The 71,240-nt window shown below is 47.5% G+C and overlaps 1 protein-coding gene across 2 annotated transcripts; it reads left to right on the top strand.

Annotated features, from left to right (window-relative positions):
• Positions 1-15,233: 15,233 nt before the first annotated feature.
• On the top strand, positions 15,234-38,526 carry UTP14A (UTP14A small subunit processome component). 2 transcript variants are annotated; one of them, XM_004092511.3, is made up of 15 exons: positions 15,234-15,348; positions 16,472-16,547; positions 17,157-17,227; positions 17,766-17,830; positions 20,081-20,223; positions 20,815-20,970; positions 28,226-28,345; positions 28,446-28,540; positions 29,511-29,634; positions 29,729-29,806; positions 30,249-30,642; positions 33,862-34,259; positions 34,984-35,177; positions 35,307-35,406; positions 38,110-38,526. In XM_004092511.3, exons 1-15 carry the CDS (start codon positions 15,323-15,325, stop codon positions 38,380-38,382), a joined length of 2,313 nt encoding a protein of 770 aa, XP_004092559.3. In that variant the 5' UTR covers positions 15,234-15,322; the 3' UTR covers positions 38,383-38,526. The 2 variants fall into 2 exon arrangements, with proteins under 2 accessions (XP_004092559.3, XP_030663136.1); XM_030807276.1 differs by having other exon boundaries at positions 34,984-35,089.
• Positions 38,527-71,240: the final 32,714 nt, after the last annotated feature.

Genomic DNA, 71,240 nt, shown 5'->3' on the forward strand with positions numbered 1-71,240 from the left:
CGACTACTTGAGAGGCAGAGGTGAGAGGATCACTTGAGGCCAGGAGTTCGAGAACAGCCTGGGCAACATAGCAAGGCCTGCCCCATCTAAAAAAAAAAAAAACTGGCATAGTTATTGTGTAATAATAGACAATAATAGACAAATAGATGAATGAAAGTGAATAGAGACACCGTAAATAGACCCACATGTTTATAGTGAATTTATATTCAACAAAGATGCCAAGGCAATTCAATGGGGGAAGGATGGAGCAAATATAATTTGAAGAAATAATGGCAAATGATTTCCCAAATTTGGTGAAGGCATTTATGTTTAGGGTCAAGAAGTAACTGAACTCGGCTGGATGCGGTGGCTCACGCTTATAATCCCAGCACTTTGGGAGGCCGAGGTGAGCAGATCACGAGGTCAGGAGATCGAGACCATTCTGGCTAACACGGTGAAACCCCATCTCTACTAAAAATACAAAAAATTAGCCAGGCGTGGTGGCGGGCACTCGTAATCCCAGCTACTTGGGAGGCTGAGGCAGGAGAATCGTGTGAACCCAGGAGGTGGAGGTTGCAGTGAGCCAAGATAGCGCCATTGCACTCCAGCGCAGGCAACAGTGCGAGACTCCGTCTCAAAACAAAAACAAAACAAAACAAAACAGAAGTAACTGAACTCAAGCAGAATAAAAACAATGCCTAGGTGCATTATAGTCAAACTGCTGAATACCAACAATTAACAGAAAATCTTTAAAATACCCAGAGAAAAATGATATACTATATACCAGGAAATGGTAATTTGAAAAACTGTTGTTGAGTCCTCATAAGAAACAATAGAGCTCATTCAGCTGGGGATGATGAAAAAAATTGAAGATGAATGGTGGGGAGGGTTGCACACTAATATGAACGTTCTTTTTTTTTGTTTTTAATAGAGATGGTGTCTCGCTCTGCTGCCCAGGTGGGTCTCAAACTACTGGCCTCAAGTGATCCTCCCACCTTGGTCTCCCAAAGTGCTAGGATTACAGGTGTGAGCCACCATGCCCAGATCTGAATGTTCTTAATGCCACAGAACTTTACACTTAAAAATAATTAATTCTGGGCCGGGTGCGGTGGCTCACGCCTGTAATCCCAGCACTTTGGGAGGCCGAGGTGGGTGGATCACAAGGTCAGGAGTTCGAGACCAGCCTGACCAACACGGTGAAAATCTGTCTCTACTAAAAATACAAAAATTAGCCGGGCGTGGTGGCACATGCCTGTAATCCCAGCTACTCAGGAGGCTGAGGCAGGAGAATTGCTTGAACCAGGAAGGCAGAGGTTGCAGTGAGCTGAGATTGTGCCACTGCACTCCAGCCTGAGTGAAAGAGCAAGACTCCATCTCAAAAAGGAAAAAAAAATTAATGCTGAGAAGATGCATTAGAATAAAAGGAAAAAGCAAAAATGATAAAATGGTAAATTTTGTTTTGTACATTTTACCACAATTTAAAAAAAAGAAATTATAGAGTTCAAAAGACAATGGAACAGCATCTTTAAAATGCTGAAAGAAAGAAAGGACAACAATCAGGCTAGAATTTTTTTTCCTTTCTTTTCTTTCTTTCTTTTTTTTTTTTTTTTTGAGACAGTCTCACTCTGTTGCCCAGGCTGGAGTGCAGTGGTGTGATCTTGGCTCACTGCAACCTCCACTTCCCAGGTTCAAGCGATTCTCGTGCCTCAGCCTCCCGAATACAGGCGCCTGCCACCACGCTCGGCTAACTTTTGTATTTTTAGTAGAGACATGGTGTCATCATCTTGGCCAGGCTGGTCTTGAACTCCTAGCCTCAAGTGATCCACCCACCTCAGCCTCCCCAAGTCCTGGGATTATAGGCATGAGCAACCACACCTGGCCCAGAATTCTGTATCTAGAGATAATATCCTTCAAGAATGAAGGTACTCATAACCCTCATACACTGCTGGTGAAAATGTAAAATAGTATAGCCACTTTAGAAAACGGTCTGGCAGTTTCTCAAATGATCAAACATAGAATTACCATATGACCCAGCAATACTCAAAAGAATTGAAAACAGAGACTTAGATGCTTGTACACGAATGTTTAGAGCAGCATTATTCGTAATATCCAAAAGGTGGGAACAACCCAAAAATTCCATTAATGGATGAATGGAGAAACCAATTGTAGTATATCCAAACAATGGAATATTATTGAGCTATAAAAAGGAATGAAGTACCAATACATGCCATCATGTGGATAAACCTTGAACACTTCATGCTAAGTGAAAGAAGCCAGTCACAAAATACCACATATTATATAATTCCATTCATATGAGATGTCCAAAAGAGGGAAATCTATAGAGACAAAGTAGATAAGTGGTTGCTTATGATTGTGTTGAATGCGAGAATAAAGGAATGGGGAAATGGAGGAATAGCTTAAATATAAAGTTTCATTTAGAGGTGATGAAAATGCTCTAAAACTGACTATGGTGATGGTCACACTTATCTGTGATTATACTAGAAACAATTGAATTGTACACTTAAACTGAGTAAATCATATGATATGTAAATCATATAGCAAGCTGTGGTTGTTTGTGACCAAGTCTCACTCTGTTGCCCAGGCTGGTGTGCAGTGGTGTGATCTCAGCTCACTGCAACCTCTGCCTCCTGGGTTCAAGCGATTCTCATGCCTCAGCCTCCCGAGTATCTGGGACTACAGGCATGAGCCACCACATCCGGCTGATTTTTGTATTTTTGGTCGAGATGGGGTTTCACCATATTGGCCAGGCTGATCTCGAACTCCTGACCTCAGGTGACCCACTCGTCTGAGCCTCTCAAAGTGCTGGGATCACAGGCATGAGTCACTGTGCCCCACCTGTTTTTTGTTTGTTTTGTTTTGTTTTTTATTGTTATTGTTGTTTTGTTGTTTTGGGTTTTTTTTTTTTTTTTGAGACAGAGTCTTGCTCCGCTGCCCAGGCTGGAGTGCAATGGCTTGATCTCAGCTCACTGCAACCTCCACCTCCCAGGCTCAAGCAATTCTCCCACTTCGGTCTCCCTAGTAGCTGGGACTACAGGCACACACCACCATGCCTGGCTAATTTTTGTATTTTTTGTAGAGATAGGGTTTCTTCATGTTGCTCAGGCTGATCTTGAACTCCTGATTTCAAGCAATCTGCCCACCTTGGCGTCCCAAAGTGTTGGGATTACAGGCATGAACCACCACGCCCAGCCTCAAGCTGTTTTTTAAAAAAGAATGAAGGTGAAAAAAAAAAGACATTTTCAGATAAAGAAAAACCAAAAGAATTCATCACTAACAGAGTGCCTAAAGGAGTTTCTTAGAGTTGAAAATAATTGATACTAACGAATGTCAAATCTTCAGGAAAGAGGCCCGGTGCAGTGGCTCACGCCTGTAATCCCAGTACTTTGCGAGGCCGAGGCGGGTGGATCACGAGGTCAGGAGATCGAGATCATCGTGGCTAACACGGTGGAAACCCCGTCTCTACTAAAAATACAAAAAATTAGCCAGGCGCAGTGGTGGGCGCCTGTAGTCCCACCTACTCGGGAGGCTGAGGCAGGAGAATGGCGTGAACCCGGGAGGCGGAGCTTGCAGTTAGCGGAGATCGCGCCACTGCATTCTAACCTGGGTGACAAAGCAAAACTGTCTCAAAAAAAAAAAAAAATCTTCAGGAAGGAATCCTAAGAACATCAGAAATGATAAATAACTGAGTTATTTCTTATAATAATAACTGGGTTATTTTTATAATAATTTTATGTAATTAATATAAAAGACTATTTTCCTCTTAATTTACTAAAAATGCCTTAAATTTATTTTTAGTTTATACAAATGGGGTCTTGCTCTGTCACCCAGGTTGGAGTATAGTGGCGCAATCCCAGCTTACTGCAGCCTCAACTTCCGAGGCTCAAATGATCCCCCCACCTCAGCTTCCCAAGTAGCTGGGACCACAGACAAACCCCACCACACTTGGTTAATTGTTTTTATTATTATTATTATTATTATTATTATTATTATTATTATTATTTTTGTAGAGATGGTGTCTCACTCTGTTGCCCATGCTGGTCTCAAACTCCTGGGATCAAGCAATCCTCCTGCCTTGGTCTCCCAAAGTGCTGAGATTACAGGCATGAGCCACTGCACCCAGCTATACATTAAATTTTTTAAAGCCAAAATTGTAACATTGTCTCATGGGGTCCAAATACGTAGTTGTAGCACACACAGCATTACAGTATAAAGAATGGGTGGAGGAAGATACTTTAAAATTTCCTGTTGCTTTTATTTCTTTTTTTTTTTCCAGAGACAAGGTTCAGCTCTGTCACCCAAGCTGGAGTGCAGTAATGTCGCTGTAGCTCACTGTAACCTGAAACTCCTGGGCTCAAGCAATCCTCCTGCCTTAGCCTCCCAAGTAGCTAGGACTACAAGCGCACACCACGATGACCAGATAATTTTTTAATTTTTTGTAGAGACAGGGTCTTGCTATGTTGCAAGACCAGTTCAAGACTGGTCTTGAACTCCAGCCTCAAGGGATCCTCTACCCTCAGCCTCCTAAAGCATTAGAATTACAGGCATGAGTGACCATGCCCGCCCTACTACTGCTTGTATAATATGGGAATGTGAAGATATTTTTCTCTCTAAGTTTAGGAACTGAAATAGCAAACCCGAATGAAATGTGTATGAGTTCTTAGATTAGAAATGACTGTGTGCCAAAATCTTTTGTGCCTAAGAATTAATGTTAATCAAATATTTCCTCATTATACACTGTACCATATTGTTGATAATTATTGTGAGCAGTAGCATTTTCAGTTGGGAGGCCGAGGCAGGAGGACTTCTGGAGCCCCAGAGTTTAAGACCAGCCTGGGCAACACAGCGAGATACCTATCTCTACAAAAAATAAAAATAAAATCAGCCATGCATGGTGGTATGTGCGTGTAGTCCCAGCTACTCAGGAGGCTGTGGTGAGAGAATCACCTGAGCCCGGGACGTCAAGGTTGCAGTGAGCCATGATTGCACCACTGTACTCTTGCCTGGATGACAGAGTGAGACCCCATCTAAAAAAAAATTATATATATATAACTTATCTCAGGTTAATGCTTTTGGTGATGTATGCTTATAATCAAATGCCCTATCTCTGACATCTTAACAATTTAATCAGGTAGAAGTCAGCAACTCTCAACTCAGTACAGAGAGAGACGGGGTGTCCACAGTGTCTAGCTCATTCCCAAAAGTCCTCCTTAGAAGTTGTTTTTTTTATTGAAGAATAGAGACAGGGGTCTCACTATGTTGCCCAGGCTGATCTTGAACTCCTGGGCTCAAGCAAACCTCTCACCTCAGCCTCCCAAACTGCTAGGATCACAGCCGTGGGCCACCACACCTGGCCCTCAGAAGTTTTTGATAAGCTGGGCGTGCACCTGGTATCCCAGCCACTCTGGAGGCTGAGACAGGGGATCCTGGGAGTTTTAGTCCAGCCCGGGCAATATAGCAAGACTCTGGCTCACTATAAAATATGAATTTTAGTCTGGGCATGGTGACTCATGCCTGTAATCCCAGCAATTTGAGAGGCCGAGAAGGGTGAATTGCTTGAGCCCATGAGTTTGAAGCCAGTCTGGGCAATATAGAGAGACCCCGTCTCTACAAAATAATTTAAAAATTAGCCAAGTGTGGTGGCATGTGCCTGTGGTTCCAGGTACTCAGGAGGCTGAGGTGGGAGGATCACTTGAGCCTGGGAGTTTGAGGCTGTGGTGAGCTATGATTGTGCCACCATACTCCAGCCTGGGTGACAGAGCAAGATCCTGTCTCCAAAAAAAGTAAAATTTTTTAAAATTATTAAAAATAAATAAAGAATAGAAGTTTTTATTAACACATTGACCTCCTATATTTCTTTTCAAAATTTCTTTTTATTTATTTATTAATTTTTAGATGGGGTCTCACTCTGTTGCCCAGGGCTGGAGTGCAGTGGCATGATCTCGGCTCACTGCAACTTCTGCCTCCTGGGTTCAAGTGATCCTCCCACTTCAGCCTCCCAAGTAGCTGGGACTACAGGCGCATGCCACCAATGCCTGGCTAAATTTTGTATTTTTTGTAGAGACAGGGATTTTCCATGTTGCCTCAGCTAGTCTCGAACTCCTGGGCTCAAGCAATCTACCTGCCTCGGCCTCCCAAAGTGCTGGGATTACAGGCATGAGCCACCACACCCAGCCCTCTTCTTATTTTTTTTTAACTTGACTATGCTTACTGGATTCTTCCCGTATTTCTAAATACTGTTGCATGTTAACTATTATTAATTTGCATAGCTCTCTGTGAGCACAGGATATATCTGTTTAGCCAAATTTGTACAAATTACATAGATAAGCACCATTTTGCAGCTCAACCTTCAGAATCATTTATTCTAAGCAGTAATATACTGACAAATGTTTAACAGACTGAGATAGGGGGAGGTAATGCTGGCTTGTAGGATAGTGGTTTCCGTTATGTAAATACTCCCACCAGGGCCAATTTCAAATCACCAATCTGAAGTCAACCAGCTCATGAAGTTCCTGAAATTCTGACAATCAACTTTTGGGAGCTGGTATGAGCCAGCTCTAGTACTCCACTGACTCTATGCTCCTTGATTTACATCTTCTTAAGGTTTTGGGTAACAGATAGAGGTGTAAGGAGAAACAAAAGCCGGCCGGGTGCGGTGGCTCACGCCTGTAATCCCAGCACTTTCAGAGGCCGAGGCGGGTGGATCACTTGAGGTCAGGAGTTCGAGACCAGCCGGACCAACATGGTGAAACCCCGTCTCTACTAAAAATAAAAAATTAGCCAGATACGGTTGTGCATGCCTGTAATCCCAGCTACTCAGGAGGCTGAGGCAGGAGAATCGCTTGAACCCAGGAGGCAGAGGTTGCAGTGAGCCGAGATTACGCCATTGCACTCCAGCCTGGGCAACGAGAGAAACTCCGTCTCAAAAAAAATTAAAAAAAAAAGAATTAAATCATATGAAAACATATGTCCACACAATACCATCCAAAAAGTAGGAACAACCCAAATGTCCATGAACCAATGAGTGGATAAATAAATTCGAGTCTATCCATATATTGAGAGACTATTCAGCAATAAGAAATGAAGTACTGATATATACCATAACATGGATGAATCTTGAAAAATTATGCTAACTCAAAGAAGCCAGTCACAAAATACTACATATTTTATGATTCCATTCATATGAAGTCTCCAGAATAAAATCTATAGAGACAAAAAATAGATAAACAATTGCCTGGAGCTGGGAGGGGAAATGATGGGGGGTGATGGCTAAGGGATACAAGGTTTCCTGTTGGGATGATGAAAAATGTTCTTAAAATTTACTGTGGTCGTGGTTGCACAACTCTAAATATACAAAAAGCCATAGAATTGTACACTTAAAAAGTAAAAGAAAAAAAAAAGCTGGGTGCAGTGGTTCATCCCTATAATCCCAACACTTTGGGAGGCCAAGGCGGGAGGATCACTTGAGCCCAGGAGTTTTAGATCAGGCTGGACAACAAACTGAGACTCCCGTGTCTACGAATTAAAAAAAAAAAATTAGCTGGGCGTGGTGGCACTCGCCTGTGGTTCCAGCTCCTTGGGAGGTTGAGGTGGGAGGATCACTTGAGCCTGGGAGGTCAAGGCTACAGTGAGCTGTGATCTTGCCACTTGCACTTTAGCCTGGGCAACAGAGCAAGACCCTGTCTCAAAATGAAATAAAATAAAAGAATAAACCATTGATTGGCTGGGTGCGGTGGCTCACGACTGTAATCCTAGCACTTTAGGAGGCTGAGGTGGGTGAATTGCTTGAGTACAAAAGTTTGAGACAAGCCTGGGCAACATGGTGAAACCCTGTCTCTATTCAAAATAAAAATAAAATACTATTGATACAGACCTGAATAAATCTCCAGTGAAAAAACCCAATCCCAAGAAGTTGCATCCTGTATGATTCTATTTATATAACATTCTTGAAATGAAAAATTATAGAAATGGGGAACAGATGAGTGATTGCCAGGAGTGAAAGAGGAGGCAGGGGTGGGAGAGAAGTGGTTGTGCTACAAAAGGGCAACATGACTGATGCTCCTGGTAATGGAGTTTTTCTGTACCTTGACTGTATCAATATCAATATCCTGGTTGTAATATTGTATTAGAGGTGGGTTTTTTTTCTCTCTCTCTTTTTTTTTTTTTTTGAGACAGTTTCTCTCTGTCTCCCAGGCTGGAGTGCAGTGGCGGGATCTCAGCTCACTGCAACCTCCACCTTCTGGGTTCAAGCAATTCTCCTGCCTCAACCTCCCAAGTAGCTGGAATACAGATGTGCACCACCAGGCCCGGCTAATTTTTTGTATTTTTAGTAGAGACGGGGTTTCACCATGTTGGCCAGGCTGCTCTCGAACTCCTGACCTCAAGTGATTCGCCCGCCTCAGCCTCCCAAAGTGCTGGGATCACAGGCATGAGCCACCACACCCGATCACTTACAGTTGTATGTGAATCTACAAATATTTCAAAATTAAAAGTTTAACCAAAAAATAAATAACACAATGGATGTAAAAGCACTCTAAATTCTATAATTGTGAGTAAATTATTATTATGTATCTTATGATAACCGTGGCGTGGAACTATTATGACTTTATTAACTTATTAAAAGCACTTATTAAGTCCCTACTATGTTCAAGGACTAGGTTAGATGTTGCATGGTATACAAAGTTATAAACTTATGGTAAAATCATAACTGTTGTCATGTTGCAAGTTTTGGCTAAGCCTGGGTCCTTTTTCTGAAATATAAGTTAGGTGAAATGTAAACATACTTGTGATGGGGGATATACATTTTTATTTACTGATAATCACTGATAGCTATAATCAAGATCAAATGATGTTAACTAATTATCTTTCACAATTCCTATACCCAACTTTATAACTTGACAAGAAAACCTCAAAAGTATGCCGGGGCAGTGGCTCATGCCTGTAATCCCAGCACTTTGGGAGGCTGAGGCGGGTGGATCACCTGAGGTCAGGAGTTCGAGACCAGCCAGGCCAACATGGCAAAACCCCATCTCTACTAAAAATAAAAAAAAAAGCTGGGTGTGGTGGCGGGCGCCTGTAGTCCCAGCTACTTGGGAGGATGAGGCAGGAGAATCGCTTGAACCTGGGAGGTGGAGGTTGCAATGAGCCGAGATCGCGCTACTGCACTCCATCCTGGGCAACAGAGCGAGACTCCATCTCACAAACAAACACACAAACAAAAACTTCAAAAGCATAACAGTGAACAATTGATCTCACTCTCCAAATCTGTTCCTTCCATCACTAACTAGTCTTCTCCACCTCAGTAAATAGTCTACCACCCACTCACTTGTTCAAGGCAGTAACTCAGGCATAATCTTTCTCTTTTTCTTACCTCCCATAGTCCTCTGGTGGGCCCATCAATAACATCACCTTATTCTAAGCCATCAACATCTTCTGCTGTGCTACACAATAGCTTCCTGACTGCTTTCTTTGCTTCCACTCTTGCCCCCCTCCAATCCATTCTCCACACAACAACCAAAGTGATTTTCTTAAAACTGAGATTGTCACCCCCCGACATAACCCTTTATTGGTAGCCTATTTCACTTAGACAAAATTCAAACTATACCATGGCCTACAAGGCCCTACATGATCTGAACCCTGCCATCTCCCCATCCTTCTCTGTCATTTACCTTCTTATTCATCATGATCCAACCGCACTAGCCTTTCAATTGCTAAAGTATATCAAGTTCTTCCCAACCCTGAAGGTCTGTGTACACATTTTTTTTTTTTTTGAGACAGGGTCTTACTCTGTCTCCCAAGGTGAGTCTGCAGGGGCATGATCATGGCTTACTGCAACCTCAACCTCCCAGGAGGCTCAAGTGATCTTTTTTTTTTTTTTTTTTGAGACAGAGTCCCACTCTGTCACCCAGGCTGGAACGCAGTGGCAAAATCTCAGCTCATTGCAACCTCCACCTCCCAGGTTCAAGCAATTCTCCTGCCTCAGCCTCCCGAGTAGCTGGGATTACAGGCGCCTGCCACCACGCCTAGCTAATTTTTGTATTGTTAGTAGAGACAGGGTTTTGCCATGTTGGCCAGGCTGGTCTCGAACTCCCAACCTCAGGTGATCTGCCCACCTCGGCCTCCCAAAATGCTGGGATTGCAGGCATGAGCCACTGCGCCCAGCCTCAAGTGATCTTCTTACCTCAGCCTCTGGGTAGCTGGGACTACAGAAGTGCGCCACCACACCCAGCTAATATTTTTGTAGAGAAGGGTCTCCTTGTGTTGCCCAGACTGGTCTTGAACTCCTAGACTCAAGCAATCCTCCCGCCTCAGCCTCCCAAAGTGCTGGGATTACAGGCATGAGCCACTATGTTGAGCCCATGTTATTTTCCTTTCTTTTTCTTTCTTTCTTTTTTTTTTTTTTTTAGACAGATTCTCGCTCTGTCACCAGGCTGGAGTGCAGTGGCGCAATCTCGGTTCACTGCAACCTCTGCCTCCCGGGTTCAAGCAATTCTCCTGCCTCAGCCTCCCTAGTAGCTGGGATTACAGGCGCGCCACCACACCTGGCTAATTTTGGTATCTTTAGTAGAGACAGGGTTTCGCCATGTTGGCCAGGCTGGTTTTAAAATCCTGACCTCAGGTGATCCATCCTCGGCCTCCCAAAGTGCTGGGATTACAGGCATGAGCCACCGCGCCTGGCCAGCCCACATTATTTTCCTTGCCTTGAATACTCTTCCCTAGTTCTTCACAAAACTGGCTCCTTCTTATCCTTTATATCTCAGCTAAAATATTGCAATGGCTGTTCCATAATTCTGCATAAGAGGGAAAAGGGGCAGCAATCTGATTAAAACTGTGAAGAGGGAATTCTTAGGGGATCTGTCTCAAAGCTGCATTTGCATAGCAAACACACCATCTTTACTTAGATTAAGTATAGACCAATAAAAATGTCAATTTTTCTAAAATGCTTTTATTCATACTTTATATAAGATTAAGAAAACATCATCTGTCCATAAAAATATAATTTGGAGTACCCTGAGGGAAGTGGCAAGTGTTTCAAAGAGGATGGAGAGGCTGACAGGGACTAGAGAGTTTTTTTATTTTGGCGATAAGGGTCTATTTGCATCTTTTAGGTAGGGGCACGCTGTGGCCTAACTTAAATGATTGGATGAAGTGAGACTAAAGACTAAAAGGTCAATAAAATCATTATTATTATTATGACATTTGTTAAGCATTTAATATGTGACAAATACGTTGGCCCTCAGTATCTGGGAAGGATTGGTTCCAGGACCCTCATGGATACCAAAATCCAGAGATGCTCAAGTCTGACATAAAATGGCATAGTATTTGCATATAACCTATGCACATACTCTTATATACTATTTTATTTATTTTATTTTATTTTTTGAGACAGAGTCTCACTCTATTGCCCAGGCTGGACTGCAGTGGTGCGATCTCAGCACACTGCAAACTCCACCTCCTGGGTTTTAAGCAACTCTCTCGGCCTCAGCCTCCCAAGTAGCTAGTATTCTAGGCGCCCACCACCACGCCTGGCTAATTTTTGTATTTTTAGTAGAGACGGGGTTTTGTCATGTTGGCCAGGCTGGTCTTGAACTCCTGACCTCAGGTGATCCACCTGCCTCGGCCTCCCAAAGTGCTGGGATTACAGGCGTAAGCCAACAAGCCCGGCCTTTATATACTTTAAATCATCTCTAGATTACTTATAATACCCAATACAATGTGAATGCTATGTAAATAATTATTATACTGTATATTGTTTTATTGTATTTTTAGTATTGTTTTGGGTTTTTCTTTGTTGCTGTTTCCCAAATATTTTCTTTTATTCGTTTTAAAAAATAGAGATGGAGTCTCACTCTGTTGCTCAGGCTAGTCTTGAACTCCTGGGCTCAAGTGATTCTCCCGCTTTGGCCTCCCAAAGTGCTGGGATTACAGGGTAAACCACCATGCCAGGCCTATTATCCCCATTTTAAAGATGAGAAAACAGCCTGGGCGGGATGACTCACGCCTGTAATCTCAGCACTTTGGGAGGCCAAGGCGGGTGGATCACGTAAGGCCAGGAGTTTGATATCAGCCTGGCCAATGTGGCAAAACCCTGTCTCTAGTAAAAATACAAAACAAAAACAACGACAAAAATTAGCCGGGCGCGGTGGCACGCGCCTGTAATCCCAGCACCTCAGGAGGCTGAGACAGAAGAACTGCTTGAACCCGGAAGGCAGAGGTTGCAGTGAGCCATGATCAAGCCACTGCACTCCTGTGTGGGCGACAGAGCAAGACACCATCTCTAAATAAATAAATAAATAAGAGGAAACAAAGGCACAGAGAGTTAAGGGACTTACTCAAAAATTATAAAACTAGGCCGGGCACAGTGGCTCACGCCTATAATCCTAGCAGTTTGGGAGGCTGAGGCGGGTGGATTGCCTGAGATCAGGAGTTTGAGACCAGCCTGGGGAACATGGTGAAACCCCGTCTCTACTAAGATACAAAAAATTAGCCGGGTGTGGTGGCGTATGCCTGTAGTCCCAGCTACTCGGGAAGCTGAGGCAGGAGAATTGCTTGAACCCAGGAGGTGGAGGTTGCAGTGGGCCAAGATCACGCCACTGCACTCCAGCCTGGGTGACAGAGCGAGACTCCGTCTCCCCCCACCCAAAAAAAAAATTACAAAACTAGTAAGTGACAGAGCTAAGATTCAAACACAGAGAGTCCAGCTTTAAAACTCAGGTTCTTCATCATGAAATGTATTTATTCGTTCATTCTTCATATTTCATGAGTATGAAAATGCTATAATGCTCCCCCTTTCTATAAGATTACTGCAATACCACAGGCTTGAAATTGCAAAGGTCTGAACTAATACAATGGCAAACATGATGGAGAAAGGTAAGGAGATATTTGAAAGAGACTCAGGGAAGTAAAACTGATAATGTGGGCAAACAGCTGTGGAGCATAAGGGGGAGGGGAATCTAAGATGACTCTCAGACTTCTGATTTTACTAACTGGGTAGTTGATGGGCCAATCAACCATACAAATGGGAAATTCAGGAAAGGAACTCTGGTGGGAAAGATACAAATTATTGGTCATTTTATGTTTGATGTGCTTGTGGGACAAAAAGAATAGCCAGGAGGCAATCAGATATACCAGTCTGGAGCTCAAGAAAGAGATTAGGGCTAGAGTTATAAATTTTGTTCTCATACAGCTATTAAAGGCAATTTCACTTAGGAAGAGTATCTGTAATAAACAAAGAGGGCTTAGAGAAGAATTCTCGGAAACATCATCACTTAGGGAGTAAGTATATTAAAAGTATATTAAAAGCATCCAGCAGAGAAGACTGAGGAAGATGGTCACAGGGCTAAGATACCAGGAGAGAATGGTGTCATGAAATCTCAGGATGGAGTTTCAACAATGACAAAATTGTCTTTAATCCCACTAGAAAGTAAGCTCTAGGAAGCCATGGGACATATCTGCTTTGTTCACCAATGTATTCCCAATGCCTAGAGGCTTGGCACATAGTATATGGCCAAAAATATTTCATGAATAAGAAAACAAATCGGTTGGGTGCGGTGGCTCACGACTGTAATCCCAGCACTTTGGGAGGCCATGGTGGGAGGATCACCTGAGGTCAGGAGTTTGAGACCAGCCTGGCCAACATGGCGAAACTCCGTCTCTGCTAAAAATACAAAAATTAGCCGGGCATGGTGGCGCACGCCTGTAATCCCAGCTACTCGGGAGGCTGAGGCAGGAGAATCGCTTGAACCCGGGAGGTGGAGGTTACAATGAGCCAAGATCACACCACTGCCCTCCAGCCTTGGCAACAAGAGCGAAACTCCGTCTCAAAAAAAAAAAAAGAAAGAAAAGAAAACAAATCAACAGTTATTAAATGCCACACAAAATTCTGGGAAGCCAAAGACTGAGAGGTATCCGTTTTATTTAGCAACTTTGGGTGTCGCTGGTCTTGTCCAGAGCAATTTCTGTGGAATAATGGGGCAAAAGCAAAATGGGAATGGATTACAAGAATGAAAAGAATGGGCTGTAATCCTAGCACTTTGGGAGGCCAAGACGGGTGGATCACAAGGTCAGGAGATCGAGACCATCCTGGCTAACACGGTGAAACCCCATCTCTACTAAAAAAAATATTAGCCGGGTGTGGTGTTAGGCGCCTGTAGTCCCAGCTACTCAGGAGGCTGAGGCAGGAAAATGGTGTGAACCCGGGAGGCGGAGCTTGCAGTGAGCCGAGATAGCGCCACTGCACTCCAGCGTGGGCGACAGAGCGAGACTCCGTCTCAAAAAAAAAGAATGAAAAGAATGTTCTTGTCTATTATTTTTCTACAATCATTAATATATATATATTAGGCCGGGCCCGGTGGCTCACGCCTGTAATCTCAGCACTTTGGGAGGCCGAGGCGGGCGGATCACTTGAGGCCAGGAGTTCCAGACCAGCCTAGCCAACGTGGCAAAACCCCGTCTCTACTAAAAATGCAAATAGCCGAGGATGGTGGTGGGCGCCTGTAATCCTAGCTAGTCGGGAGGCTGAGGCAGGAGAATCGCTTGAACCCGGGGGGTGGAGGTTGCAGTGAGCTGAGATCACGCCATTGCACTCCAGCCTGAGCGACACAGCAAGGCTCTGTCTCAAAAATAAATAAATAAAATTCTTAAAAGTTGATGGGAGAAAAAAAGTTGTTTAAAAAAATTTTTTAAGTTGATGGGAGGTGAGGAAGCGTAGCTACTGACGGCCCATTCTTGGATAAAAAAATCTTTTGACTCAGGAAATGAAGAACAGAGCTGCAATTACAAGGGATCAAAGGAGATTTTTCCTTAAATGGAAGGAAACTTGTTTTGTTCACCGTCGGATCTCCGGGGCTCGGCACAATCTGGCCACTTAATGGGCATTCAATAAACCCCCGAGCTGGCTGGTGGCCGGCTTGCAGGACGCCGTCGCACAAGGACGGGCGCTGGAGTCTTTCCTTCTGGATTATGTAGTGACGAATGAAGGCGCGGGCTCAGCCCCTGAGAGCGCAGCACCTTCGCCCTAAGCTAACCCACCTTGGGCCGCGTGGAAACCAGGGGCCGGGAGGACAGACACCGGCGCACCAGAGAAATACGGGGTGGGTGGAGAAAGAAAAGCTCCACCCGCTGACAGCCGTTTCATCTCCGGCCTCCCAGTTTTCTGCGGGCCCCTCCCGACACGGCTCCTGCTTCTCTCACGCCTCTTACGGAACGGAAATGACGTGTGCGTCGCGAGCGATTGACGGAAACAGAAATTGCTTTGCGGCCGGCACGGAAATTGCTTTCCTTCGGCTTCCGTTCTTGGTCCATGTGAGAGAAGCTGGCTGCTGAAATGACTGCGAACCGGCTTGCAGAGAGGTGAAGGGCAACGAGGGGAGGGGGGATTCTGGGTCTCGTTGGGGGCCGGGCTCCCCAGCTTTTGAGAAATGGGAGCCCCCCTTTAACAGATGGCAGTGGTTCCCCTCAAGAGCTGGCCATTCGTTCCTATTTTCCGCGATCCAGCCGTTAAAGCCCTTTTAATTTAATTTCATTCGCTTACTCCGCTCCTCAGCTGTATAGCTGCATCCCTGTTGGTCCTGATGCTGTTTCTGCCTTCCCAGCTCATTTACTATGTTTCACATTTCTCGTCACGTGACCCCTTTTTCTGCCTCTGCCGCGGCCCGATTTAATCCTCTGCGCGGGCAGTGCAGGGGTTATAAACTCCCCGAATCTTGGAAAGCTTTGCTGATTGGAGTCATCCACCACGTTTTGGCTCCTGTGATGTTTTGTGCCCCCCCCAACCCCGCCCCCGGAACTAAATGTAGTCCGTTTAGTAATGTTGGCTTTGCAAATACTAATAATATATGCTGTTAGGTAACGGTACGTTTTATAATTTGTTTGTGGGTACCAATCTCCTTAGTTAAGCACCTACTTTGCTAAGCAAGCCCCAGAGAAAGTGGCTTACTCAGCTGCTTTCGACCTGTTTCTCCATTCCTGGGAACAAGTGATCAAGATAACACTTTTGATTAGGCTGCCTATCAATGAGTCAAATATGTGGAGGATGCTTAGAAATATTAATCGTGAAACTGCCTTGCCTCCAGGGCTAGCAACAGCGTCTTTGGCCATATTATTCTAGGGTCTGACATTTTTACAGCTTCCCATAGGTCATAGGAAATGTGCCAATCACTGAAAAGTGTTAGCTCTTTTACATGCAGTTTTGAAGTCAGGCATCACTCTTGGAGGTGATGCCTGACTTCAGTCTAAATTTCACGTCTTGACAAGTTTCCAAAGGCATTCATGCTGCTTTATATATCTTCTGAGGGATAGGGCTATTCTGTGCTGAAATTACAATGTTTTCGAGATTGTTTTAATAGATTAGACATTGCTTCAAATAATAATATTTTTTTTTAATTTCAACTTTTATTATAATTAAGGGATACATATGCAGGTTTGTTAACATGGGTATATTGCATTCACATTTCTTTGTTGCCTCTTTTAACAGCCTTCTGGCTTTGAGCCAACAGGAAGAACTAGCGGATTTGCCAAAAGACTACCTCTTGAGTGAGAGTGAAGATGAGGTGGGTGACAATTGCTAAACTGCCTTCAAAATTAGGGTAGAGAGCACATTCCTGGAATGGAAAGGTGTGGCAATGTTCTATGTATTTGTTCAGGTCTCTCAAATAATTTACAAATGGTTAGTGTTTCATATATAAGATACTGTATCATATTAAGTTCTATGAGGATTTGGAAACTAAGTTACAATCACTACCCTCAAGTTGCATAACTATAATTTATAAGACCAACCAAAACAGGCCCAGGTGGTGGCTCATGCCTGTAATCCCAGCACTTTGGGAGGCCAAGGCGGGCAGATCACAAGGTCAGGAGATCGAGACCATCCTGGCTAACACAGTGAAACCCCGTCTCTACTAAAAATACAAAAAATTACCCAGGCGTGGTGGCGGGCGCCTGTAGTCCCAGCTACTTGGGAGGCTGAGGCAGGAGAATGGCATGAACCCGGGAGGCGGAGCTTGCAGTGAGCTAACACCACTGCACTCCATCCTGGGTGACAGAGTGAGACTCCATCTCAAAAATAAATAAATAAATAAGAGATTTTACATGAGACTCAATTTCCATGTTGTCTTTTCCCTCCCCCTCATCCTGATGATTTTTCCTTTTCTGTGTCTTAGGGGGACAATGATGGAGAGAGAAAGCATCAAAAGCTTCTGGAAGCAATCAGTTCCCTTGATGGAAAGAATAGGTAATGTTCTCATCAGTTAGGGCAGGTTGTATAGTCAATTCCGTGAGATTTCTCTGCAGCCAATATTTATTGAGTGCTTCATGTAAAGACCTTAATACCAGTGCCTAGCATATAGTAAGCATTATATAATTAACGGTTAGCTAGTATTAGTCTTAGTGCTATTATTGTAAGCATTTGCAGTCTTATTCCACACTGAAAATCTTTTAAAGAATTGAGTAGGCATTACTTAACCCCATTAGAAAAATAAATTGACTTACCCCCAAGGTCACCTGGCTCATAAGTTACAGGTTCAGGTGTGTTTGAATCTAAGTCCAATATGTTTTCCACTGTGCTTACCTTGTAATAAAGAGAAGAGATGAGGGTTAGACAACCAAGTTCAAGTTAGGAACAGATCTCCTTGCTGCATCATGACAAAACCTGACCCTAGAAGAAATACAAGAAACGAAAGCCCTGTTTGAAGAGAGAAGTGTTTGTCTCTCCCAACCCCAAGCCCCATAAAATTTATCCATTCCTATTATATCATTTTGCCTAATTTCAGGCGGAAATTGGCTGAGAGGTCTGAGGCTAGTCTGAAGGTGTCAGAGTTCAATGTCAGTTCTGAAGGTAAGTTGAACAAAGGAAGATACCCATGCATGAAACTTGTGGGGTTCCCAGGGCATTGTGTTCACCTCACCCCCCTAGGAACTGTTTTTGATGTGGTTAATGACTCATACCATAAATACCTGAGAGAGTGGGTGAAGAAGTGTAGTCAGATGCCCTTCAGTTTCTTCCATCTCTCAAAGAAAGCCTAGAAGGCTGTGGTCAAGGTATCCTACAGAGTTTGATGAGATGCTTATAGGATAGAGGGACATGAATGAAGAGAGCTGCCTCTTACTAGCTGCCTCTTAGTAACTTAGTCATAATTCATATTTGTACAATTTTATTTTTATTTCAGTTCTCTTAACAATGCTTTGAGTTAGGAGACAGGCAAATATTCTCTTCAGCCAGAGCTCAGAGAGGTCACATTACTTATTCAAGGGCCTTTGCCTAGTACAGTGTTTCTCAACCTTTGCTTTTTTATTGCTCCCCTGAGAGGAGCCTTTCAAGACATTTTTTTTTTTTTTTTTTTGAGACGGAGTCTCGCTCTATCGCCCAGGCTGGAGTGCAGTGGCACGATCTTGGCTCACTGCAAACTCCACCTCCCGGGTTCATGCCATTCTCCTGCCTCAGCCTCCTGAGTAGCTGGGACTACAGGCACCTGCCACTGCGCCTGGCTAATTTTTTGTATTTTTAGTAGAGATGGGGTTTCACCGTGTTAGCTAGGATGGTCTCGATCTCCTGATCTCGTGATCTGCCCGCCTCAGCCTCCCAAAGTGCTGGGATTACAGGCGTGAGCCACCGCGCCCAGCCTCAAGACATTTTTTTCCTCATTGTATCCCTCCCCCTGTGCCCCTTCCCCAGGAAATCAAGTCCTAAGGAATAAGAGTTTGTTGGACAGAGTTCAGCCTTGGAGGGACACAAAACATTGTAATACCTAAGATTTTTTTCATACTCCCCCAGAAAGAACCAATTTTCATCCTGGGGTGGGGGGGTGGTAAAACTGCCCCTGTTCAGAATATCTGCTCTAATAAGTGGCAGCCGTGGGATTTTATCCTAATACTGAGTCTGGATGCCAAATCTTTTTCACCCTGTTCACAACTTGGGCAGCTAGAATGGGTTTTGCATTTGTAGTAATCACTGGTGTAGCCTCCTAGGGCAAATAACAATGTATTCCAAGCATACTTAATTCAGTGGATATTTATTGTGTTTCTACTAGGTAGCAGTATCAGGAACTGTTGTAGATACCAAGGTTACAGTAGCGAATAAGATGTGAGCTCATGGGGCTTACATTCTAATGAAGGGAGACAATAAGAGAGGATGATGCAGTAAAGCAACTAAGTGGCTACTTTAGATTGGTTGGTCATGAAAGGCCCCTGAAGAGGCAAAATTGAAGCTGAGATCTGAATGACAAGTCAACCATGCAAAGATTGGGGAAAGCATTTCAGGCCAAGGAACAGCTAGCACAAAGGCTCTAAGGTAGAAACATGCACAACATGTTGAAGAATAGGAAAGAGGCCCCTGTGACAAAAGCATTCTAGAGGGTGGGGGTTGACATGAGGTTAGAGAGGCAGATGGGGATTAGATCTCATAGGACCGTGTCCTTTAGGTAGATGAGATTCAAAGTATAATGGGGAGTCACTGGAGGATTTTCAGCAGGGTCATGACATGCTGTGGTTTATACCTGTAATCCCCAGCACTTTGGGAGGCCGAGGTGGGCAGGCTGCTTCAGCCCAGCCGTTTGAGGCTGGCCTGGGCAACATGGCAAAACCCCATCTCTACAAAAAAAATACAAAAAAATTAACCACGCATGGTGGCACACGACTATAGTGCCAGCTACTTGGGAGGCTGAAGTGGGAGGATCGCCTGAGCCTGGGAGGCAGAGATGGCACCACTGCTCTCCAGCCTAAGTGACAGAGTGAGACCCTGTCTCAAAACAAACAACAACAACAAAAAGATCACTTTGGTTGTTTTTATTTTTGGCTGTTATGTGAAGAATGAATTGCAATGGGGCAAGAGTAGAAGCACCAGGAGAAAAGCAAATGAGTTTTGAATAAATATTTTCCCCTATCTTCTACCCCCTAACACGTTTGGGGATAAATGTAGAAGAGTGATAGTGTTGGCATGGCTAGAAATAGGCAATTGAAGTAAGAGAATTATTCTTGCTTCTCTGCACATTTGCCATCTACTGGCATTTTCTACTGAGGCTTCTCCCTACATTATATTGAGATCTTGCCTCACTTCTTGGTCTGACCAGAAAGTTTGACCTTTCCACAGGATCAGGAGAAAAGCTGGTCCTTGCAGATCTGCTTGAGCCTGTTAAAACTTCATCTTCTTTGGCCACTGTGAAAAAGCAACTGAATAGAGTCAAATCAAAGAAGACAGTGGAGTTACCTCTGAACAAAGAAGAGATTGAACGGGTAAGCTACAGAGAAGGTGGTCTATTAAGGGAAAGAAATTGAATTGACAAGGGAAAATAGGGTAATAGAAAGAAGGGAAGACGTGAAAAATGGGAGAAGGGGGAGTTGTGATTTCCCCACTATGGATAAGATTAAAAATAATCTAGGAGTGCCAGGCGTGGTGGCTCACGTCTGTAATCCCAGCACTTTGGGAGGCCGAGGCAGGCAGATCACCTGAGGTCAGGAGTTCGAGACCAGCCTGTCCAACATGGTGAAACCCCGTCTCTATTAAAAATACAAAATTAGCCGGGTGTGGTATAATCCCAGCTACTTGGGAGGCTGAGGCAGGAGAATCCCTTGAACCAGGACGTGGAGGTTGCAGTGAGCCGAGATCGCGCCATTGCTCTCCAGCCTGGGCAACGTGAGTGAAACTCCATCTAAATAATAATAATAATCTAGGAGAAACTGCAGTCCTGAGAAGCAAGAGGTAACCTCTAGCATCCTGATTCTTTCTTGGGCTAAGAAACGTTGCTTCCTAATTTCTCGTTAGTCCTTTGGGTTTGATGCTTTAATCTTGTGGCTCTTTCCGTTTACATACCTTGCCTGCTTCAGATCCACAGAGAAGTAGCATTCAATAAAACTGCACAAGTCCTCTCCAAATGGGACCCTGTCGTCCTGAAGAACCGGCAGGCAGAGCAGCTGGTTTTTCCCCTGGAGAAAGAGGAGCCAGCCATTGCTCCCATTGAACATGTGCTCAGTGGCTGGAAGGTGAGTACAACAAAATGAAACTGCAAGGTGAGATTTTGTAAGTTGAAGATTTCAGAGCCTGCAATTGAGTTGATTGGACATGTTAAGCTAAACCCCAGCATAAGTCATTTTAGCTTAGTGCTCAGAAAGAAGGGGTTGCCCATCGTCATTGTCAGTCATGTGATAGCCAGTCACAATAGCTCTGTGATCACTTTTTTTTTTTCTTGAGACAGGGTCTCACTCTGTCACCCAGGCTGGAGTGCAGTGGCACGATCTCAGCTCACTGCAACCTCTGCCTCCTGGGTTCAAGCAATTCTGCCTCAGCCTCCCAAGTAGCTGGGATTACTGGCGTGCACCAACACGCCCAGCTAATTTTTTTTGGATTTTCAGTAGAGATGGGGTTTCACCATGTTGGCCAGGCTGATCTCAAACTCCTGACCTCAAATGATCCGCCCACCTCAGTCTCCCAAAAGTTTTGTGATTACAGGCATGAGCCAACGCACCCGGTCTCTGTGTCACTTTTCATCTGCTTGTAGTATACAATACTTGGTATTTCTATGTTTTTGTGTTAAACCGTGTGATTGCCCGTATAGCAGGAACATAATAATGTTTTCTTTCTTTTACCTCAGTTTTTAAAAAGCATTTAAAGCCACATTCTGATCCTAGGGAAATCAGGAACTCGGTAGCATTAATGATGCCTTAGTGAGGATATGTGAACAACAGAAGCCAAAGTTTGCTTGAACAGGAATACCGCATTAAAATATAATGTGTTGCTGGCAATGACTAGAACTTCAGCAGGTAACTTACTATGACTCTGAGCTGCAGGGCAGGGGTTGATGTTTTAGAGCTGAGTTTCCCAAACAGTGACCTCTAACAAAGTTTTTGTCTGAAGCAAAAGGATAATTGTAAGTATGTTTGTTTGGTGGGTGTAATGTTGCCAGTTCTTTTTTATTATGAGGTTATTCTTTCTATTTTAATGGTGTTGAAATAGCTTTTCTTCTGAAATGATGGTGGTAGTAAATGATGGGATTGGGGGTGAAATGGTAGTTATGCTCTTGGCAAAATTAGAAGTTGGAAATCCTATGTTGGTCCCTGAAGTCCGGTTTTTAGTCTGAATAACTGCTTTAGAACAGCTAGCCTACTTTTCCAATACAGCATTGGTATGGAGTCTATAATGGGCTGATTAGTCTTAAATAGATGCCCTCTTTGTGCTTCTCCTCTTTATTTTCCAAAAACCCAAGAATGGTAGTTTCTTAGGCGTTGGGAAGTTGACCTAATTAAAGCTAATCAAAGTAAACATTGCTTGCCACAATAGCTAGAAATTGAGCAAGTAGTTGCTTATTATGGGGATAAGCTGTTTCTAATGTTTTTGCTGAAGTCACTACCATTCTCTTTCTAGGAGGCTTCCTTTTCTACATGAAAAAGAGATCAGGTTTAAAGTGTGGCTGCAGGATGAAGGGAGACTTTAGAAAAAAAAAATCAGAGGTAATACAATTTGTAGGATTCAAAAATAAAAAAGCATAGAAGACATGTAGTGAAAAGTTTGACTCCACCCGTGCCCCATCTGATCATTTTTACCCCCATACTCACCCAGAAGTAACCACTTGCATAAGTTTGCTGTTGTTGTTGTCTTAGAGTTTTATTTCTATATTCATGTTTACCTCCTTTTTAAATAAAAAGAAGTGTAGCATGCTACTACACACTGTCCTCCACCTTGCTTTTTCAAAATGACAGTGTAATCTTGGAGATAGCAGGAGAATGCCAAGTTTGTTATTAAAAACGAGATGGGGCCAGGCGTGGTTGCTCACGCCTGTAATCCCAGCACTTTGGGAGGCCGAGGTGGGTGGATCACCTGAGGTCAGGAGTTTGAGACCATCCTGGCCAACATGGCAAAACCACATCTCTACTAAAAATACAAAAATTAGCGGGGCATGGTGGTGTGTGCCTGTAATCCCAGCTACTGGGGGGCTGAGACAGGAGGATCACTTGAACCTGGGAGGCGGAGGTTGCAATGAGCCGAGATCGTGCCACTGCACTCCAGCCTGGGCAATAGCACGAGACTCTGTCTCAAAATATATATATAAATAAAAACTAGATGGTAGTGGAGGAGGTTACACTAAGAATAGAACAACCTCTTCAAGATAGAGTGAGGCTCAGATGTCATACATTGAGTATACCATGCCGTTCATTCATTCTAAGACTGACTTTTGAGAAATTATGCTAGTAGGGCACAGAGAAATAAGGAAGTGCTTAATGCAGAGTGTACTTTGTGGCTAGCAACTCCTAGGTCTCTCCTTACAACTTAGAGTGCAAAGTACCAACAACTAGTATATGCTGTATCAGGGTTTCTAGAGACTGAATATCAAGTCTCAGACCAGGCACGGTGGCTCACGCCTGTAATCCAAGCACTTTGGGAGGCTGAGGCAGGTGGATCACCTGAGGTCAGGAGTTCAAGACCAGCCTGGCCAACATGGTGAAACCTCGTCTTTACTAAAAATATGTAAATTAGCCAGGCATGGTAGCACATGCCTGTAGTTTCAGCTGCTGAGGAGGCTGAGGCAGGGGAATTTTTCGAATCCAGGAGGCGGAAGGTGCAGTGAGCTGAGATCACGCCACTGCACTCCAGTCTGAGAAAAAAAAAACCCTCTACTCTTTCCCCACCCCCCCCCAAAAAAAGAAAAGAAAATCGAAAGTCTGTACTATAGTTTTGGTCCAGCTCCCTAAAATTTTGTTTAGCTGCGAATAATTAAGTGGGATAATGCATGAGAAGGCATTTGTAAACTGCAAAGTGCTAGAAATGCTGTAAGTTAACTTCTTTCACCCCTCTCCTCACTATTCTCTGTCTACACTGGTATTTCCCAAGGCATTCTCCCTGAAACCTTAGTCTCTCAGTATGCCCTCAGAAGAGGAGAGGAGGCATTGCTAGAAAATGCTGCATGCCCCTACTGGAGATCGGAGAGTCACAACATGCTTTAGCATTTTAAAGGCTATGAAACAGGCCAGACGGATGTGGTGGCTCACGCCTGTAATCCCAGCACTTTGGAAGGCTAAGGCAGGTGGATCACCTGAGGTTAGGAGTTTGAGACCAGCCTGGCCAACATGGCGAAACATCATCTCTACTAAAAAATACATAAAAATTAGCTGGACATGGTGGCTTATGCCTGTAATCCCAGCTACTCAAGAGGCTGAGGCACCAGAATCGCTTGAACCCAGGAGGCGGAGGTTGCAGTGAGCCAAGACTGGGCCACTGTATTCCAGCCTGGGCAATAGAGTGAGACTCTGTCTCAAAAATAAAAAATTAAAGGCTATGGGCCGGGTGTGGTGGCTCACAGCCTGTAATCCCAGCACTTGGGAGGCGGAGGTGGGCGGATCACAAGGTCAGGAGATCAAGACCATCATGGCTAACACGGTGAAACCCCATCTCTACTAAAAATATCAAAAATTAGCCGGGCACGGTGGCGGGCGCCTATAGTCCCAGCTACTTGGGAGGCTGAGGCAGGAGAATGGCGTGAACCTGGAAGGCAGAGCTTGCAGTGAGCCGAGATCGCGCCACTGCACTCCAGCCTGGGCGACAGAGCGAGACTCTGTCTCCAAAAAATAATAATAATAATAAGGCTATGAAACAATGGTGAAGACACCTGTTGGATCTAATTTAACTTAGGGTATACAAACTGATTTTATTAAAATTTCAAAAAAATTGAATTTTAAGCTTTTAACAGGGGAAGCAAATCTTGTTATCTGATGAGGAATGTGTTTGGGGAAGAGCTGGTCTGTCTCCACTGCTGCCTCCTCTCTCACCTTCTAACCCTACTGCCCTACTGAAACTTCTCTCAAAAGGCATTAGTAAGGGGCCGCCGAATTGCCAAATCCCAAGCCCTCTTAGTCTTTAGCATATTTGACACCATTGGCACATTTCATTCTAAAAATCTCTCCCCTCTAGCTTCTGTGATATACTCTGGGTATTTTCTCTCTCTGGCTTTCCTTAGTCCTTCTTATTCTTGCTCTGTAAATTCCATGACTTTATTTTATTTATTTTATTTTCTTTTTGAGACGGAGTCTTGCTCTGTCACCCAGGCTGGAGTACAGTGGTGCAATCTCGGCTCACTGCAAGCTCCACCTCCCAGGTTCACGCCATTCTCCTGCCTCAGCCTCCCGAGTAGCTGGGACTACAGGCGCCCACCACCACGCCCAGCTAATCTTTTGTATTTTTTAGTAGAGACGGGGTTTCACCATGTTAGCCAGGATGGTCTCGATCTCCTGACCTCATGATCCGCCCACCTCGGCCTCCCAGAGTGCTGGGATTACAGGCGTGAAAATTTCATAACTTTCGACTATCACTTTCAACCCCTTCTTTGAAGCTCCAGTCTTATATTCCATGTGACTAGCAGGGATCACCTGGGTCTCCCATATGCACCTTAAACTTAGTCCAGACCAAAGTAAGCTTCGCATTTCTCCTTTCCCCAGACTTTCAAAACCTATACCACTCCCTTCATTCTGCAACTCAGTTAACAGCATAACTCCCTACCCCAGTCACTTAGGTTGGAAATCTCAGTCATTTGATTCCTTCTTGACCCCTTCACTGTCTCCCTCTCCGCCAGCTTATACAGGGGGCTAGACCTGCAAATTCTGTCTCTGTAATAGCCCTTAGGCTCCTATTTTCTCTTCATTTTCATTTTCACTGCCCTAATCGAGGCCCTCATCGAACCTTTCCTTTGGAACTTTCCATATATCCTCTACACAATCAGTAGGATTTTCTTGCTGAAACACAATTGATCATTGCTCTCCTGCTTAAAATCCTTCAAAGGCTGTTCACTTACAGAATAAAATAAAATTACCTAGCATTTTAGCTATGCTGGACAACACGTTGTTGTATTACATATCACTCCTTTCCCTGTGTCTGTGTTTTTGCTTATGCTCATCTGTTTGGATTTTTTTTTCCTCCTGACAGAATTGTACTTAGGCCTCAAAGCCTAACTCAAAAGGTCACTTCCTTCCCCAAGCCTAACCTACCTCCCAATAATATTTAATGGTGATTTCCTCTGTGATTACCCCTATAGAGTAACGTAGCAGTATGTTATTTGAGGGTAAAATAAAGGGTATTTAACCCATTATGTTATGCTGCTTGTGTTGTATATGTCTCTGCTCTGAAAGGCTGTGAGCTCTATGAGGACAGGAACTATCTTAATCAGTTGTGTGTTCCTAGCACCCCATACAAGTGCCTGGAATATAGCTACAATCAATAAGTGTTTGTAAATTGAATTGAATTCAAGGGACATTACAACACTGTAGTATAAATCACTTTGTAGCCTGTGATTGATCACTATTGCAAATACTAAAAGTGGAAGAACACGCACCTTTACTATTCAGTAGAATAGTTTTATGGTTAAATCAATAGCATCGTGTAACGTGATGATGTGCGTTAATGCATTTATCCAAATATTTGTAAGTTTAATACTGACCACGATGTATATGGCTATTGAAGAAAACCACACATAATATGTGTGTCAGGTTTGAAACTAGCTCCGTTGCCTAGGGCTGTCTTTGTGCCTTGCCAGAATGTGGACCATGGCATGATCGGCCTGATTATTTAGCCATCCTCATGATAGCATGTGGAATAACTGGTTTACAGTTCATTCGTTTCATACATACTCTGCCTAGCATGCAAAATTAACTGGAAACTGAAGAATTGGAGCCAAAGTTAGAAAATGAGGAGAGTTCAACTTGAACCATCAGGAAACAGGCTAATTACATGAAGGTCTTTTTTTTTTTTTTTAACATAATAGAGATGGGGTTTCACCATGTTGCCCAGGCTGGTCTCAAACTTGTGGGCTCAAGCAGTCCTCCTGCCTCAGCCTCCCGAAGTGCTGGGATTACAGGCCTGAGCCACCATGCCCATCCTATATTTTTTTTAAGGCAACATCCTTTTGTGCTCAAGAAATTAAGACACACACCCCACCACAAACTACATTTGAAGACTGTGCCAAAAAAAATGCCATGTTTTTTCTCATTTTCTTTCATCAGTAATTAATGATACCAAGAACACTTATATGCATGGTTTATAGCAGTTGGCTATGGTCAAAAAAAGTTGGGCTTCCCCTCTGAGACATTTGCAGATCTATGTCCTAGGTATACCATCAGTGGCAAATAATGCTTATCTTAAGATCTAATCTCACAGGGCATGCTGGGCTCACGCCTCTAATCCCAGCACTTTGGGAGGCCAAGGCAGGAGGATCGCTTGATGCCAGGAGTTTAAGACCAACCTGGGCAACATGGCAGGACCCTGTCTCTACAAAAAATTAAAAAAATTAGCCAGGTATGGTGGCTTACACTTGTGGTCCCAGCTGCTCAGGAGGCTGAGGCAGAAGGATCACTTGAGCACTAGAGGTGGAGGTTGCAGTGAGCTGAGATTGGAGTGCCAGTGGACTCCAGCCTGGGTGACAGAGCAAGACTCTGTCTCAGAAAAAAAAAAAAAAAAAAAACAAACTAACCGCCCCTTCCCTCTAGAAATATTCTAAAAGAAGGCTTATGATATGAATTTGAGTTTCCTAACTATAAAGTAATAGATATGTGCTTCAATAATACATAACAATACAGGGACTAAAGGGCAATGTGCCTAGATTCTTAAGAGAATGGAAATCTGTTTAACATATATTGGTAATCTGGGCCGGGCACAGTGGCTCACACCTGTAATCCTAGCACTTTGGGAGGCCGAGGCAGGCAGATCACGAGGTCAGGAGATCGAGACCATCCCGGCTAACACGGTGAAACCCCGTCTCTACTAAAAATACAAAAAATTAGCTGGGCGTGGTGGCAGGCATCTGTAGTCCCAGCTACTCGGGAGGCTGGGGCAGGAGAATGGCGTGAACCCAGGAGGCGGAGCTTGCAGTGATCTGAGATCACACCACTGCACTCCAGCCTGGGCGACAGAGCAAGACTCCATCCCAAAAAAAAAAAAAAAAAAAAAAATATATATATATATATATATATATATATATATATATATATATAGGTAACCTGAACACAGTGATCCCCCTCAGCAGTATTAGAGAGTAGCCTCAGCGTCTCCCTGCTGAAGTTGTCTTATATAAGAATCAAATAAGGCTTTATTTACACTTCTGACAACAAGACTGGAACCCCCTTCTCTTGCTGTAACAGCCAATCCTATCCACTTATGATTCCAATTATACTGTCATAAGTTAGAGAATCATAGGAACGTGAAGAGAGAAAGCTGTAAAAGCATGGCTTAAGACTCAGAATGTTTTGTTGCTTCTTTAAGGCAAGAACTCCCCTGGAGCAGGAAATTTTCAACCTCCTCCATAAGAACAAGCAGCCAGTGACAGACCCTTTACTGACCCCTGTGGAAAAGGCCTCTCTCCGAGCCATGAGCCTGGAAGAGGTAAGTGTGTCATAGGCCCTTCAGCACACCCAGGCATGCCACGCTTCTCCTAGCATTTGTCCTCTGGCCCAGGTGTCACTGTAAATCTCATTTGTTGTAGGCAAAGATGCGCCGAGCAGAGCTTCAGAGGGCTCGGGCTCTGCAGTCCTACTATGAGGCCAAGGCTCGAAGAGAGAAGAAAATCAAAAGTAAAAAGTAAGGAGGCCCCTGTGAACTGGCCTTGGGTTCCACAGAAGAAAGTCATGTGGCTCATCATGAATTCTGTGGAGAGAACCTTTGATGCAGCAACTAGAGTCATGTAGATGAGGTCCCAAACAGGAGTGACTAGCCTTTTGTTCCCCCCAAACCAACCGCATAGAGTTTTGCCAAAAAGATGACTATTCAGTTACTTTCTCTGCCTTCCAAGGCATCACAGAGTGGTTCTGCAGAATGAGCTCTGAATTCCAGAGCTGTTAAGGCCAGTAGGGCTTCCTTCCTGCCTTTTTGCCTCTTTGAAACTTGTTCGGCCGGGTGTGGTGGCTCATGCTTGTAATCCTAGCACTTTGGGAGGCCGAGGTATGGATGGACCACTTGAGCTCAGGAGTTCAAGACCAGCCTGGGCAACATAGCAAAATTGGCTGGGCACGGTGGCTCACACCTGTAATCCCAGCACTTTGGGAGGCTCAGGCGGGTGGATCACTTGAGGTAAGGAATTCAAGACCAGCCTGGCCAACATGGCAAAACCCCATCTCTACTAAAAATACAAAAATTAGCCAGGCGTGGTAATGTGCACCTGTAGTTCTAGCTACTTGGGAGGCTGAGGCGGGAGGATCGCTTGAGCCCAGCGGGTGGAGTTTGCAGTGAGTTAAGATCACATCACTGCACTCCAGCCTGGGTGACAGAGTGAGACCCTGTCTAAAAAAAAAAATTAAACTTGTTCTACCCCTCCCTTGAGTTATAGAGGCAAAGGAGACTCTTTGAGCCGCAGAGGTCTACCCTGAGGACTGTGGGTACCAAGAATCTTGCCAGTCCTCTCAGGTCCCAAACTGACTCCCTATAGCCAACTAGCTCTATGATGCCCATTCCAGCCCCCTGCCTAGGGAACCCATTGGGTACTACGGGCACTTGTGCCTATGACATCCGTGCTTCAGCTAAATTGCTAAACTATTCCCTCCTACCCCTACAGGTATCACAAAGTCGTGAAGAAAGGAAAGGCCAAGAAAGCCCTAAAAGAGTTTGAGCAGCTGCGGAAGGTTAATCCAGCTGCAGCACTAGAAGAACTGGAAAAAATTGAAAAGGCCAGAATGATGGTGAGACTACTTCTTGCCCCACCTCTACCCCTTTGAACCAGCTTTCCTTGGAAGGCACTAAAGATCTAAATCTCACTCTGTCCTTTCTTTCTAGGAAAGAATGAGCCTTAAGCACCAAAACAGTGGGAAATGGGCCAAGTCAAAGGCAATTATGGCCAAATATGACCTGGAGGTAAGAGACCCTTGGGGTGAGAGAAGATCTGGAATTGGAGGATGCTAGCAGAAGCAGAGTTGGGGAAGAGCCATAAGGATGGATGGAAAACCAGGAATCTAAAAAGGCATCAGAAAAATCTCTAAGGCAGAAAGGAAAATGACCAGGAACAAGGTGGAAAAGGAGAGATGAAAGGGAAACAGCATTGAAGGCAAGTCCAAAGTGGGAGAAGAGCTTTTTAAAATCTTATTTCACCTGTTGATTCCTTGAGGACAAAGAATTTGTCTTCCATTTTATACCATAGCTATTAACCCAGTGTTGTATATGCAGTTTAAACAGTAGGTACCAGTAAGAAATACTCACCAAGTCAAATTGAGAGGAGGCAGCTTAATGAAATGGACCAGGAAAGGTGTTATTGTGGCCACTAATGACAGGGCTCTCATGCTGTGACTCTTTCCTCCAGGCTCGCCAAGCTATGCAGGAACAGTTGGCTAAGAACAAAGAACTGACACAGAAACTCCAGGTAGCCTCTGAGAGTGAGGAAGAGGAGGGAGGCACAGAAGATGTGGAAGAACTCCTTGTCCCTGATGTAGTGAATGAAGTGCAGATGAATGCAGATGGGCCGAATCCCTGGATGCTCAGGAGCTGCACCAGTGACACCAAAGAGGCTGCAACCCAGGAGGACCCTGAGCAACTGCCAGAGCTTGAGGCCCATGGAGTTTCTGAAAGTGAGGGAGAAGAAAGACCAGTGGCAGAAGAAGAAATTTTGTTGAGAGAATTTGAGGAAAGGCGATCCCTTAGAAAAAGATCTGAGCTCAGCCAGGATGCTGAGCCAGCAGGCAGTCAAGAAACAAAAGGTGAGCTGTGATCAAATGGAAGGGAGAAATTCTTAGTGCTGTGGACAGACTATGGGAGAAAAAAAAAAAATGTGTCCACCCACACACAAAACTGCATAGTAATTAGGCTCTGGGGACTTGCAAGAGTGCATGCACTGGATCCCTGAAGAGAAATTAGATTCATAACTATTTTTCTTCGAAGACATTTAATAAGCAGTCATCTGCATGGCCGTGCAACGTGGTTCAGGCACATTTTCTGTTCTTGGGGGCTTACAGCCTTCAGAAAGCCATAATAACTAAACCATCCTCGAAGTCAGGGTGTGAGTTAGTGTTCCTGGTACCTACACACCAGGGAGAAGTACGTATGGTAGAATGGCAAATGTGAAAGTCCATTCACACCTATAGACACAGATAGGTCGATTTTGAGACATTAGGAAACATCTTCTAATTGCTGGATTTTTGTGTTTTGTTGGTTAAGTAGGAGTGGCATTTTTAGCACTTCTTAATGCTAGTTTATGTGTGTCTACATGGGGTGAGACTTTATGGAATAAATGACTCCACAGGGCTACATGGCAAATTAGAATTGTGACTCCATGCTCAGGCTCTATTTGTACGTTATATGTTCTACCTGTTATCTTGAAGAGATCTTATTAACAATGTTAGCACCTGTGAAATTGGTCAGAGTTCCCATTCTGGCAATAAACCAGGACACTAAAAAGCCTGCCTAGCAAACTACCTACATTGAGAAATCACTTGGCTATCTGGACAAATTACCAGGTCTGGTTTGGCTTCACATAGGAATGCATTTAGATGATGGCAAAAATCTGGTTTTACATGGCAAAAAAATTATTTTTTTCTACTTTTTTTTGTTTAAGAGACAGGGTTTTGCTCTGTCATCCAGGCTAGAGTACAGCAGTGCAATCATACCTTACTGCAGCCTAAGACCTCCCAGGCTCAAGTGATCCTCTTGGCTCAGCCTCCAACTAGCTGGGACTACATGCATGTGCCACCATGCTGAGCTAAGTTTTTGTAGAGACTGAGGTCTTGCTCTGTTGCCCAGGCTGGTCTTGAATTCCTGGCCTCAAGCTATCCTCTCACTTCAGCTTCCCAAAGTGTTAGAATTACAAGTGTGAGCCACCGCACCCAGCCTCCTTTTTTCTTTTCCTTTGTTTTTTTTTTCAGGTTTCCACATACAAAAATTCATTTTAAAAGAGCTATCATTTAGAATGTATTGTGGGGACCTTTACTTAATAGTTTTGGCTGGATATTTCTGGGATTAATAATTGCAAGTAGTCACTTCTGAGAGAATTTTGGAAAGCAGCACAGCAGGCTGAGACTGTGGGGGTGTACATATATGACCACAGGACCCTACTGGCTTTCTCTTGAGCCCCCTCAACAACTGGCCATCTAGCTAAATGTGCAGAGCGGCTGACTGTGATATGAAAGGATGAAAGATAGATTTGCATTTCCTTGGACAGTAAATAAATTGAATTTTCTCAAACCTTCCAAGAGTGTCCTAAAATACTGGAAAGCCACGGACCCCAATGAAAATGAGCAAGGAAACCTGATTCTTGAGAAATAAACGTACATGTGTCCAAAGGCCAGATCTAAGGAGCTACAATGGCTTCATGCCAAAGCTAGACAGCAGGATCAACTTGAGAATGGAGGCAACTTGAGTCAATGAAAAAGATAGTTTAGAAGCATGTCACTGCCAGGTTTCCCTCCAGACTCTTTTGAGACAGGTCTCTGTCATCCAGGCTGGAGTGCAGTGGTGCAACCTCAGCTCATTGCAAGCTCCACCTCCCAGGTTCAAGCAATCCTCCTGCCTCAGCCTGCAAGTAGCTTGCATTACAGGCATGCGCCACCATGCCCAGCTAATTTTTGTATTTTTAGTAGAGACGGGGTTTCGCCATGTTGGTCAGGCTGGTCTCAAACTCCTGGCTTCAAGTGATTCACCCACTTCAGCCTCCCAGAGTGCTGGGATTACAGGTGTGAGCCACTGTGCCAAGCCAGCCCCTCCAGACTCTTGAGAATAGTGTTATTTGCTCAGATGTTGCCAGTGGAAGTGTGAGCTACATCCACTGGATAAAGCAGCTACTTCATCCCTTGACTCAGCCACAGCAGATTATGAAATACTGCTTTAAGATATGGAGTAGAAATTCTTGAGTCAAGATGAAAATCCTGGATAACGTTTTTACAAGCAGTAAAGCAAAAATTACAATGAAGTTACATTCAGAAGCCACCTGTTAAGTGGCTTCCTTTTTTAAAATTTGGAACTTGGGGCAATCTTCCCAAGCAGGGTTTACTGCACGAGGAACTTAAGCCACAGTCCCAGTTATACAGCGGATCATTGGCAAAGCTGGGAATAGGGCCCAGGATGTCTGCTTCCAAGATGCTACTTTTTTTTTTTTTTTTTGAGACAAGTCTTGCCCTGTTGCCCAGGCTAGTATGCAGCGGCACAGTCACAGCTCCCTGCAGCCTTGACCTTCCAGCTCCAGCGATCCTCCCAGCTTAGCCTCCCAAGTAGGTGGGACTACAGATCCACACCGCCATGCCTGGAAATTTTTTGTTGTTGTTGGAGGGGTGGAGGTGGTAGAGATGAGTTCTCACTATGTTGCTCAGGCTGGTCTCGAACTCCTAGGCTCAAGCTATCCTCCCCCCTCGGCCTCCCAAAGTGCTGGCATACAGGTGTGAGCCACCATATCCGACATCTCACATGCTACTGTTTTTTTTTTTTTTTTTTTTTTTTTTTTGAGACAGTCTCGCTCTGTCACCCAGACTGGAGTGCAGTGGCACAATCTCGGCTCACTGCAACCTCTGCCTCCCTGGTTCAAGTGATTCTCCTGCCTCAGCCTCCCGAGTAGCTGGACTACAGGCACATGCCACCATGCCCGGCTAATTTTTTGTATTTTTAGTAGAGACGGGGTTTCAGCGTGTTAGCCAGGATGGTCTCGATCTCCTGGCCTCGTGATCTGCCCGCCTCGGCCTCCCAAAGTGCTGGGATTACAGGCGTGCGCCACCGCGCCTGGCCACATGCTACTTTTAATTACCCAACTCCATTGCCTACTATGATTATTGTACTGTCTAGGAGATTCAATGTACAGAATCTTCTTTTCCCCATTTGTCCTTGTTATAATGTCTTATGTGGTACCTAGCACTTGGTGGGTGCTCAACAAATGCTTACCGACCAGACAATGTACAAACCTCCTTTTCTGACAGCTTTCATTCTTTTTCCCCCAGATTCCGGCAGCCAGGAGGTGCTGTCTGAATTGAGAGCACTATCTCAGAAATTGAAGGAAAACCATCAGTCCAGGAAGCAAAAAGCAAGTTCAGAGGGGACTATTCCCCAGGTCCAGAGAGACGAACCTGCCCCAGAAGAGGAGCCCCTGTTGCTACAGAGGCCAGAGAGAGTACAGACGCTGGAAGAGCTAGAAGAGCTGGGAAAAGAAGAATGTTTTCAAAATAAGGAGCTTCCCAGACCTGTGTTAGAAGGGCAGCAGTCAGAGAGGACCCCAAATAATCGCCCTGATGCCCCTAAGGAGAAGAAAAAGAAGGAGCAAATGATCGACCTACGGAACCTCCTAACCACACAATCTCCCTCCGTGAAGTCTTTGGCAGTTCCCACAATAGAGGAGCTGGTGAGCAGAGCCAGGGTGGTGGGCCGTTGTTCAGAAAGTGTCCTTCTTGTGCAAGGAGTAATGAAGCTTTGTTTTGCTGGGGGCACATTTCAGTAGTTGAGAGGTCCAGAAATAGTATAGGGCCAGGCTAGTTCCAGTGATGTTTTAATAGATGCAGATATATGGGTGCTGCCAAGACCCCTATTTCCGAAACCCTGATCCACCAAAATTCCTCTGGGGTGACTCTAAAACTGCTCTCAGAGGTAAGAGGGAGTAACTCAGAGTTCTGACCAGATCCCAGGCAGGACAACTTGAAGGTGAGTCATTGAACTGTTGCCAAAGTTTTATTCAGTGGGATCTCAAATGGTCTGAGACTCCCCAGTTAATCTGAAACTTAAAGTGAAGCATCCTGGCACCTGTCTTTTCAGAGATATAAGCTGGAGGAAGCCTACAGTCTGCCCACTTAGAGCTCCTGCTGCTAACACGGGCCATTCCTTCCTCCACCCTGCAGCTTCCTTACTGAAAAGTTTAAAATTATGTCATATGATAATGAGCTAGGGATATTTACCCTAGAGGGAAGAAAATTGGAGCATGATTGGCTGTGCATTGGTTTGTATCGCAAGACCATCATTGTTCAGCACTTCCCCCTAGGGGGCGCTAAAATGTCACGACCCAAAATTCAAGCGTTCTCGCCATGAACCACAGCTCATAAGCCAATCTGTAGCTCTCGCTTGTTTCTTCCCAGGAAGATGAAGAGGAGAGAAACCAAAGGCAGATGATAAAGGAAGCTTTTGCTGGGGATGATGTCATCAGAGATTTCTTGAAAGAGAAGAGGGAAGCTGTGGAGGCGAGTAAGCCAAAGGACGTGGACCTGACGCTACCTGGCTGGGGCGAGTGGGGTGGTGTGGGCCTAAAGCCCAGTGCCAAGAAAAGACGCCGGTAAGAATGCCGAAGACAGTCTGTCAAAAGGGCACCAGGTTCTCCCCCCTCGCCCTTCGGTGTCCTCCCTACCCTTTTGACTAAGTCCTTACTGCTCCTAGTCAGATGTCCTGTTGTTCTGCTTTCCAGGTTTCTCATTAAAGCCCCTGAGGGTCCTCCAAGAAAAGATAAGAATTTGCCAAATGTGATTATCAATGAGAAGCGCAACATCCATGCAGCGGCTCATCAGGTGAGAGCTTAGAGAGCTCTTTAGCTGCCTGCTTGTTACTGCCTGGCTCTCTTGCTTGAGAGGAGTATTCTAGTGATCTGTAGTCAAGAGGGACGTGTGATCTTAACCACAGAATCAAATCTATTGTTTTCACTGAATGGCTGTTAGATTTATCATTTCAGATAGACTATGCTGTTTTAATTACTGGCCAGGAAAAAAGTTTAGAGTCAAGGTAATGCTCAAACAGAGGCTATAAGGTTTGAACTGTAGCTTAAGAAAAATGAAGACAAACCGGTACTTGTTCAGGAGAATGAGAAGATTGTAAGTTGTGTCACATGATAATGAGCTAGGGATGTTTACAAGAGAAGAAAATTTGAGCGTGATTACGGTGTTCAAGTATATCGAAGGTTATTGTATGAAGTCACATAAAGTAGAAGTTAGAGGTGATACAGAATTCAAGGCTGCTCTGGGAGTATGAGTATGTGTAAAGGGGACTCAAGAATGAGATTGGACTAGATGACCTTTATGTTCCCTTCAATTCTGAGATCTGTCCCCAGCCAGTATATTGAAATGAGTTACATTTTTCCCTCTGAAGGAATAAAGAACTAATGGCTACACAACAGAGGTAAGAAGATACACATTTCAATAACATTCTTTTTGATCTTATTTTGTGAACCAATCACTGCAGAAACTGAATCATAACTACCGCAGTCCCAATTAAGGCTATATAACTAGAAAATAGGCAGTTACACGATAAGGGAAGGGGGGAAAGGGTGCTTCAGTGGGCCAGGATTCCAGGTGATGGGTAGAGTATGGAGCTTAATAAAGACCACCCTTCCCTTCCAGGGGTCTGTTTGTTTTTTTAATACAGTCATGGCAAACTGACAAATAGTTTTCTAGGAATCTCCCCTGATTTTCATCTTTTTAATAAGTTACTGCAGGTTCCAACATGCAGTAGAATAAAGTGCTTCAAGGCCCCTAGGGGAGACTTCTGAGACTGAATACTTTGTCCAGGTGTTCTCTTTTTCTGTTGCCCTGGTTGACAAGCACAGATGTAGTTGTCAACCCAAATAAGACATTCCCTTAACTTACAGAGAATCTGTTTCCTTTGCTACTACTAGGACCACCTGATAGTACATAGCTTCTCTTGAGTATTCCACTGAATGTTTCCAGAGACTACTGATTTTTTTGTTTTGTTTTCAGATGGAGTCTCACTCTGTCACCCAGGCTGGAATGCAGTGGCACGATCCCAGCTCACTGCAACCTCCACCTCCCAGGTTCAAGCTATTCTCGTGTCTCAGCCTCCTGAGTAGCTGGGATTACAGGCATGCGCCACCACGCCCAGCTTATTTTTGTATTATTAGCAGAGACAGGGTTTCACCATGTTGGCCAGGCTGGTCTTGAACTCCTGACCTCAAGTGATCTGCCTGCCTCGGCCTCCCAAAGTGCTGGGATTACAGGTGTGAGCCACTGTGCCCTGCCAAAGACTACTGATTTTTACATCCCCATTTTCTGCTTACGTGTTTTCCTCCTTTGGCCACTGGGGAAGTGTTGAAAGATTATTTAATGTCTGAAGGTTGCAATGTGGTGGAGGAGTACCAGGCAAGGAAACAGGAGCTTTGGGCTCTGTTCTGCAATGCTGCTCCTCATTTACTTAGGTCCATCACTTCCCCCCTCTAAGCCAAATCTTCAGGCCAAGGGAGATGACCATTGTCAATATCTAGGGCCTTCCAGCTCTACATTCTGTGATGCCAAAAGAAGATGAAGCTAAGTGGGCCAGGCATGGTGGTTCACGCCTGTAATCCCAGCACTTTGGGAGGCCGAGGCGGGTGGATCACGAGGTCAGGAGATCGAGACCATCCTGGCTAACAGAGTGAAACCCGTCTCTACTAAAAATACAAAAAATTAGCCAGGCGTGGTGGCAGGCGCCTATAGTCCCAGCTACTTGGGAGGCTGAGGCCATCTCTACTAAAAAAAAAAAATAGAAAAAAAATTAGCCAGGCATGGTGGCAGGCCCCTGTAGTCCCAGCTACTTGGGAAGCTGAGGCAGGAGAATGGCGTGAACCCGGGAGGCGGAGCTTGCAGTGAGCGGAGATCATGCCACTGCACTCCAGCCTGGGAGACAGAGCGAGACTCCGTCTCAAAAAAAAAAAAAAAAAAAATCAATCCTAAGAGAGGGAAGGAGACTGAGAGCATAAAGAGGGTAGAAAAGTCATAAAATCCACAGGGATACACAATGGTCTGGATTCTTGCAGTCACAGTGTTATATAGAAAAGCTCACTCTGGGACAACAGCCCTGGAGCTCCTGTAGCTAGATAGGGACAGTGTCACTTGTAATCCCAGCTACTTGGTAGGCAGAGGTTGCAGTGAGCAGAGATCACCCCACTGCACTCCAGCCTGGGCCACAGAGTGAGACTCTGTCTCAAAAAAAACAAAAACAAAGACAGGGGCAGTGTCAGGGTAGTTTTTCAGACCCTGAATTGTTGAATAAACAGGGGATCCAGAGCCAGCTTAGGCCCCCCTACTCCCAAATGTCATCAAGCAGATTGGATTCCCAAGGGCAGATGGGAGCAATGGGACGCCTTGACCTCTCAGTCTCTTCACTTGCAGTCATGATGTGGAACCGTGGCCTGTACCAAAACAGTACCTGATGAGAGTTGCCATTACAGTATACAACTGCACCCCAGGCCTGCCTCATACCAAATCATTCTCCTTCCTTTCCAGGTACGAGTGCTTCCATATCCATTTACCCACCATTGGCAATTTGAAAGGACCATCCAGACCCCCATAGGATCCACATGGAACACCCAGAGGGCTTTCCAAAAGCTGACTACTCCCAAGGTCGTCACCAAGCCAGGCCATATCATTAACCCCATAAAAGCAGAGGATGTGGGCTACCGGTCTTCCTCAAGGTCGGACCTGTCTGTCATACAGAGGAATCCAAAACGAATCACCACACGTCACAAAAAACAGCTGAAGAAAAGCTCTGTAGATTGAGTTGCTGGAGGAGTGACAGCCAGGAGCCCTGACTTCACTTCCTTTGGTCCAGTTTTACTCTGGTACAGGGTGGATTCCAAAACTGCCTCAGTACATTGCGTGTAGTTGAACCACATTTTAAAAATAAAGGCATTTTTTAATCTATTTACCTGGAGTATATGTTGCGTTGTCCCCCAGTGGGATCATTTTGTTCAAGTCAGACACCTTTGGACTCTACAGCATTGCATTTCTCAAGTTGCACTTGTCAGGGCCACCTCCTTTTCTTACCAAGGATTATGTAGTTGGTCCTAAATCGAAATGGAGAAAGTTCACTGTAGTCTGTGATCTTAAATATATCACATCAGATATGATCCACCATTAATAACTGCCAACTTGAGGAGACAGGGTTAATAACGATAAAATATTGTATATTTTAACCTCTGAACCTAGAAAGAGGATGTACAAACTGCAATTGGATTCTGCCCTAGACTGATCCTAAGACCAGGACGGTGCCGAAGCTGGGTTCTGTCCCCACAAGTTTAGCCACAGCCATTTTTTTCACATGTGTGAGCTTCCCAGCTTGTACAGGCTGCTATCTACAATATCTCGTATATAACCTACTTATTTTCTTGTAAGAAGACCAGGAGGTTTTACCCTTATTTTGTAGATAAAGGTAGATGTGATTTCAGAAGTAAACCTCTATTGCCTTTCCTTCCTAACTCAGGGCCCACTCCTCACCATTGATTGAAAGTGTAGTTTATTCAAGCATTGCTTTGCTATATGACAGTTCACATGGGCTTCTCAGCTCTGAGGAACTTGGCCTGCCTTTGGATGGCAAGAAATATACGGAAAGAGCCCCTGCAGCTGAGTTTCCTAACAAGGAATTTGGGAAACCCCTCTGATTCCAAAAACGACACCACTACTGCACCTTGCCTCCTGCCTTGGAGATTCAGTCCTATCCCCAGTATTCTTAGACCACAGTGGGTTCATTTTTGTGTCACAGGCCCCTCTAAAAATACGTTGAACGTTATGAACCGTCTCCAGAAAAACGTGCACACACGCACATTTGTATGGCATTTTACATACAGTTTCAGGGGTTTTAAAGACATTTGGAATCCCTGGGCCAAAAGCTGTACCACTCCAAGTTTTCTTTTGCAATCCCCCCAACAGATACGGCCGTCTCTTCTGAGCACACCACTCTCTAAATCAGTTCTAAAATGTTTAGACCTCAATGGTAGCTAGTCCCAGTATCTTTACAGGAGAAAATTTTCAGAATAGAGCGTGTATCTAGTGTTACACACTAAACTGAAGTGAAAAGCCAAAGGATAAATTTATATGAATCCCCCAGCGGTCCCCTGTGGCCCCCTACTATTGCTCATCCTCTTAAGAAACAACCTGGGACTGGGAAGAGAAGGGAAATGAGTATGTTGAGCAGTGTTCAGTGCCCAAAAGGCATGCTTAAGTTATCCATTGGCTTGAGATTATCCACGATCCACTCGCTGGTTGACACTTAAGTCAGTAGCCAGTGGTAGGGGATGCGGGACCCCTGCCCACTCCTGCCTCCGTTTAAGAGACCACAACATTCTCTTGCACTCTTTTGAGCACAAAGCTGCTACCTCCGTCCCACCCACCCCCCAAATTGAGGCGCCCAATCAAGTGTCCCCGGTAAATGGCCAATCCTCGTCTACTTTCCCGGGACCCTCTTCAGCTCCGTTTGCTCCCCACTACCCAGGAGTGATGCAAGCGACCCCATCCTTCAAAGGAGAGGGCAGGTGCCGGAGCGTGCTATAAACGACGCCCATTCCCAGCCTTCCAAGCCCCCAAACGGATTCGATTGTTGTTTCGTGGGGCTTTTTTTTCTTTTCTTCCTCCGAACCTCCGAAGTGTTCTCCCTTCCCATTGGCCGAAGCTGCCCCTTGACGCCACCCTGGCCTTGCTCGCTGATTGGTCCATTCTGGATGTGCCCAAGCCTTTTTCCCAGGGTGTGGCGCCCCCCGCCCCCAACAGGGTTCTGACCCCTGGCTCCTCCCTTCCCCCCAAGCCCCCCTCTCTGTTCCGAATGGTTCCGCCCTGGCTCGGCTCCCCCACGGCCCAGGCCGCTGCCCTTAGGGCCCCCGGACGGGGCGGGGCACGCTGGGGACGGGCAGAGGGCGGTGGTGGCGCCTTCCTGCCGAGTCCGAGGCCGCCCCCGCCACCCTTCTCTAACCCTTATAGGTCCTACTTTCCCCTGGGCAGTTCTCCTCCTGCATCGGTAGCCCCGTCCCGTCTGTGCAGCCCCCACCGTGGTCTTTGGGTCATCCCGAAGAGCGGCGTTAAATCCCTACCCTCAGCGCTGCACACACGCCCATCCGCCTCCACCCTCGGGTCCCCGCACCACCCCCTTTCCCCGTGTCGGCTCCCCCTTCCCCTCTCGAGACCGCGGAAGCTCCGACCCCCTTCCCTCGCGGACTGTCCATCCCCAGGACCCCCGTCCCTGTGTGTGGCGAGTCCCAGCGGCCTCTCCTTGGCGGCCTCCCTTCGCCTTCGTGGCCAGCGTGGTGGAGCACTCCCGCCCCCCTTTTCTCCGTACCCCCGCGCTCCCTTCTTATGTTGTCCCTTCATGTCCCTCTCTAAGTCCCTCCCACACTATGCCCCCCCGCGGTACACACACCCCTCCCCGCGAAGCGTCCCCCGGCGCCCCTCCCCTACCCCCGCTCGTCTATGCTCCTCCCACCCACCCCGTCCTTTTGTCTCCTCTTTGGTCTCTAAGTCCCCCGCCCCTCCCTCGCTCCCGCCCTCACTCCCCCGAGCACGCTCTTATCTTCCCCAGGTCCCGGCGCCGCGCCCCGCCCCGCGGCCGCGCCCCGCGGCCCCCTCCCTTCCGCGGCCCCGTCTCCGCCCTCCGCGCTCCGCCCTCCGCCCTCCCCCCCGCGACTCCTGCCCGCCAGCCCGGTCGGCCTCCGGTTCCCGGGTCGCTCCTCCTGCGGCAGCCGCCGCTCCCCGACCCACCCTTCCCGGGCCGGCGGCTCGCGTTCCCGCGCGCTCTCCCCACACACGCCCTCCCGCCGCCCCGCTCCGCTCGCTCGCTCGCTCGCCGAGGCCCTGCAGCGGCCCGGCCCAGCGCAGCACGCAGCCCGCAGCCCGCAGCCCGCCCTCGGGGAGCCTCGGCGCCCCGTGGCCGCGGGCACCTCGCGGACAGGCGGGCGGGCGGCCCGGGAGCGCGAACCCGGGCCGGGCTGGGTCTCCCCCGCCCAGCCTGGCCCTCGGAAGCCTCGCGGGGCGCAGGCGCCCGTCGGAAATGTTTGGGAGACAGGCCGGCCGCGGTTCCTCCCGCAGCCCAGGCCGGGCCGGCGCGTCCCGGGGAGTCGCCGCGACCTTACCTCCGAGGATGACTTGACCCGGAGCCTCCTCCCGGCTCCCGCCCCAAACCTGTGCCACGAACGCGCGACGCGCAGCTGAGACTCGCGGCTGGCAGGAGGAGGGCGGGGGACTGTCCTGAAAATGCCCAAGCCATGAGGGACCCTAAGCCGACCGTCAGACCCGGAGAGGCGAGGTCTAGTGACACGTCCCTGCCACCCAGGGAGAGAGGGCGAGCCCACGCCAAGCGCCACGGATCCCTGCCTCTCCGCCCGGGTTCTCCCCACTACGCATTGCAGAACCCTTTGTATAGACCTCGCCGGACCCAGAGTAAGGGACGTAGCTCAAGTCGACAGAACACCCAGCCACCCACCCACATGCCAATAGACACTTTAAAAAAGTCTGATCGGATCGCGCTCGGTGGCTCACGCCTGTAATCCCAACACTTTGGGAGGTCGAGGTGGGTGGATCTCGGGAGGTCAGGAGTTCGAGACCACCCTGACCAACATGGCGAAACCCCATCTCTACTAAAAATACCTCTACTAAAAATACAAAAATTAGCTGGGCGTGGTGGTGGGCGCCTGTAGTCCCAGCGACTCGGGAGGCTGAGGCATAAGAATCGCTTGAACCCCGGAGGTGGAGGTTCCAGTGAGCCAAAATCGCGCCACTGCACTCCAGCCTGGGCAACAGAGAGAGACTCTGTCTCAAAAAAATAAAAAATCTGTTCGATCATGCCCAAGCTGACCGTGTTTCCTCGCCGGAACCTCTTCTCCCAAGCCCTCACTCAGTCTACCTACTTACCCACCAGACTGGAAGCTCTTTGAAGGGGTTCCTGTTTGTTGCAGTGGCTCACTCAATGGATCCCTTGTGATTGGTGGACAAGTAGATGTATTTGTTAACTGCTCGCCTTTGGGATCTGTGTCATTATTGTGTGACTTAAGGTTGTAAACTCGGGAGGGCCAGGACCGGGTGGGGATTACTAGCTCGTGCCAGGCACAGCATGATACCCAAAGGGATGGGCCATCAATGCTTTTTGAGACTGATGTAACTAATTATGCAGGAGGCAGATGCCTACCTCTTGGTCCCCAGAACTGCCAGTTCCAGGGCTAAGTCTTGAGTGAGGAAGAAACGAAGGAGCTGTCTTAGCTCATCCCCAATGGGAGGCCGACTCGCTGGGACTAGATATGGCTGCAGTCACCACACGAACACACCGGGTGACGTGACTTTCTAGTACTAGGAATACTTTGCAGAGAGCCAGAAACTCGACTTTAACTCCAGTTTGCAACTGGAGCTGGGAGGCAGAAAGTAGCCAGGTTTTTCTCAGTGTGAAGCAAACTGTCCCATATAAGGATCAAACCTGTAGTTCTTCATCCATTTACCCCAAGGTGGACCTGAAGCCCGATCTGTCAGAAGAGGGAGGCTGCAAACAAACTGGACCTGAGGTCAACAGCAATTACCCCAGGGGCGGGGGGGGGGGGGCGGACAGTGGAAGCACTCCTTCCTCCCACTTACGGATGCAAGATTCACCCTGTACTTTGCAGCAGCTCATTTGTAACCTGGTCGCTTTAGAGTTGGGCCAGCTCCCTGCCCACCTCACACCTCCATCCCCAGCCAGACGGGTCCTCTCTGTCTTTCCTCAGCCCTACACTGTCTTTGCCCAAGTCAGCCTGCTCTAAATGGACAAGGTCAGTGATCCAAGCAGAAACTGAAACAGTAACAATCGGACAGTGTCAAGAGACTCCGGCAGAGATGCCTCGGAGCGCCCGGCCTCCTCCTCTGCCTTGGCACAGATGTTCTTATTGTCCTGGAAAGAAATACCAAATTCCCTCCCCAAGCGTGAAGCGAGGATACTCTGGGACGTAGCCTCCAAGGACAGAGTCGCCGGCCCAGCCCAGTTCCCCTGCCCCCTAATCAGACTGAGATGGTCACCATCCCTCTTCCCCATCCTAGCCAAGACTTCTCCCCCTCACCAAGGAGATTATGGGGAGTGGGGCTGGAGCTGCATGAGAAGATTGCTAAACTGTTCTACAGTCCTCTTTAGGGACTGTTAGCACATCAAAATACATATTTGGAAAATGCTCACAATTAACACTGGGAGAAAAACAGTAAACACAGTGTCACTTTGCCAGGCTCAACAGTTTTGTTTTGTTTTGTTTAAATGCTAATGGCCTCAAATGGGGAGCAGCATCCATCAGTTAAATAAACAAGCCATTAGACTGAGACTAGAAGTGTCAACACATGACTAATCTACTAATTGGGAGAAGGCATGGTGTAGTGAGGAGCAAGGCAGCAAAGCATGCTGGAGGCTGTGGAGTGGACTTGCTTACATGCAGAAGCACGTGGGGTTGGAGCCAACGAGACCTGAGTTTGAGTCCTGCCTCCATCAGTTGGATCAGTTGTTAGCTGTATGGCCTTCAGTGAGTTATTTCATTTTCCTGAGCCGCTGTTTCACATTCTGTAAAATAGGGACATTAATAGTACCTACCCCACAGGGTTGTTATAGGAATGAACTGAGATAATACAAGTTCTTGGTGCAATGTAGGAGCCTGCCACATCGTAAGTGTTTGATGTCTGTTGGCTGTTATTGATCATAATAAAATACCTTGTGTACAGCAGACTCAAAAAATAGATGAAAAAAATGACTTGTGGTTGCTAGATATTAGCAATAAAATGGTGAACATGGTCTCCAGACCCCCTACCAAAAACAACTGGCAAAGGGGATGCTTTTGGTGGGTTAATTCCAACTTCTTCAGGCCATCCCTTTAACCTGGAATTCACTCCAGCTCTTAAGGATGGACTGTCCTGCCTGAGGGTTGCTGGGCTCTGGGGTCTGCTCTCCTGGCACCCGCCTAAGAGGCCTGGGTTAAGCTAGCCCTCCCAGGTGGGGACCAGCCAGGCACAATGCTGAGCATCCTTCCACAGCCAGCCAGGCCCATTCTTGCAGAGTACTGCAGGCTGTTCTTGGTTGCCCTCCTTCCTGTTGTGGTGATCACAATATTGAGAGGGGCCAGACTGTGGAGGAAGGGAAGCAGGGAGAGGCACACAGGACTCCCAGGAGAAATAACTGTGACCTAGACAAAGTCCTTGGTCTTTGCTGCCTTGCCCCATCTTCTTGAAGCCCCATGTCCTCCCAGTCACCTGCTAAGAAGGCCTGTTCTCAACCAAATGGAGTCTCCCTCTTCACTTGCCAGCCCTACACTCCTTCATGGACAGTCTCCTAGCCCTCTCCTTTCCTCCCTTCCTGTTCCAGAAGAGCGGTTCTCTCTCTCTGAAAGGTTGGTAAGTTTAGAGAATTCCTTCTGTGCAAGTAAGGAGTTGAGCTGACAATGGCTTAACATGCTACCCCTTCCCAGGTCTTGTAATTGCATATGAGCCTCCTCAACTTGAAAAAAATCCTTAAGGTGCCTGGAAAGGAATGAAAACAGGTATCAGGGCCAGGTGCAGTGGCTCACACCTGTAATTCCAGCACTGTGGGAGGCCGAGGCGGGTGATCACCTGAGGTCAGGAGTTCGAGACCAGCCTGGCCAACATGGTGAAACCCTGTCTCTACTAAAAATACAAAAATTAGCTGGGCGTGGTGGTGCACACCTGTAATCCCAGCTACTCGGGAGGCTGAGGCAGGAGACTCGCTTGAACCTAGGAGGCAGAGGTTGCAGTGAGCCAAGATTATTCCACTGCACTCCAGCCTGGGCAACAGAGCAAGACTCAGTCACAAAAAATAAGAAAAGAAAAGAAAGAAAAAAAGAGAAAACAGGTATCAGGGGACTTGTGGCCCTTTGACAGGCTGAGGTGGCATGGGGAGGAGAAAAGTTTTACTCTTCAGGGTCCATCATGTCCTGTTTTCTCTCCTTATTCTGCCCTGAACTTGAGGCCCTGAACAGCCCCACACCAACCTCAAGAGGCACCCTCCCGTACAGTTCTACGAACTGAAGCAACCCCTCCCCAGCAACCAGATGGGTTCTCAGACTCCATTCTTCACCCTCATCTCCTAGTTGAGCCCTAAAGTAGGCCCCCTCCTGGCTCTGCACTTAACTAGCAAATAGCAGCTTAGCCTGATCAATTAAGCCCTCTCCACAACTGTCTGTGGAGTGCTAAAGGGTTAATGTATTTTCCCTCCTGCCACACCCAACGGAACTGCAGTTCTGAAAGCACACTATCACAGTTCTGTTCCAGAGTCTGTGCTGTTGGCAATTGCTTTTTTGAGTCTGGACCACTGCAACCAGGACACCCACTCTGTCACCTGCAGATTAAACTCTCTTCCTCAAAGGACCACTTGACCTGTCCCTGCCTTGGAGAAGCTGCCAATAGTGCCCCAGGTGAAGCCATGTTCCCCTTTCCTATGGGTTCACACACTATGTCCCTCTTTGAGGGCCCCCTTGCACATTCCACCTGGCATAAAAATTAGTTGCTGACTTATTTATCTCCCACGGGACAAACGTAACCTTCTCCAAGCCAAGAAGTGCTTCTTAGAGGCCAAGAGTGCTTCTGTTTCTTTGTAGTTTTTGTTTCTTTCCAATCTGCACAAATAAGTGGATCGTAACAGGAACTCCCATCACCTAGATTCCACAGCTGCTAAGATTTTGCTACATTTGTTTCCACTTCATGTTTGTATTCCACTTCCACCAAAACAGTGCCTAGCACTGCTTTGAACAGCACTTTGAATAAAGAAGCCAGGACTCTGTGGGAAATGGTGGGAATTCAGGTTTGCAGAGCAGGCTCCTAGGAGTGGCATGGGATTGGGAAGTGGGGAACGAATATAAAAAGTTGTCCATGCCTGAGTACCTATTATGAGCCAGGTGCTTTACAGGCCATCTCATTTCACCCTCACAACTTTATGGAGTAGGTACTGTTATTATCCCAATTTTACAGCTGAGGAAATGAGGTTCAGAGAAGGAAAGGGACCTCCCTAGGTCACCTAGATAGGCAATGGCACAGCTGGGATTTAAACCCAAGCCCCGCGCCCTTCTCACTGTGCCCTGCAGCCTGCCTCCAAGGCTGCCAAACAGGCTGCCACCTGATCTGCTTCCATTTCGCAGCGTACACGACATGCTTTGTGCATGCTTTGAAGAGTACTATGCACACATACACACACATGCACACCTGTGCAGTGACCTATGTGGTCACACAGTGATTTTTGTCCATGGGATGTCTCCTGGGTGGGGGGTGGGGGGTGTGGGGATGAACCCAGGAGTTGAGGGAAGAGGGCAAACGCCTCCCCCACATCTGCGAAGGCCATGCTCTCAAAGGGGAAACAAAGTTTTTCTTCTTGCTCCCACCAGTGCAGTACATTCTCTTCAGATCTCCAAAATGACCTTGCAACCCGGACTCCTCTTCAGCACTCCTCTTCAGCCATGTAGTCTGCTCCCTGCCTCCCGCTGTCTGCTTCCTGCCTCCCGCAACAGCAACAGACATTGCTCTTTGCAGCCTTTGTTCTTTTGCACCACCAGCACCCCCCTCCCCACCTCCCAACATGAATTCATGATGTTCCTCCAGCCTGGGATGCCCTCCTCACCACTCTCTATACCTACATTCTCCAAGTCAAGGTTCAAATCTCACCCCCTTCCAGAAGCCTTCCCTGATCCTGCCCACCTTCCAACCTTTTGATGTGGTCTGATTTTTTTTTCACCTGAATATTGATGCTCTGCTCTCTCTCTCCTTGTTATCTAGTTGTTTTCTTGTAAGCTGTTTCCTTGACCACACTGTAAGCCCCTTGAGCTCACAGTTTCAGCTACAGAAAAATAAAGGAAAGTCTTTCAGGAAAGACATGTGGTCGGCTGCCTTTTTCTTCCCATGGTCCTCTTGAGTCCTCCATGCTGCCTCTTGGGTTTCTGTCTTTGCTGCCACTGGCATCTTTTCTACAAAGACCAGGAGGTAAAAAGGAGATTCACATGTTTACCTTGATCGCTCGTTTTTATTTTTCCATTCTTGTCTTTCATTTGCCCAGGTGGGCCGAGGGCTAACTGGGGTCTGAAAAGCCTTAAAACACCCTGAAGCTATTCTCAGTTTTTTCTAGTCTAAGCATTTATGGGAGGGGAAACAAAATCTATTAGGGCTGGGCGAGGTGGCTCACGCCTATATTCCCAGCACTTTGGGAGACCGAGGCAGGCGGATCACTTGAGGTCAGGAGTTCGAGACCAGCCTGGCCAACATGGTGAAACCCCGTCTACTAAAAATACAATAATGACCCAGGCGTGGTGGCGCGTGCCTGTAATCCCAGCTACTCGGGAGGCCAAGGCATGACAACCTCTTAAATCCAGGAGGCGGAGGTTGCAGTGAACTGAGATGGCGCCACTGCACTCCAGCCTGGGCAAGAGTGAGACTCCGTCAGGAATGGGAAAAAAAAAAAAAACTGTACCAAAATTGATTTGGCTTGTTAATGCCTGCAGCACCACCTCCTACTTTTCTCCCCTTTATCTACTTCACCTCCTCCTCCTCTTCTCCCCCACCCCACACTCCCCTGCCCAAAAATCCACAAGCACATATGCACTTACAGCTAGAAAGAGACAACCCATCTTCCAGATTTCAGGAACTTCAAACAGAGAAGTGTTGGATAAAGATGCAGAGACAGGGCCACCTCATGCCACCAAAGGAGATATTATTTCCATTTGGCAAAACGCTGGTCATTGAGGAGTTACCCTAGTATCTGAACAGAGACAATAGGGATAAGAGTTCTCTACAAGGCCAGGCAGGATTGAGAAAGGCAAGGGTTGAGCCACACACCACCCGCGCCGTGCCGCCGCCCCACCGGAAGTTTAAGCTGGAGGTGAGTAGGAGCAGTGTCCCAGCCCAAGGGTAAAGAAGCCAAAATTGAATTATAGCTCTTAGTGGTACCTGTACTCCCCAGCTGGGGCTGAAGGTAGAGAGAATTCAAGCATGTTGTACCTGATTCTATCTTATGCATTCTCACACATTCTCTTCCCACTCCACAGCCCAAGATGGCAGGAGCAGGAAGGCTATTGCTGCTCCATTGCACAGATAGGGGAACTGGGGCACTGAGGGATGATATAACTGGATCCATTTTCTCACAGGAAGGGAAATTACTTTCCAGTTTTACAGACCTCCTTATCCCTGGGGGAGCCCCGTCACCTCAGCTGGGGTTCCCAGCACTGAGGAGTTGTGACAGAGTTTCCAGGAATGGAAGTAAAGATGGAATGGTCCGTTCTTTTCTGTCCCTCCAATTCCTTTAACCAGACATCATGGGTCGCATCTTTTCCCTCGATCTTTTCTGGCGCTCCTCCAGCAGCTCTCTCAACACTCTCCACCCCTGGGCCCCGCCCCTGCTTCCCAAAAGCCTTTCAAGAACTGCCTTTGGCTGGGCTGCTCCTGTCCCTCAGCTAACTCGGGGAACGGGAAAAGTCTTCTGGCCAGGACTTTCTGATCAGCAGGCTGAGGGCTCTGAATATCCACGCGAACTGGCAAGAGAGGTTTTCTAGACTCTCTGGAACTTCCAGTGCTGCCCCTGAGCATCTTCCACTGGAGTTCTGGACCTGCCTTGCCTTCTGGTTAAAAAGAGCTTGCCCGCCTGCCTGTAAGAAAGTGTTACCCTTGACCCTTGAAGGGAGGAGATTGTATTGATTCACCCATATTCCACCCCACATCCCTTTCAACAACACAGATTTGCATGATGGGGGTAAGTGGGTGGAGAAACAGCTGACTGTGCAACACGGATCAGGATTCAGACCCTGGCCAGGGTTAGGGACATTGGTCTGCGTATAAAGTTGAGGAGTCCATTGTGGCCTGGATTAAGATGAGATTCAGGACTAGTATTAGAAATCGGGGAAATTGGCTAGGGGCAGCAGTTTATACCTGTAATCCCAACACTTTGGGAGCCCAAGGTGGGAGGATTGCTTGAGGCCAAAAGTTCAAGACCAACCTGGACAATATAGTGAAACCCTATCTCTATGACAAAAACACGCACACACACACACACAAACAGCCAAGGAAGTTATCTCTTCTTGGGGCATCCTATTCAAGAATATCTAGTAACGGTCTCTGTCAGGAAATGGGTTTAACTGGGATCCTTTGTTCTATGAAGCAGTGAAAAGGAGTCAGCCCCACGGGGCTTGACTTCTGATTCCGACTCTGACACTAATTTTCTGGCATCAAGAAAGTTACTTCAGCTCTCTGATCCTCAGTTTCCTCATCTAAACAATGGGGGAATCAGTCTTTATCTATAAGGTCCTATCTAGTTCTGAAAATATACTTCAGCTCTCTGATCCTCGGTTTCCTCATCTAAACAATGGGGGAATCAGTCTTTATCTATAAGGTCCTATCTAGTTCTGAAAATATACTACTTTGGTTCTATGGGAATATAATACAAGTTATTCTATGGTCTCATAGGGTTAAAAATAAGACAATGTAAAAGAAAAGAATCTGGAAAAATGCAAAGTACCAAAGATAAATTAAAGACTATTCTCCTCTATTAAAAATATTATAGGCTGGGTATGGTGACTCACACTTGTAATCCCAGCACTTTGGGAGGCCAAGGCAGGAGAATGGCTTGAGCTCAGGAGTTTAACACCAGCCTAGGTAACATAGTGAGACCTTGTCTCTACTTACTATCTATCTATCTATCTATCTATCTATCTATCTATCTATCTACCTATCTATCTATCATCTATCTATCTATCTATCATGTGTGTGTGTGTGTATGTGTGTGTGTATCACATGCTCATTGTAGAAGTTTTGAAAATACTAGAAACTATAAAGATAATAGAAATCACTCGTAGCCGGGCACAATGGCTTATGCCTAGCACTTTTGGAGGCCAAGGTGGGCAGATTGCCTGAGCTCAGAAGTTCGAGACCAGCCTGGGCAACATGGTGAAACCCCATCTTTACTAAAACACAAAAAATTAGCCGGGGCCAGGCCTGGTTGCTCACGCCTGTAATCCCAGTACTTTGGGAGGCCGAGGTGGGCAGAACACTTGAGGTCAGGAGTTCAAGATCAGCCTGGCCAATATGGCGAAACCGTCTCTACTAAAAATACAAAAATTAGCCAGGCGTGGTGGCGCACATCTGTAATCCAAGCTACTTGGGAGGCTGAGGCATGAGAATCACTTGAACCCAGGAGGTGGAGGTTGTAGTGAGCCAGAACATGCCACTGCACTCCAGCCTGAGCAACAGAGCAAGACTGTCTCAAAAAAAAAAAAAAAAAAAAAAAAAAAAAAAAAGGCCAGGTGCAGTAGCTCATGCCTGTAATCCTAGCACTTTGGGAGGCCGAGGTGGGCGGACCACCTGAGGTCAGGAATTTGAGACCAGCCTGGCCAACATGGTGAAACCCTGTCTCTACTAAAAATAAAAATTAGCTGGGCATGGTGGCATGTGCCTGTAATCCCAGCTGCTTGGGAGGCTGAGGCAGGAGAATCGTTTGAACCTGGGAGATGGAGGTTGCAGTGAGCCAAGATCGTGCCATTGCACTCCAGCCCGGGCAGCAGTGTGAGACTCGTGTAGAAAAAAAAAAAAAAATTAGCTGGGCGAGGCAGCACACGCCTGTAGTTCCAGCTACTCAGGAGGCTGGGACACGAGAATTGCTTGAACCAGGGAGGTGGAGGTTGTAGTGAGCCAAGATGGCACCACTGCACTCCAGCCTGGGCGACAGAGCAAGACTCCGTTCCCCCAACCCCCCCAAAAAATCACTTGTAATCCTACCACATAGAGTGCAGCACCATTAACATTCCAGTATTTTATTTATATTTGCTACATATTTTAGATAAAAATGAAATCATGCTGTAACGGTTTTGTAACCTGCGTTTTTCATATAAAATGTACATTGCATTTTTCAATGTCATTAAATATCCTTTGAAAACATGATTTTTAAGGGCCTCATGTGTTCCATTCAATGAATGTGCTGTAATTTATTTACCCAATCTTTTGTTGGGTATTTAGATTGTTTATCCTTTTCCTGTTATTATAAATATAATATCTCGTTAGCATCCTTTGTGCATATTTGATTTTAGGAACAACCGGATCAAGAGGTGATGATGCATATTAAAATTTTATAATGGAAAATTTCAAACACATACAAAAGTAAAATAGTATAACAGCCCTGATATTGTTTTACCTACATTCCCACCCATGTCCCTCTGCCAATGGATTATTTTTTATTTTTTAAGCAAATGCTGGATATCAGATAATTTGGGCATGCATATTTCTAACAAGTATAACCCCATTATATAAAATTCTAGAAAAGGCAAATGAAACTATAGTGACAGAAAGAAGATCAACGGTTGTCTGTCTGGGGACAGGGGTGGAGGAAGAGATGAATTATAAAGGGGCATGAGCAAAGTCTTGGGGGTGATGGATATGTTTTGTATCTTGATTGTGCCAGTGATTTCATGAGTGGGTACACCTGTCAAAGCTCTTTGAATTGTATGGTTTAAGTGGACTCAGCTAATTGCAGCTATATTATCCCTCAATATAGCTGGTTTTTATGTTTTATTTTTATTTTATATATATATATATATTTTTGTTTTGTTTTGGTTTTGGTTTTGGTTTTTTTGAGACGGAGTCTCATTCTGTCGCCCAGGCTGGAGTGCAATGGCGTCATCTCACCTCACTGCAACCTCTGCCTCCCAGATTCAAGCAATTCTCCCGTCTCAGCCTCCCGAGTAGCTGGGATTACAGGCATGAGACACCACGTCCAGCGTTTTAAAATTTATTTTAATAATACTTGGCCAGACATGGTGGCTCATGCCTGTAATCCCAACACTTTGAGAGGCTGAGGCGGGCAGATCATCTGAGGTCAGGAGTTTGAGACCAGCCTGGCCAACATGGTGAAACCCTGTCTCCGCCAAAAATACAAAAAATTAGCCAGGCGTGGTGGTGCACACCTGTAGTCCCAGCTACTCGGAAGGCTGAGAGAGGAGAATCGCTTGAACCCAGGAGGCAGAGGTTGCAGTGATCTGAGATGGCGCCGTTGCACTCCAGCCTGGGTGACACAGCGAGACTCTGTCTCAAACATAAATAAATAAATAAAATAATAAAAAAACAAGTAAGTATATATGTATTTTTTCCAACTTGAAGGGTAAAAAAATGATATGTAGACATCTCAGTATTTGAATTTGTGCTTCTTTATTAACACTGAATGTTTTTCCTAGTTTACTTTATTGGCCATTAATATTTCTTGTTTTGAGAATTTCCAATTCACATCCTTTGCCTAGTTTTCTAATGAGGTGTTTATCTTTTTCTTGTGGATTTGTAAGACTTCCTTTTATTTATTTATTTATTTATTTTTTTGAGACAAGAGTCTCTCTCTGTCACCCAGGCTGGAGTGCAGTGGCACAATCTCGGCTCACTGCAACCTCTGCCTCCCAGGTTCATGCCATTCTCCTGCCTCAGCCTCCCGAGTAGCTGGGACTACAGGCGCCCGCCACCATGGCCGGCTAATTTTTGTATTTTTAGTAGAGACGGAGTTTCACCATGTTAGCCAGGATGGTCTCATCTCCTGACCTCGTGATCCACCCACCTCAGCCTCCCAAAGTGCTGGGATTACAGGTGTGAGCCACCACGCCCGGCCAAGACTTCTTTATATGTCAATGATACTAAAACTCTGTCACACATAGCAAACATTCCTTGCCAGTTGGCCTTCTAATTTTGCTTGTGGAGTTATTTTTTTTTAAATAAGAAGTTTTACATAGCCAAATCTATTCATCATGTCCTTTATTGTTTCTTATTTTACCTTTATGCCTAGAAAGACTTTCCCTATTCCCAGGATCGGAAGGACATTCACCTGTTTTCATCTAAATTGTTTATGGTTTCATTTCTGGCCATTCTTGTTGTAAGACTGGGTCTCACTCTGTCACTCAGGCTGGAGCACAGTGATGCAATCATAGCTCACTGCAGTCTTGACCTCCAGGGCTCAAGTGATCTTCCCACCTCAACCTCCCAAGTAGCTGGGACTATAGGCTCCCAAGTAGCTTGGACTACAGGTAGACACTACCACGCCTAGGTAATTTTTTTCTTTTATTTTTTGTAGAGACAGGATCTTGATATGTTGCCCAGGCTAGTCTTGATCTCCTGGCCTCAAGCAATCCTCCCACCTTGGCCTCCCAAAGCATTGGGATCACAGGTGTGTGCCACCATGCCTGGCCTATTTTTGGCCATTCTTGATCACTCTGGAGCATAGTGGATAAGCATCTCACTCTGGAGTGAGATGGAGCTAGGGCCAAATCTCAGCTCCATCCCGTATGCACTAGCTGTGTGACCAAAGGCATCTTCAACTTCCTTGTCTATAAGATGGGGATAATAATAGTTTCCAACTTACAGGTTTGTTTTAATGATTAAAGGAAATAGTATTTGTAGAGCACTTCGCCAGGGACCTATCAAAGCTAGTGCTGAAGAAACATCCTTGAGTGTAACTGGCATTTTTGGTTTTGGTTACTTAGTATCCAAACACCCTGATGATTCGAAACAAATTCCAAGAAACATGGAAGGCAGATATCCCTCTCCCTCTCCACTGGCAATTAGGTAGTGGCACTGTGACTCAGGGTCTGCCAGCCAGATGCTATCTCTCCCTCTGGACTGTAGAACTTGAGCAATACTGTACTGCAGAGAAGAGCAGCATTTTTTTCTGAATGTCTCAGCAGCCAGGCCCCCAGAAGAGCAGTGACAAGTCTCTGGAGGGGCCCATGCCATCACGGCATCCTAAACAAGCCAGGCCTGTGGGATGATCCTGACTCTGCCTGCCTTCCTTGGTTCCTACCCTTTTCCTGAGGTTGGTTTTTCACACTTCCAGTCACAGTGAGATTCCCCATAGCCTTCCAGCAAACTCCTTCTCAGCTTATAGTAGACTAAGGGTCTGTAGTTTACAACCAAGAACCTAACTAGGCTCCTCTGGGATTTACTTGGGCAGAGGGCATGAAGTGTTAACTTTTTTTTTTTTTTTTTGAGACAGAGTCTTGCTCTGTCACCCAGGCTGGAGTGCAGTGGCACAATCTTGGCTCACTGTAACCTCCCCTTCCCGGGTTCAAGCCATCCTCCTGGCTCAGCCTCCCGAGTAGCTGGGACTACAGGCGTGCACCACCACGCCTGGCTAATTTTGTATTTTTAGTAGAGACAGGTTTCTCCATGTTGGTCAGGCTGGTCTCGAACTCACGACCTCAAGTGATCCACCTGCCTTGGCCTCCCAAAGTGCTGGGATTACAGGTGTGAGCCACCGCACCTGGAGATGTTAACTTTTTTTCTCCAAATCAGATATCCCCAAACCACTGGTTAAGTAATGCAGTATTTTTCCACTGACTTGAAAAGGGTTACTTTTTCCATTAAACGAGCTCTTGTCCTTGGGACTGTCCTGTTGACTAGAATCCCATGCCTCTCCTAGAACCCCAGTAGGTTTTCTATTCCCTTCTCCACAAAGAAAGTCTAATGTTCTAGAACTCCTGGCTGCCCGCTTGGTAGTGAACCCTCTGGATATCTAAAGAGTCCTTGTCGGCCGGGCGCGGTGGCTCACGCCTGTAATCCCAGCACTTTGGGAGGCTGAGGCAGGCGGATCACGAGGTCAGGAGATCGAGACCATCCTGGCTAACACGGTGAAACCCCGTCTCTACTAAAAATACAAAAAATTAGCCGGGCATGGTGGCAGGCGCCTGTAGTCCCAGCTACTCGGGAGGCTGAAGCAGGAGAATGGCGTGAACCTGGGAGGCGGAGCTTGCAGTGAGCCGAGATCGCGCCACTGCACTCCAGCCTGGGCGACAGAGCAATACTCTGTCTCAAAAAAAAAAAAAAAAGGCCTTGTCTTGGCCAGGTGCAGTGGCTCACGCCTGTAATCCCAGCACTTTGGGAGGCCAAGGTGGGTGGATCACGAGGTCAAGAGATTGAGACCATCTGGCCAACATGGTGAAACTCCATCTCTACTAAAAATACAAAAATTAGCCGGGCATGCTGGCGCGCCCCTGTAGTCCCAGCTACTCAGGAGGCTGAGGCAGGAGAATCGCTTGAACCCGGGAGGTGGAGGTTGCAGTGAGCCGAGATCAGGCCACTGCACTCCAGCCTGGCAAGAGAGAGAGACTCTGTCTCAAAAAAAAAAAAAAAAAAAAGAGTCCTTGTCTTGAAGCTGGAGGGCTGCATTCAGGAGCATGTCTGCTGAGCTTCAGGCTTTCCCATAGCAAGCTATCTATTTGACAGTTCCAGCCCCAGTTGGGAGAACCTCAAAGGCATAAAAGGGATTGACCTAGCCGGGCCTGGTGGCTTATGCCTGTAATCCCAGCACTTTGGGAGGCCGAGGCGGGTGGATCACCTGAGGTCAGGAGCTCGAGACCAGCCTGGCCAACATGGTGAAACCCTCTCTACCAAAAATACAAAAATTAGCTGGGCGTGGTGGCGGGCACTACTCCCAGCTACTCAGGAGGCTGAGGCAGGAGAATCGCTTGAACCCAGGAGGCAGAGGTTGCAGTGACCCAAGATCGTGCCACTGCACTCCAGCCTGGGTGACAAGAGCGAAACTCCATAAAAAAAAAAAGAAAGAAGAAAAGAAAGAAAAAAGAAAAGAAAAGGGGCCCAAGTAAAGCACTAACTCCCACCCCATCCCTTCGCTGGCTCCCTATTATGTAATTCTCATTCTCACCAACACCAGGAGAGAAGAGCATCTAGGAAGACTCCTCCAGACATGGGAGCTTGATCTGGCTCTCCTGAGGCCTGCTGACGGCTACAGTGCTCACCACTTGGTCTACTTTTATTTCCCCCGTGATCTACTTTTTGGGTGCCATCAAAACTGAGTTTGCAGAGCAATGCCATCTCTGGTTGGAAGGGTGAAAACAGGACTGGCCTCCAAGGAATCCTTGAGGAAGCCCCCAGCCTAGGCTCAGGGGGCAGTCTAGGGAGTGAGGAGAGGCAAAGATGGCCAGGGGAAAGAGGAGAGAGTCCGCTGAGGCAAGAGTCAGATTGAGTTACAACACGGCACCACAAGGTCTGAGGATGTCTTGGCTGCCACTAAGCATAAAGGCAGACATCTGTGGAAATGCCTTAGTGAAAGTACGGATCCCAATAAATGTCTCAGGAAATAATTGGATCTGAATGTGGGGGATGGGGAACAGGTGGTTCTACCTTAGAGTCAAGAGTATTGCTGGGTGGTCAAGGGTAGAGGACAAAGGAGACAGTAGGCTTGGGAGCTTTTAAAAAGCAACAGGAATCTACACAATGGGCTATTATGTGGCCACTAAACTGATGTTTACAAATACCTTTTTTAATAACATGAGGAAATTCTTGTTATAATTTTAAGTTTTAAAAAAGGCAAGCTATAAAACTGTGTATTGAGTTACATCACAAACTATGTGGAAAAAATATGCATTTTAAAAAAATACTGGAAGGAAATGCACCAAAATGTTAACAGCAGTTGTCTCTGGATGATAGTTATGTTACAGTATACCTGCAAAATAGTAAGGACTTATTAAGTCCCAGGTTCTGTGTTTGTCATTCTACTTACATAAATTATCACCGTGGGCTGGGCACGGTGGCTCATGCCTGCAATCCCAGCACTTTGGGAGGCCGAGGCGGGCAGATCACCTGAGGTCAGGAGTTCGAGACCAGCCTGGCCAACATGGTGAAACCCCGTCTCTGCTAAAAATATAAAAATTAGCCAGGCGTCGTGGCATGTGCCTGTAATCCTAGCTACTTGGGAGGCTGAGGCAGGAGAATCGCTTGAACCCAGGAAACGGAGGTTGCAGTGAGCTGAGATGGCGCCATTGCACTCTAGCCTGGGCAACAAGAGCAAAACTCCGTCTCAAATAAATAAATAAATAATCACCATGTCTTTGCATAATGACCCAGTGAGGCAACTACTCCCACTCCCACTCCCACTTTATAGGTGAGACTCCCAGAGGCTAACATGCTAAAATACACAAAGCTCAGAAATGGCCTTATTAAAATTATCAATTAAAAATTATTTTTATGGGCCAGGCGCAATGGCTCACACCTCTAATCCCAGCACTTTGGGAGGCCGAGGTGGGTGGATCACTTGAGGTCAGGAGTTTAAGACCAGCCTGGCCAACATGGTGAAACCCTGTCTCTACTAAAAATATAAAAATTAGCTGGGCATGGTGGCGTGCACCTGTAGTCCCAGCTACTCGGGAGGCTGAGGCAGGAGAATCGCTTGAAGCTAGGAGGCAGAGGTTGCAGTGAGCCAAGATCATGCCACTGCACTCCAACCTGGGTGACAGAGTGAGACTGCACCTCAAAAAAAATTAGTTTTTGTAATCCCAGTACCTTGAGAGGCTGAGGTGGGCAGATTGCTTGAACCCAGGAGTTTGAGACCAGCCTGGGCAACATGGTGAAACCCTGTCTCTACAAAAAATACAAAAAAATTAGCCGGGTATGGTGGCGTGTGCCTGTTGTGGTCCCAACTACTTGGGAGGCTGAGGTGGGAGGATCACCTGAACCCAGGAGGTTGAGGCTGCAGTGAGCCATGATAGTGCCACTGCACTCCAACCTGGGCAATAGAGCAAGACCCTGTCTCAAAAAGAAATTATTGCCGGGCATGGTGCCTCACACCTGTAATCCCAACACTTTGGGAGGCCGAGGCCAGTGGGTCCCTTGAGCTCAGGAGTTCAAGACCAGCGTGGGCAACAAAGCGAAACCCCATCTCTACTAAGAATACAAAAATCACCAGGTGTGGTGGCAGCCACCTGTGGTCCCAGCTACTCAGGAGGCTGAGGTGGGAGGATCGAATGAACCCAGGAGGCAGAGATTGCAGTGAGCTGAGATCGCACCACTGCACTCCAGCCTGGGCAACAGAGTGAGACCTTGTCTCAATAAAATAAATATTTGTTTTCTTCTGTCTTCTAAACTTTTGATAATGAGCATCTGCTTTCTGCCTTTTCCCAACAGTCCCTTTCCTCATCTAATTAATCCTTGTATTAAGAATAAAAGGAAGCATTCTCTCCTGCTCCTTAGAATTTGTGATCTCTTTCTCAGTAAAGCCCAGAGCCCCTGGTGGGGAGGCACTCTGTCCCCAGTCCTGAGCACAGACGGGCACGCAGTGATGTTGAATAGATGTTTATAGAATAAAGAACTGAAGGAAGGAATAAATGAGTAACAGTCACAAAAAGGTTGATCGTGATGATGCTACTGGCTTGTATACATGAGGTGTTTGGTGAGGGAACAGTTTTTCACTAGAACGTTGAGAAGGGTGCCTTTAGGTCTACAGCCTTCCTACAAGACTTTGGTCCCCTTGCTCTGGGCACCCAGCCAGCAATTTCTCAAGTGATATCCCTAGCCTTCGGGACCCCACGTTCTGGGCTGCCACCCAGTGGGTTTGTAGCCATGTCCTTCTCCCCACTGAAATACCCCTGTGTTTGTCAGGCCCCAACTCCTAGTGCAGCCCAGTGGTAGCCAGAGTGGAGAGTGGTCTAAGCTCAGGGAGATGCTGGATTCCCAGGGCCCTTGGGAAGGCCCCTGTGGCGAACAGGGAGTTGACTGAATTTTGCAAACTAAAAAAAATAACATGGCCAGGTGCAGTGGCTCATGCCTATAATCCTAGCACTTTGGGAGGCCGAGGCGGGTGGATAGCTTGAGCCCAGGAGTTGGACATTGGCCTAGGCAACATGACAAAACCCCATCTCTACAAAAAAATACAAAAATTAGCCGGGTGTGGTGGTGGGCACCTGTAGTCCTAGCTACTTAGGAAGCTGAGGTGGGAGGATCACCTGAGCCTGGGAAGTGGAGGCTATGGTGAGCTGTGTTTGTGCCACTGCACTCCAGCCTGGGTGACAAAGAGAATCTGTCTCAAAAAAAAAAAAAAAAAAGAATAATAGATAAAGTGATTCACATGATTAGGATGCCAATAGGAAAGAATCAAGATGCCCAAGGAACACCTGACCTGCTCATAGGGACCTGGAATCTGGAGTTGGAATCCCTGGCTGGGCTGTCCAACCCGTGATTCCAATTGTGAGCCCACGTGTGTGACAAGAGAGAAAGGCAATGCCAAGGCAAACCTCTCAGTGCCCCTGGACCATACTTACTGAGTGGGTGGCTACCTCCTATCCTTGTGGGGCAGGGGGACAGGGGACAGGATACTGACTTCATTTCCTTCTGGCCCGTGTTTCCTCAATGGAAAAAGCAGGCTGAGGAAAGTTTTCATGGGACTGGTAGCACTTTGGAAAATCATAGCCAATTCCCAGTAATCACCACCAACGATGGGCCAGCAGTAGGGCCTGCAATTAAAGAAAAATAGTAATGTTTACAATCCAATTTGTTTTATCTTAGTTAATTAATGTATTTATTTTTGAGACAGAGTCTCTCTCTGTCACCCAGGCTGGAGTGCAGTGGCGCAATCTCGGCTCACTGCAACCTCCACCTCCCAGGTTCAAGCGATTCTCCTGCCTCAGCCTCCTGAGTAGCTGGGATTACAGGCACCTGCCACCATGCCCGGCTGATTTTTGTATTTTTAGTAGAGATGAAATTTCACCCTATTGGCCAAGCTGGTCTCAAACTCCTAACCGCACCCGGCCCCAATTTTTGTTGTTGTTGTGGTTGGTGGTGGTTTTTTGTTTGCTTGTTTAGACAGTCTTGCTCTGTCACCCAGGCTGGAGTGCTGGGGTGAACTCGGCTCACTGTAGCCTCTGCCTCCCAGGTTCAAGCAATTCTCCTGCCTCAGCCTCCCAACTAACTGGGACTGCAGGCGTGTGCCACCACGCCTGGCTAATTTTTGTATTTTTAGTAGAATCGGAGTTTTGCCAGGCTGGTCTTGAACTCCTGACCTCAGGTGATCCACTCGCCTCGGCCTCCCAAAGTGTTGGGATTACAGGCGTGAGCCACTGCACCCAGCCCCCAGTTTGTTTTAAAACAACAGGTTTACCTTTCTAAGTAAGAACCAGTCCAGGTTCCTGTTAGAAGGGGCCAGCCTTTGTTCCAGTCTTTATCTCCGGAATAATCCTTCCACCTGCCCCTACAGCCCTTGGGTTCCAGAGCTCTCAGCCTTCAAGGCCTGCCCAAATCCTACTTCCTCCAAGAAGTCTTCTAGTTCCTGTCATTTCTCCTTTCTCCGTACTGCCTCTGGCATTTTGCTAGCACAGGGCACAGACCCTTCCACTGTCAGCCTTTTCTGTCTGTCCGTGACCTCCTCTCCCTCGAGTAAAAGCTTCCAGAAGGCAGCTCAGCCGTTTGGCCCATCTCAGCAGCTTCTTGGACCTAATACCGTGTTTGGCACAGTGCACTCCTCCCCAGCCTCATTTGTTGTTGCCCAGTGAAATGGACAGAGTGGAATGGGGCCTACCCAGGGCCCCAACTCCCAGAAGGCTTGGAGTGGGGGATTGTAGGGTCCTGGAGATTCCAGATTCCAGAGGCCCTGGGGAAGCCCCCTGTGGATAACAGGGAATTGCTTGTATTTTGCAAGCTAAAAAGGGGTATTAACCAGGCCCAATTACAGCCCCATTGGTCGTTTCAGGAGTGGGGAAGCGTCAAAACTAGCTGCCTGGGCAGAGTGAGATAGCGAGAATAAAGGGCTCCTTCTGCCGGAGGACGGGCTCTCTGGCCCCCATTCGGTCACTGGGCCCCCCAAGTGTGAGGCCAGAGAGTTGAGGCTGGGGAAAATAAGGAAAGGGAAGAGGAGAGCCGGGGCCGCCCTCCCCTCCTCCCTCCCGCTCCTCCTTTCTGTCGCGGTCCACGCTGGCCTCCCTCTTGGGCTCTTTGTCTGTCGGTCTGTCCGTCGGCTTTCTCTCGCGCTGGCTCTCTGCGCGCTCGCTCACTCGCTCTCCTCTCTCTCTCTCTGCCTCTTCGGCTCACGTGACCGCCTGCTCTCAACGGCTCCGATCACCTCTTCCTGAGGCAGCACCTTTCGGTTGGTAACAGGAGACACTCGGGTGTTGGGGGCAGGATGGGTTTCCTTCCTCCGCTTTTTCCTTCTGGCCTTCTCGGGCAGTTCCAGCCGCTTCTCTCTGGCCCTCCACCTCTCCAGCCTCTCCCAGCCCCCATAGTGCTCGTTCCCTCTCCCCTTCCCCTCCGCACCACCCCCCCACCCCGCCGGGGCCTCCCTCCTCCCGGCAGCCAGCCCACTTTGGGGAAGGGGCTTCGGCGCGGGGGATACACAAAAGGGCCTGGACGGACCCGGGGGCACCCCTCTGCGGCTCCCCACCACCACGTGGCCCCTTCCACCTCGGGCAGCCGGCAGCTTCCCCCTCCCCTGCCCAGCCGGAGGTCTGGGGAGTTCGGGCCCCGAAGCATCCTTCCGGGCCTCGTTGGCGCCAATCGCTCAGCCGCGGGTGCTGAGCCTCCGGGTGCTTCGAATATCAAGGAATGCACCGGGCACGGGTGGGGGACACGCTCCGGGGGCGGAGGCAGCTTTCTCGGTTCCCAGGCTGGAGAACGGCCAGCCTAAGGGAAGAGACTCGGCCCCCGCCGTCGGAAGGTTCCCGGTACAGTGGGGTTGACAAGATCTCCAACCTCAGGGAGCTCCAGGTCTGATAGGAGAGACCCAGTCTCTCTCCCTTTAGCAGTTCAAACTCAACAGTAAGGATGAATCCAAAAGTGGGATGAAGGTGCCCTGCAAAAGCAGAGCTGGCCTATGTATTAGTGAACTTCTGGCTGAACCAGATTGTTTCTGGGCCATGTCGTCCAGCACTTAGTGAGCTGCCCTTCCCATCCTACCAACACCTGCCACCAAAAGTTGGAATGAAAAGTGAGCTCCTTCCCATTCCATACTGTGGTAAAATTTAAACAAGGCCATTGAAGATCAAGGTTATCCAGTAAATCAGACAAAACATTCACAAAACATTCTCAAAGCAGCCTCAGTGTAAATGCACTCTTAGCTAGGGGTCTAGAGCCATGGCACTAGCCTGGCTAGCCTAGATACCATGTGTATGCATTTTAGAGTCTTCGGAGGTACTGTTTCCCTGAGTCCCCCCTCCCACCCCCCCCCTCCCCGCCCCGTGACCATTTAATACCATTTTAGTCAATAAGGCTAAGTCCCCTCAGGGGATATGCCTGTGGCCAGAGCCACACTTGGTGCACCTTAGGCATAGCCCTGACCAATCCCAGAACAAAAGACCCAAATGCTGGGAGGGGAGGGGTGACAGAAAGAATTCCATCTCTCCAGTATCTTAGGGAGGGACTTGAGCCAAGAAGGGCCTCAGGCTTGACAGGGACCAGGCAGAATAGCACTTGCTTGCAACCAAACCTAGTAAGAATGGCCACCACAACTACTATTTATTGAACCCTCACAAACTGCCAAGTACATAGCACACTAATCCCAATAACAGTCTTATATGGTAGGTACTATTATTATCCCCGTTCAACAGATAAGGCAACTATGGTTCAGAGAAGGTAACTTGAAGAGGTCACACAGCTGGTTAGTGGCAGAGCTGGGTTTGGAATCCAGGCCTGGCCAACGCCCAAGTCCAGCTCTCTAATCACTATACTACCCAACCTCTTTCCCACAAAGAGTGATTCTAAAACTCTCCCAGAAGGAACAGGGACAATTGGGCCAGGGCATGGTCTTGCTGGAAACTGGCTATTTGCCAAAATGTAGAGAGGTCAACGGGGGCCCAAAGTCACCCTGCTGGCTTTGTAAATGCCACAGAGACTCCCATATAAAAGTCCAGACTCCTAGATTCCTAACCTAGAATGCAAAGGAGACATCCTATCTGCCCATCCCCACAGACATCATCCCACTTCCGGTTTCTGTCTTCTGGGTAGCAGCAAGGTTTTCAGGATGCCAGGCTAAGGGTGAGCTTCTTGGAGGCAGTGTTGTGGGGGTGGGCTTGATAATGGACCCCCGCTGCCCTACCCCCAGTCCTCCCTGGAGGGAGGACAAATAGGCCCATTGATTCGAAACTCTCCCAGAGGGCATTAGAGTAATGACTCTGGACTGTGTGATGCCTACACCCCCTTTGACCTGCTGACTGACCCCTGCCCTGGGAGGTTCCAAAGGCCACAAATCTCAGTTGCTTGTGGGCCATGTGGTTTGTGGCTGTTTGTAGTTTTGGAGGGGAGGGGGAAACGAGGGGGGTAAGATACACTGCTTCTCACTGTGCTGGGCTTCCCAAGAGAACTAGCAAGGGGTGGGCAGGGCCCCTTCTAAACCCTGCCAAGACACACTGCAACTACTGATACAGGCTCCATCATTTATTTTTGAAAGCAGCAGGGCTCCTAGCTCATTTGCATAAATGTTTACACTGCCTGCTATATTTTGGTTTGGAAGAAGGGCACCAGGGCACAGAATATACATAACAGATTTGTAACTGGGCAGCTTGATCCTGCCCCTGGCCAGGCGAGCCAAAGATGGCCCCTCACCCTTTGTGTCTGTTTTTGAAAGCCCCTCTTAAGTGCAAAGCCCAGCACCAAGGATGTGTGGCAATAGTAAGACCTCGCCCTGAATGGGGTGCTTCTAAGCCAGGTGTGTAGGTGGATGCGTAGATAAGGCAGCACTTGACTTGAAAAAGGGATGAATGGGCATGGTGTCTCACACCTGTAATCCCAGCACTTTGGGAGACCTGAGGCATGAGGATCACTTGAGCCTAGGAGCTTGAGACCAGCCTGGGCAACAGAGAGAACTTGTCTCTACAAAAACATGTTTTTGAGAATTAGCTGGACATGGTGGCGTGCACCTATGGTCCCAGCTACTTAGGAGGTTGAGGTGGAGTGATCGCTTGAGCCCAGGAGGTCAAGGCTGCAGTAAGCCATGATCGCTCCAATGCACTGTAGCCTGAGCAACAGAGCAAGAGACCCTGTTGAAAGAAAGAAAAAGAAAGAAAGAAAGAAAGGAAGGAAGGGGAGGAAGGAAGGAAGGAAAGAAGGAAGGAAGGAAAGAAGGAAGGAAGGAGAAAAGAAAATGGAAGTCTGGATTCCTAATTTCTATCATTCAACAAAGAAGCATTTATTGTCTTCTATGTGCCAGGCACTTTAGTAGACACTGCGGTGAGATGATAAATATTGAGACCCTATCTCCATCATTGAGGTACTCCTAATCTAGCACAGGTGACGAAAACACAGTGAAATAGCCCTAGGGCAGTGTGCCATCAGAGAGAATAATGGAGGCTTGCTAAAGTAGCACTCAGCTAGTGGGGTGGGGGTCTGAAGAGACTTGGTGAGGGATACGGTTGCTTAATTGAGTCTTAAGCATCAACACTGCTCCCATTCCCAAGCTGTGTTTTGTTACAATTTTTTTAAGATAGGGTCTTGCTATGTTGGCCAGGGCAGTCTCGAACTCCTGGCCTCAAGCAATCCTCTCGCCTCCGCCTGCCAAAGTGTTGTGATTACAGGCGTGAGCCACCGCGCCCGGCCTCAATCTGTGTTTTAAACCTCTGTTCCTAACTCCCTGTGTGAGCTCAGCAAAAGATTGGCCTCTCTGGGCAGCCTCGGTTTCTTTCATCTTCAGAATGGGGGCAGTAATCTCTGAAGTGGGCCCAAGTGTGCTGTGTGCTCTATCTCCCATCTCGCCTGGTCCTATGTCTAACATCAACCCCCGTGCGAGGGCATAAGACCAATTTCCTTAAGATACAACGCAAACATGTGGCAGAGCTGAAGAGTACGGAATAATGAGAGATGGAAGGAGTGGAAGCGAGATGGGGTTTCGCGCAAGGGGTGTGGCCCCAAAGGAAGGTGCGGGAAAAGGTAGGGGTTAAACCTCTATTCGGATTTAATCACCTTCATGGATTTAACCATCTTTCCAAAACTCCTCCTCTCTCTAACGTTGAAGCGGGAGCTAAGTAGCAGCAATGGGTTCCCTCCCCACCCCCGCAACCTTATGCAGCGGATCTTAAGGACCAGGTACTGAGGAATGGGCTGTCCTTTCCGACCTCCACCCCTCAACGATTGGGATCGCCTTAGTTTCTCCCTGGAGTCGAGCATTTGTCTGCACTTAAAAAAAATTCCCAAACCTGGACCCCCTTTGGGGAGGGGGTTAACAGTTTCCTTAAGTTTTCTCTAGTCTGAGTAAAGAAGGACTTCCTTCTGCTCGTCCTCAACTATCCCCTGGGGCTTCAGCGGGGCACGAGAGCTCGGATCTGGGCCGGGGGCCGAGCAGGCTGCGCTGCCCCTCCAGGATTTCCTGCACTCGACGCGGCGAGGCCGGCTCGAACTTCGGCCTCCGACGAAGGTAACTCCGCTTCCCTTTAAAATGCAGCAACTCCCGGCCCCGGCCCCCGCCCCCGCCCCTCGGGCCGCCTCCTCCCCCTCCCCTCCGCCCCCGCCCAGGCCCCGGCTCCTCCCCGAGCCCTTGGCGTGGGGGCCTCCTTGCCACCTGCCCGCTGCCCATCCCACATGCAAAGCGTGACCGCCGGGGAAGGAAGCCGAGCGCGCGCGCCCACACCGGCCCTGCGCCGCGGCGACAGCGAGCAGCTCGCCTACTCCGTCCGTCTGCGCTTACCCAGCATGCACTTCCAGGCCCTGAGCTATCTCGGAGCCGCAGCCCCGGGGTCAGAGCGGCCGGAAGAAACAGGAAGTTTGGGACGGTCCTAGTCGTGGGGCCGGGAGTCCTAAACGGCAGGCCCTGAACTCCGTGCTGCCTCTCCCTTCCCCCGCTCCCTCCCTCTGGCGGACTTCCCTGGGGTCCGTTTCGGGGGCTGGCCTGAACTCCGAAAATCCAGATGTGTTTGGGGGTCATTCAAGGCACACTCCCAGGGTTCCCTTCGCGGTAGCATCTCCTGGCTTTATGGATCGACGGGTGGGAGGAGGAGGGAGTGCTCCCGCCCTGGTGAGGTGGTAGTCCCCGAGGGGGCGTTGTCTTCTGCCCGCCCAGAGGGGGAAGGACGCTAGATTGGGGTGGAGGTTGGGGGGCTGGAGATTTGTCTCCCACGGCCAATTCCTGGGCTGATAGGGCAGTGGTTAGAACCTGTGGCGGAGTCCGGACTTATTGGCCCTCCTTCCCGCCGCCAGTTGGCTTTGCTCTAATCTGCCCTCCACATTGACTTAGGCTGCCCCATTACCCTCAGCATTATCTCACAGACCTGCGCTGCTGCTCACCAGGGGCACCGGGCAAGGGAGCCCCATTCCTAGTGCAGAGAACACAAAGGGCATGCCCTGTTGAAAGTGATCTCCATTCGCACACCCCTTTGGCCAGGCAGGAAGGAGTGGACTCTCACTTCCCTTGGCTTCCCTCTCAGTCCCCACCCTACCTCAGCGTTAGCTAAACCACTGACCCAGGCAACCTCAATTGTCCCCACACGAGCCTCTCGCTGGCCAGTAGCTGAAAGGAGTGTGGGTCATGGTTGATCCCAGTGGGCCATTTTGATCCCAGTATGCCATCTGGCCAATCCTTTTCGGCTTGTGCAGACTAGCCGTTTGTGTGGACATACTCATTCTATAGCTTCACACTCCCAGCCAGGGACTTCTCCCTTCCCGCTTACTAGAGGTTTCCAAGTTCTCCTTGATGCAGTCGACTCATTGCATCTTCCTAGATTTGCTGAGAGGAGGTGGTGGGGAGTGAAGAACTAGGAAGAATATTTTGGAGGTGGAAAACTGAAGATGAAAACTCATTGGCTGTAGAATGAATGTAATGATTGTAAAGTGAGACTGTCATGGCCATCACAGACGTTCCCAGGCAGAATTAATTGGGCTTTCCCCTGTGCTCCCATAGATTAGGATTTATACTTCTATTATCACATTGTATTGTAATTATTTGTTGACATGTTTCTCTCCTCCATAGATGGGGAGCTCCTGGAGGGCAGAGACTATGCCTTACTTATCTCTAGAGCTCCCTGCACAGATCCTTGCTTACAAAAGAGATATTGAATACATGTACTAGAAATGGAAGGGGATCCAACAGGATGACCTTCAGGATCTCGTTCAGCGTTAATATCCTGTGATGCAACTTAAACATGTGCCCACAGATGTTCTCACGTTCACGTAAACACACAAACAAAGCAAATACACAAAATACCATCATGCCACAGTCGGAGTGTCACTCCTTGGAAAGTGAACAGATGTTACATGATGCCAAGTAAATGGCCTTTTGAAAGTTGAATCTCCAAACCTAAACATCTGAAGTGTCGACAGGCAACGTCACAACTGGTTGGGCTGATTTTGTTTACTGCCCTGACTTTTTAAGCAACCACAGCCCTACATAATAGAAACAGTGAGCATTTGAGCTTGAAAAGGCCCTGAAATGCTCTGGTACAAGTCCTTTCATTTTACAGATGAGAAGGTCCCTGGTCTAAAGTCAGACAGGAGCAGAAATGTCAGTCCTGTAATTCTTGACACTCGGAGCTTGCACGTGTGACACGTTTGTATGCAGACACCTGCCTGAACCTGCACACATGGCTGCTGACATGCATAGACGTGGTTGCATCCCCAACCACGTGTGCCACCACGACACAGGGGTACACCCTTCCCCCAAAACTTACCAAGCAAGTGAAGATGGCCCCTATCCCCGTGTAGAGGGAGGCAGGGCTGGCTGCTGCTGATCAGAGAAGGGAAGGCAGGGGTCACCTGGGCTGGGCAGCCCTTGCCAGAGTGTGAAGGGGACCGAGAAGCCCATAGGTTTGCAGCTGTCATTGAATGTGCTCGGCTCACCCAGCTCCCCTCGGCTCTTCTCCGTCTCTCGGTCTGCAGAGGGCGAGGAGAGGAGACATTCCCGGCTCATTCCAGCGAGCCGTGTGCACGCTGCAGGCGTGGTATGTGAGTAAGCGGCGCGCTTCCAGCTGCTGCCTTATACTTTGAGGGCTGACAGGCCGCCCCCTCCCCCCTAAACAAAACTGTGTAGTGGGGCTGCCCTCACCCACCACTGGCCTCTCTTCACACGGGCATGATTAAGGCAACCAGGACCGCAGCAAGCCCTTCTCAAAAGGAGAGAAATTATGGCTTTTTCTCCACCTCGCCTGACCGCCTTTTCCTAGGGGATCTCCTCTCTCAGACCCACCTCCAACTGGAAATCTACGCAGAGTTAACCCCCCGCCTGCCTCAGATAGCCTCACCACAGCACACTCTTGTAACACTCCAGTGGAGAGTTTGCACCCTAATCATGGGTGCCTGCTCATATTTCGCATTAGGGTCTTCTCTCCCACCTCCACCCCATTCAATACTATCATCCCTGTCTTACCTTTGTATAGCGCTTCACAGCTTTCAAAGCACTTTCCCATGCACGCCTTATTTCACCCTTACCACACCTCATAAGGCAAGTATTAGTAGCTTCACTTTAGACACCAGGAGGCTGAAGCTCAGAGAAGATAAGCAAGCTGCCCAAGGTCACACAGTTGATGCACTGGGGTAGGGCAGGTCTACAATCTTCATCTTTGACTACAAAGCACACTCTTTGTCCACTCTGCCACCCTAATGCCCAGTTGATATCCAGCTCCCCCAAAGGAGGGGGCTGGCATTCTGCTTCTTTTTTCTTTTAAAAATTATTATTTTCTGGCCAGGCACAGTGGCTTATGCCTGTAATCCCGGCACTTTGGGAGGCCGAGGCAGACGGATCACTTGAGGTCAGGAGTTCGAGATCAGCCTGGCCAACATGGTGAAACTCCATCTCTACAAAAATACAAAAATTAGCCGGGCGTGGTGGCGCAGGCCTGTAGTCCCAGCTACTCGGGAGGCTGAGGCAGGAGAATCTCTTGAGGAGGCGGAGGTTGCAGTTAGCCAAGATTGTGCCACTGCACTCCAGCCTGGGCAACAGAGAGAGACTCCGTCTCAAAAAAAAAAAAGTAAAATTATTATTTTTATTTTAGAGACAGGGTATTGCTATGCTGCCCAGGCTGGAGGGCAGTGACTATTAGCAGGTGCAATCATAGCACAGTGCAGCCTTGAACTCGTTTTTCTGCTTCTTTTATACCTCCAGAGCACCTGATACAGGACTGGCTCTGTACATGCTGTGCATTCCCAGGCCAGGGTAGCCAGACAGACCCATGATACAACCTGCCAGCGAATCCCGGAAACTCCAGGACAGGAGACACTTGCAGGCTAATGGTGGTGTGTACCACCAGAGTCTTCGGCAGCTCATGGCCCTTCTATCTGCCTTAAGTTGCTGGGGCAGAGAGCAGTGCCAAGGAGAGAGGAAGGAGAGCATCCCTCCCTGTAGACCCCAGCTCTTCCCTCCCCCTCTCCTCTGGGGCTTCAGCGTGTCCGGAGCTCATGAATAAAGCTAATATTGGAACTAGTCCTATACTAGTTGGAGAGGGGCTGTTGTCTAGATCCTCCCTTGCAGGGACGGGTTGTGCCAATAGAATGTCCCGAGGCCCCAGCCCTCTCGTGATGGTTGGCTGGAACTAAGACACCCCCCTCTCTCGCCCTTTTATGAGTCTCAGCTGATTTCCCTGGAGGGCGGCCCCACTAGCCAGCGCGCCCCCCACCCGCTACCGGACTCCCTCACTATACCTGGGCCCCGCCCCAACTGTCCTCAGGGGCGGGGCCAGCCCTAGGGCAAGCTGGGGCAGGAAGTGGTTGCAATTACACACACTCCCGCCCCGCACTGGCTGCCACTGCCAGAGTGACAATACTAACTCGGCCGGCCCCAAACGTCAGGGCAAGGGCTAAAAAGAGGGCTCAACCAGGGAAGCTCCTGGGCTGAAACGAAGCTCTTTTCCTGAGAGAAGGGAGTTTCCTGAGAGAAGGTTAGGCTAGGTTGCAAGCCTCAACGGATTGCTGGTCACATCCAAGGATGAAGGGAGGGGCTCGTGGGTCTCCTTCCCCACTCCGACATGGCAGTCACTCACACCGTCATCTCTTTTTAACCTGGCCACTAGCTGACAGCAGTTTTCCCCAGCTGCTTGAGCCCCCTGCTTGCAACTGCCAAGACAGACAGCTCTGATCCCTCCTACCAGGAGAAGATGGGCTTTGATCCTCTACTACTGCAAATCACCACAGCACAGTGGTTTTTATATCCCCTACTCCTCCCTTGTTTCTTAGGCATTCCCATCTGGGGCGGCTCTGGGCCAGGTGGAGGGCGTGACTGGTATGGCCACAGCTATGGGCTGAGAACCATGTAGAGAGAGGGATGGATGGGGGAATTCGAGAATGTTTGGGTGGGATGACTTCAGAACTCTCTGGGTTGGGCTTTCACTGAAAGCATCATTAGCTCAAAAAATTGGGGCTACATTAGAGGAATGGAGGTAGAAGGGGGCTCAGTGAAGAAACTGGACAAATGAAAGAAGATACTTTAGGCTGGGCGTGGTGGCTCATGCCTGTAATCACAGCACTTTGGGAGGCCGAGCCAGGTGGATCACCTGAGGTCAGGAGTTCAAGACCAGCCTGGCCAACGTGATGAAACCCTGTCTCTATTAAATAAAAAAAAATTATCTGGGAGTAGTGGAGTGTACCTGTAATCCCAGCTACTTGGGGGGCTGAGGCAGGAGAATCTCTTGAAGCTGGGAGGTGGAGGTTGCAGTGAGCCAAGATTATGCCATTGCACTCCAGCCTGGGCAACAAGAGCGAAACTCCGTCTCAAAAAAAAAAAAAAAAAACTTGAGTATGTGAGGGAATGGGGATGGATGAGTGAAGTAGATTTCTTAAAAGGCCTAGAAACCCAGTGGATACAGTGGGGGACTCTTTTTTTTTTCTTTTTCTTTTGAGACGGAGTCTCGCTCTGTTGCCCAGGCTGGAGTGCCGTGGGGTGATCTCAGCTCACTGCAAATTTTTGTTTTTTTGGGGTTTTTTTGTTTTTTTTTTTTTTGAGACGGAGTCTCGCT

The sequence above is a fragment of the Nomascus leucogenys genome, chromosome X (genome assembly GCF_006542625.1).
Source record: "Nomascus leucogenys isolate Asia chromosome X, Asia_NLE_v1, whole genome shotgun sequence".
In the NCBI taxonomy this organism is placed as follows: Eukaryota; Metazoa; Chordata; class Mammalia; order Primates; family Hylobatidae; genus Nomascus; species Nomascus leucogenys.

What these genes read in the sequence shown, in the direction of transcription:
- UTP14A (XM_004092511.3), top strand. Translation starts at nt 15,323, where the DNA reads ATGACTGCGAACCGGCTTGCAGAGAG. An exon ending in TGAGTGAGAGTGAAGATGAG is followed by an intron (nt 16,548 to 17,156) that starts GTGGGTGACAAT and finishes TCTGTGTCTTAG; the next exon opens with GGGGACAATGATGGAGAGAG. An exon ending in AGGCAGTCAAGAAACAAAAG is followed by an intron (nt 30,643 to 33,861) that starts GTGAGCTGTGAT and finishes TTTTTCCCCCAG; the next exon opens with ATTCCGGCAGCCAGGAGGTG.